General features: G+C 32.4%; 1 protein-coding gene across 1 annotated transcript; it reads right to left on the reverse strand.

The window, feature by feature from the left end:
* Positions 1–224: 224 nt before the first annotated feature.
* On the reverse strand, positions 225–37,804 carry LOC129216647 (RYamide receptor-like). Its single transcript, XM_054850863.1, has 2 exons — positions 36,992–37,804; positions 225–870 (listed from the first exon to the last, which is right to left on the reverse strand). The coding sequence occupies exons 1-2, from the start codon at positions 37,802–37,804 to the stop codon at positions 352–354; spliced, it is 1,332 nt and encodes a 443-aa protein (XP_054706838.1). The 3' UTR covers positions 225–351.
* Positions 37,805–72,089: the final 34,285 nt, after the last annotated feature.

Below are 72,089 nucleotides of genomic sequence, written 5' to 3' on the forward strand. Positions count from 1 at the left end.
GGGTATTGAAAGCTGTTGACTCGAATATTTTTAATGTATAAAACTGAAAAACCTTTTTTTGAGGTTTTAGAGTATCAACTTTTCTAAATGCCATGCTCATCTTTCAATGTCATAGAAATGCAGCCAAATAAAACCATTTAGGGGGCCCCCAAATGCCAAAAATTGTTTCAGTTAATGATTAAAGATTCAGGTTTTGACAGCTAGGAGGCTCAAAAAAAAAAAAAAAAAGGCGTTGGGCTACCTAATTTTTTAATCGGGTTCTGGTAGACTCGCAATTTTGTGGAAACCAAATTATAGCAGAGTTGATGTGACGACTTATGTATTTATACTTTAGAAAGCCGTTATCGAAGACTATACATTAGATTCAGCTTGTGTGGTCGAATGTCCATTGTATTTCGGCAATGACAGAGTGTCCATCTCAATATGAATGACGACAGTTCCACTTTCAGTCCTATTGTGACCCTGAGTTTTCTTCCCCTTCACCAAAGAGCCTGGTTGAGTGGAAGCATCAGAACCTTTCCTATTTACCGAAGATCGAATACTTGTGTAAATGGTGTTGTTGGTGGTGCACCTGTTGAGTCCGTTATGAGCAGCAGGTCCCTTGAAGTGACTCTTCTCGTTGGAAAGACAGAAAAACACTTGATGGAACACGTGCCGGAAACCGTCTCTGTATTTAGAGTTCATCCAGCAGTAGATGATAGGGTTGTAGGAGGCGTTGCTCATGGCCAGCCAGTGGCAGACGAACCACACGTAGTGAATGTGAGAAAACTGCCATATGATGTCGTGCTCATCGCCCACTACAATCAGAGCGTTCAGAGGAAGCCAGCAGAGGGTGAACACAGACACTACGGTTATCATCATTTTTATCATCTGGAAAAAAGAGATAAATGTCTTAGCAATTAGAAATTAAAAAACTTATACTTCTAACACATTTCACTAAAATTAGCTTTTTCTTTTGTCTCACGCCGTTATGTGAGAGCCTTTCGACATATTTTCAAGCATAGAGATAGTCGCAGTAAATATGGGTACTGTACTTGATGGATATTGTCAATGTAGTTCAGGAAGAAAATGCGACCCTGATCTTATTACCAAAAACGCATGACATTTCCCTCATCAGCGTTCGTTAACGTGATCTAATGGAGTTACAGAGCTGTACATTGTTCAAGCTGAACCAATAAGTTATGAGGATATTCTTAAGTCATATTTTAAATTATTCTTCATATCGTTAAATATAACAAATATTGAAATAAAAAATTTAAACTTATTGAAAGTTGATCAATGTACAGTACAATTTATTTGTCTGATGATCTCCCAAACATCGTGGATCTGGTGATCCAAAGAGATGGCTACTATTCCAATTTGGAGGACTTGTTATAGATCATGGCATTCGACGACATTCAAAATGTAAAGCAGGTGAATCAGAGAAAGGCATACGAGGCAAAAGAACAGGTAGACGAAAGAGTTGGATTAATAAGAGCAACTTTATAATTATGATCATATTGCCAAAACTGACCTTGGCTGAAAAACTCTGGAATTACCATGTGTATATTGAAAACTGATCTATACAAAACGACTGTTCTTCGCGCCAATTTTTTTTTTTTTTTTTTGGTACTTTCAGGATTTTGCTAAGTTTTGCGATTAAAAATAATATTTATTTTAAAAACATACTATTAAAGATTTCTGCATAATTCTTATTTATTTTATTATTTTTTTTATTTTGATCTTTACCTCTCTTAAAGTTTTGTCCCCACTAGTACACTAGTGGGGACAAAACTAGTAGGTGGCGCTACCATTGGTGGCTGAAAATGGGGTCTACAAAAGCAAAAAACCTTTCAGGGGCACCGCAATGGGTTTTTGAAGGTTTTAACATATTGTCAACTCTAGTATAATAGTTTACATCCATATATGAACTGTTACAACACCCACCAACAAGTCGGTAAATTATGGCTTTGCTTGTGCCTAACACGAAGTTGAACATCGTCCAAATCTTCTCAGAACGTTGAACAGTGCGCAAGTAGAAGTGTAATGACGTTGTTAAAAACCTTTTCATATATAAATCAATATATTTAAAAAAAAAAAGAATCATGCATAGATCAGAAACAGTTCTTTTTAATGACGTTTTTTAAAACTAGTTCTTTAAATAACTTTTTCAAAGGAAAATACGTCAAATGCAATATTAGCGATTCCTTTCACTTATAAGTTCAATTAGAACTCGCTATAATGTATCATATTCTGCCTAAAATGATTGATAAGCGAACAACAATTTATTCAGTAAGTTACCGCCCTATAGTTCACGAATTATAAATATGTTATAATCAAAAACAGGCAAATTGTTGAATGTAATCGCTTTCTCCATTGGTTTAAAATGAGAGAACTGTGCTTATTTCTTATTGGAAGAGACATTTGCAGCTTTCCATGGAGTTCGCAAAATCTCTTCTTTAATCCACCATCGGACTTTGGAGAAAGCTTATTGCTATTTAAGAAACATCATTGAATGCTGAAAATCTGCCCTCTATTCTATTTAAAGAGCCGCAGTCTGTTTATCAGGTCTTCACTACTTTTCTATATGTCTTGCTGTATGTGTGTCCCCATGTTTCGTATTAAACGTATTTGTTTATGTTCAGCGGTCTGAATCTCTGCTTTACACAACCTTTCAACAGCAGAGCGTGGTTAGTTCTAAGTTTCACCCAGCTACTAAATCACTGCAGTAGCGGAGTAACATGGGGGACGAGATAAAATATTATGTCGAGCCTTTTGACGGAAGGAATTTCTCTCTGTGGTGCAGGAGAATGGAAGCGGTTTTCGCAGCAAAGAATTTAGAGGTGTATTTGGAACGTGAAGCGGTTTCTTCGAAAGCTAATGAACTTTTAGCGAGTAAGAAGGCCTATGCCTTGATGTTATCATTTCTTAGTGATAAAGTTTTAGTTTCGCTTTCGGAAGAAAAGACTTGTGCTGAAGTAATTGCAAAATTGAAATCGATCTATGTTCGAGAAGGAGCGGTCAGTCAGATATTGGTTAGAAAGAGACTTTCAACTTTGAAAATGAAAAAGGACTCATCCATGCAGGAGCATATTGATGAAGTGAACAGGCTCGTTACCCATTTAAAATCGTGTGGCGTGAAAGTGAGTGACATGGACAGTATTGTCTATCTTTTGATGTCTCTTCCAGCAGAGTATGACGCATCGAAATCTGCAATAGAAAATCAGCCTTCGGAGGACCTGACTTTAGAGTTTGTTTGCGGTCGTCTTCTGGATGCTGAAGTGCTGATGAGAGATCGTCGAGTCTCGGAGCCCAAATCTTGGAAAACTGAGTGATCAAATGGTGCAGCCTTTTCTACAAATCATCGGGTAGTGTGTAACAAGTGTCGCAAAACAGGGCACATTGCGAAATTTTGTAGAAGTAACATAGTTTGCTACCAGTGCGGAAGAAAAGGACATTTTAAGAGGAATTGCACAGTCCAAACGAGAAAGAATACTTCATCAAAGGATGGAGCAGTTGCAGTGACTTTCGTTGTTGGCGAAGTAGAACATCGGTCATTTATAGTGGATAGCGGATCTACAGCTCATATGTGCGCACATCGGGAATGGTTTGAGGAGTTAAAACCATCCTCAGGAACTGTGTCATGCGTTGCAAAAGCCAGTAAACTGGAAGTAAAAGGAATAGGAACTATTCGCGGTGTATTAGATGACGATGTGCAAGAGGTCCTACTGAAAGATGTGTTATATGTTCCAGAACTAAATGGAAACCTCATTTCAGTGAAACAGATACAAAAAGCTGGATGCACTTTGAGCTTCAAAAATGACGAAGTAGTCATTGAAAAGGGAAGTACAAATTTCGTTTTGTGCAAGCTGAATTCAAATGGTCAATATGCAAGTGATTTTGTTCCCTTCATTTCAAACTCCTTTGTTGCAGAAAAAGATGGAGGTGAACTGTGGCATCGCAGGTTAGGACACTCCGGAAACCATGTTCTGAGAAAACTAGGATTACCAACAAGTGACAAATTTTGTGATAAATGTGTGTTAGCGAAGCAGTCCGCGAACCCTATAGGAATAGGAAACCGAAGAAGAGAAAAAGCTCCCATGATGACAATCCATTCTGACCTATGCGGTCCGGTCAACCCACCAACTCAAGCGGGTGAAAGGTATGTGTTAACATTAGTTGATGATTATTCTCGTTTTTGTGAAGTTCGTCATCTTAAAAAGAAAAGTGATGTTCCCGTGGAAATCAAAAAGTTTCTCAAATTGAATGAAAGCGTTCGAAAAATTCGTTGTGATAATGCCCAGGAATATGTTTCAGGTGAACTTAAAGCTATAGCAAATAAACTTGGAGTTACGATAGATCCCTGCCCCCCTTATACTCACGAATTGAACGGAATTTCAGAGCGGATGAACAGATCACTTTTTGATAAAGCCCGTGCACTTTTATATGATGCAAATTTACCTAAGAACTGTTGGGGGTATGCTATTCAAGTTGCAGCATATATTCATAACAGAATCCCTAGTTCAAGCATAAATGAAATGTCACCCTTTGAACTAAAATATTCCCAGAAACCGGATTTAAATCAAATAAAATTATTTGGTTGTGATGCTTATGCCAAAATTCCTGATACTCGCAGACAAAAATTAGATCCGAAATCTAAACGAATGATCTTCATTCGATATTCTAGCATGGGATATCGAGTCATGGATCCTGATACGCACAGAGTTATTGTGTTACGCAATGTTCGCTTCAATGAAAATAAAGTATATGTGCAAGATAGAAGTAATTCACCAGACAAGCGACCGAAAAGAGAAGAAAAAGACGAGGAAAAACACGACAGAAATGTGAATAAAGAGTTAGGAGAAAACGAAACCAAAACGCCCGCAGCTGCACCCCGACGATCAGAAAGAAAAAGTAAAAAACCAGAACGATATGAAGCAATGTACACGTCAGAAGAGACGTTGACCTTTTATGACATCTCAAAACTACAGGAAGAACAACAAGCCCAGTGGAAAGTCGCGATGGGGGAAGAATTGCGCTCCATCCAGATAAACAAAACTTGGGAACTGGTAGATCTCCCTGATAACGCGACCCCCATAAAGTGTAAGTGGGTGTTTAGAAAGAAAAGAGACGGAACTCTCAAAGCCGCAAGGGGAGACCAGCAGAAGGAACACGTAGAAACTTATTCGCCAGTCATTGGGATGCCTTGTTTACGATTAGTTCTTGTTTCGATTCTTCAAGAGGATTTAAAGGCTTATGTAATGGATGTGAAAACAGCTTTTCTGAATGGTGAGTTGGAAGAAATTGTTTTTATGGAACAACCGCAAGGATTCAAGGATTCATCTGGCAGAGTATGCAAATTAAATAAAAGTTTATACTTATTAAAACAAGCTCCTAGACAATGGTTCTTCAGATTTTCCCAATTTATGATAAAAATTAATTTTAAGCAGTTAAACTCAGAACCGTGTATTTTCATCAGAATTGTGAATGAAAGAAAAATAATAATTTGTTTATACGTTGATGATATTCTTATCGCTGGATCAGATGTTTCAGAAATAATGATTGTGATTAAACTTCTTCAAAATGAATTTCAGATGTCCAAACTCGAACCAGCTTCTGAGTTTTTAGGAATTCGTATGGAATTTACTTCTACTAAATTAGTGCAAGATCAAAAGGAGTATATTCTTAAACTATTGAAGAGATTTAACATGAGTGAGTGCAAGCCGAGTGCAACACCTTTAGAAGCAAAGTCAACTCCAGCTGACTTTGAGGAAGGAACTATCTTCAAGGGACCTTACCGTGAACTAGTTGGATCTTTATTGTATCTTGCGATGACAACACGACCCGATATACTGTTCGCTGTGAACTGTTTTAGCCAATTACAGGAGAATCCAACAGAATCGGCTTGGAATGGACTTAAAAGAATTTTACGCTATTTAAAAGGTACATCGGATTATAAAATTGTGTATAGTAAGTGTTGTGACTCTAATGTTGATTTATCTATGTATGTTGATTCAGATTGGGCATAAGATCCGCGTGATCGCAAATCAGTTTTAGGTTACGTTATTTTTTTTATAAAAAGTGTCCAATTTTATGGAGCGTGAAGAAACAAAGTTCAATAGCTGTTTCTTCTACTGAAGCTGAGGTACTTGCAGTTGGTAAGTCTTTATTAGATCTAGTGTATTATAAAAATATTGCATGTGAATTTCTTACTGTAAATAACATTGTCATATATGAAGATAATCAGTCTGCAATCAAATGTATAACTAATGAAAATAGTTCTGGTAGATTGAAACATATTGATGTTAAGTTAAAGTTTATTAGAAATATTTTAAATGTTGAAAATATATATATTGAATATGTTTCTACTGATAAACAAATTGCTGATATGTTTACTAAGGCTCTTCCTAAATTTAAATTGCATGAACTTATGTCATTGTGTTGTTTAGTAATAAGCGATTAAGGGCGGGTGTTGAATGTAATCGCTTTCTCCATTGGTTTAAAAGAGAGAACTGTGCTTATTTCTTATTGGAAGAGACATTTGCAGCTTTCCACGGAGTTCGCAAAATCTCTTCTTTAATCCACCATCGGACTTAGGAGAAAGCTTATTGCTATTTGAGAAACATCATTGGATACTGAAAATCTGCCCTCTATTCTATTTAAAGAGCCGCAGTCTGTTTATCAAGGCTTCACTACTTTTCTATATGTATTGCTGTATGTGTGTCCCCATGTTTCGTATTAAACGTATTTGTTTATGTTCAGCTGTCTGAATCTCTGCTTTACACAACCTTTCAACACAAATACAATTCAATACAGGTGAATCTCCTTAGCGTCATCGAAGTTCTTGTAACATCTACAATTTATTTTGTCAAGTTTCACAAGATTCCACTTCGTCATAAATGCAATTAAATATAGTTTGTTAATTATTTTCGGAATTTTTCAATTTTCACTTATAAATCATGATTTCTTGAACTTTGAAAGTATCAGACAAATGTCTTTTTTGTTATCTTGAGTAGCAAAGAAAATCATATTTTAAAAGAGTTTAAACTACTTTTCTGCAAAGTTATTTCAAACAATTTTTAAATTGCTTTATTTGAAGATGAACTTATCAGTTACATGTTTAATTGGAAGCTTAAAAGTAATTTCGAGGCGAGGATATTTTATTGAATACTTAATTAAAATATTTAATGGGAAGCCTAAATTTCAAATGTAAAACTTAACAGGTAAGAACAATTTGAACTACTTAATTAACACAATTTAAATAAATATAAATATGAAATAGAAATCTGTAAGTGTTTATCGAGAAAAATATTTCTGTAAGTTTAAATGATTAAAAAAAAACTTAACTAACGTTTGTGTAATTAAAATAAGAGATTAAGTTATATTTACAGAAGATAGATATTAGAAGAATTTAACAAGGTATTAAATATCGTTTACAATTCAAATCGGTAGGATTAACCATTTTCGATAGATAAAATTAAAAACAAAATAAGTTGGAAAGGTTACTTTGTGTTTTGCATGTATACACTAGTTTATAACTGGTGTTCAGTACAAAACATATTCTCTAAAAAAATCCTTTAAGCATTATTAGTGAGAAATAAAATCATTTATTCATCTAAGATAATAAAACGCGTTGTATCAGGAAAAATTATATGATTAACTTCTTTCTGAAAAAATATTAGAAATAGGAAAAGTTATTCTACTACTTTGCGTGCACACACGTGTACATACAACCTCTGACAATAAAATTCAGTGAATGAATTCCAATCGGTTGAAGTGGCAACACTGGTTAGACAAAATGCTGCACCTGCGCAGTGACAGGTATTGACCATCTCCCCCCTTCCCGTTGTTCAATTGAGCGTCGTTCGTGCTCCGTGTAAGACTTATTTTACAAAATGCTTTTTTCAGTGCGTTGGTTCTTAATTGAAAACAAATTTTTAAAAAATGAATGAACTAAAGATTAATTTGAAGGCTGTCTAATTGGTTTCTGGCAAACACATAGAGGTGGTACAGATTGAACATCCACCATACTCGTTGGATCTCAATCCTCCAGATTTCTTCCTATTGTCACGACTCAAACTCGCTTTGAAAGATTTGACAATATCTGACGACGAACGAAACGTGACGATGCTTTTGAACTCCATCTTAAAAGAAAACCTATTGCAAAGTTTCCAGGACATGTATAACAGATATCAGCCTTCATAGTTATGAGAAGTGACTATTTCGAAGGACAGTAAAGTAACTTTCGTTGATATTTTATCTACGATAATGTTACAGGACTATTTATCGAAATTTATTGTCAAAGGTTGTTTATTAAGATACATTAATTAATATTTGTGTTAGTGTATCTTTTTCGATTATGAAAAAAATCGTTTCCTCATTATGCTTAAATACTAGAATTCAGATACTGACGTATGCAACTTCAATACTTGATTCGTTAATCTTTCACAGAAAAAAAAGAGTTAGTACATGAAAACAATGCTTTTAGGAAAAACACCGAGCAAAATGTAACTAGTCTTGCATGCAAATCAAAGAAGAAAAATATCATGTCATGTAAACACCCTACTCAGTTTAGTATGTCCCCAAGCAGCTCTGTTCGCGAAGTTATTTTTCACATCAATCCTTGTGTTTGGTCTCTTCATGCTGATGGCAGTAGCGACGGACATGTTGATAGTAGATTGATCCGACATTCTGTTCCCGATAGAAGAGCTGATGCAAGGTAGCCACCGAAAAGCCATTTTGAATCCGTGTCGATACTTTTCATTCATCCAGCAATAGATGGCGGGGTTGTAGCAGGCGTGACTCATTGCCAACCAATGGCAAGCGAACCACAAATAAATGATATTGGGAAGATTGTAGAGTTCTGGGTACTGGTCACCAATGACCATCAGCGAATTGAAAGGAAGCCAGCACAGAGTAAAAACGAAAACACAAACAATCATCATTTTCACCATCTGTTGAGAAAAAGAAGGGCAAGGACAGAGAAGGCAAGCGTTAGAAAATTTAAGCATTATTAGATAGTATTTAGCAGACAAAAGACAATAGCAAATTAGTCAAAGTTAGAGCAAAGAGGCAATAGAAGAAAACAGTTTGATAAAAAAGCTCTATAATAAGGATAACTCCATCGATTGACATTTATTATTAGTAGTTTATAATTAATAGTAACAAGATAGCAATACATATTGTTTTGTTAGAAATTTTACTTCAGGTAACTGAAAAATTCTCGATTTATAAACCTTCAAATCGTATACTTTCTTATAAAACTATAAAAGAAGTATTTAAATTAAAGCATTAGGCGTTTTTATTTCAAATAAACAAGTTCAATACCGGTTTAGAGGAAAAAAACTTACATATTGAAATGGCAAAATTTTCATGCTAACCAATGTCAACTTGACGATATTCAGAGAGGACAGGCGTACATACGTATAAAGTTGAATAAATATATTTGAGCTTAAAAAGTAAAAAAAAAAAAAAAAGAAATAAAGTTAAATTGCACAAATTGCAGATTGTTACAGACATGTGTTTTGGGGCGACAAGGAACACCTTTTTCAAGGAAAAAATAAGGAGTTTTAACCCGAAACACGTGTACGCAGTAATCTACAACATGTGCAATTTAACGTTGTTATTTCTCATACATAATATAGTTAGACACGCTTATATTTTTTATGGAATAGATCCCTCCATAGCTCTTAATAAATTGATTAGAAATTATTGACACTAATCTTGATATAGAAGATATATTGAATCAAATCCATCCGAACATACTCAATGACAAAAATTCAGCAAAATTTTTTAGAGATAGCTCATAGTTTGGAATATTTTAGCCTTAGTGGTAGGTGTACGATTAAAATGAGAGACATATTGAATTCAAACTTAAAAAACATTTCAGCTTTCAACTAATGTATAACAAAGTGTTTTCTTTTTTAACCGACTTCAAAAAAGGAGGTTATGATTTCGTCTTGCGGCTTTTTATGTATGCTTTCGTATTGTTCCAAGAATGCTGGACCGATTTGAAAAATTCTTTTTTCGTTTGGAAGGGTATACTTTCCAGATGGTCCTATGTTAATTTTATCTGGATCTGATGAGGGGTCCCGGAGAAATCTTAGAAACTTTAAATTTAATACGTTGTGGCTACGACGACCAGCTTTCGTCAGCTGCGCGTTATATCACAAGTCACGTGGTTTTGTCGTGAACGGGGCATACTTTCGACGGAGGAATCTTGTCTTGAACAATATTTAATTCTCACGCATCGGGATGATTGATTTTCTCGGCGCCGCCTGTTGTTTTCAATGGCGATGTCCGTGCTGTGAATTTTAAGGAATTTTGTTGAGTAAAAAAAAGTCACGCCCCTCCCACCACCTATGTAAAAAATTCATTTTTCAAAAAAAACTTTTGAAGTCTCTTTGAAATTTAAAACTATTCGCAAAAACATTTTAAAAGATTTACAGATGCCTTAAGACTCAAAATAATCGTCCAACTGTATAGTTCATCGCTTAACGTGTCAATGTTCCACGGTACCATAAAATTACACTTTAGCGAATGAAGCGGTTTTTATGTGCAATCTGCAATGTTTCAACAAATAACCAAAAAAGACATCAAATAGTATCTTTCAAATGTAAAATAATTCTGCAACTCTATTGCTTGTCACCTAACTCGGCCAGCGACCACGCTACCGTAACCCAGCTCTTAGCGAGCGAAGCAAACTCCGATTGATTAGCCTTCTCATTTAACGAAAAAAGAAAAAAAAATCCCATGGGACATTCGAAAATCGTCGTCAGAAAAAGAAGAAAAAGTCGTGTTTCATTTGGTTAAAAACAAATCAAACGTTTCTTTGGAATTCAAAACAATTCACCATAACATTGAATTACATTTACAGTTAACAAATAAATACCTTTGTGCTGAAAATTAAAATAATTAGTTATCCATCGTTGTGCTTCATAACTTTGGTAACTAACTATTTTACATTTACAGTTGCTTTCAAACTTTAAATACTTTTCCAACTATCGTTATTGCCTAACTCGCCAAAGGACCGCGATACCGGAACCCAGCATTTTTGCGAGCGAAGCGGATATTTTTTTTTTTTGCAAATAAAAAAGTTTTGCCAAATAAAAGAAAAAGACGTCAAATTACGTTAACAGTAGCTTTCAAAAGTAAAAATTTCCCCAAATCTATTGTTTATCGCCTAACTCGCCAAGTGATCCCACTGCCGTAACCCAACCGATTAACGAGTGATGCAAACTCCGATCGATTAGCAACATGATTAAAGAAAAAAAGTTCCTTGATTAAAAAGAATTCCCCTTTCCCCCTGTGATGTAAAATAATCAATTTATTTTACTGAATTCCGTAAACAGCTTTTAAATAGCTGAAAACAATTATTTTTAATTTTAATATTTCGCCAAATAAACAATATATATATCAAAATTACATTAACAGTAGCTTTTAAATTGTAAAAAAAAATCCCGCAATTCTATTGCTTATTGCCAAACTCGCCAAGCGACCGCGCTACAGTAACCCACCCTATTAGCGAGCGAAGCGAACTCCGAACAATTAGCAATCCAATGTTTTTAACGAAAATGTTCAAACGAAAATTATCCATCCGAAAAACAACGGAAGAAAAAGCACAGTACATCTACTACGAAATGGAAATCTTGCATACCGTACCCCGTAAAATGTAAGAAAATTTGAAAAATATTCTTACATCATCGCCATGTCTTTTCCGTCTTTTCTAATTTCTATTTTAATGGAACGGTCGCATTTATTTATGACTCGATTTATTCATTTAGCAAATAATTTTACATGTTAATGGATCATATAAAGTCTATTTGGCGAATTAGTGGGGATTTTCATTTGGCACACATTTTACTTTAAATGGCTTGGTTTAATTATTTGGAAAATTACATTTCATTTTATTAGTTTTGTTTCAATTCTTGTTTTTTGTTCAAAAAAAAGCACAGTGATAAAATAATACATGGTTTCACCAAATAAAGTTTCTACGTAGATATAATTAAACATGGTAACAAAATAAGTTAAACAAAAACTATCGCCAAGATTAATAATATGCCGTAAAGTACCTATAACGAAAAAAAAAACGTGTCTCCGATATAATAAAAATAACAGTTTTCAAAGAGAGTCGACGGCTCTTTAAAATCATCGTCTGCAATAGTTTCGAAAAATATTCATCAGAATGTGTCTAAGAGCACAAAAAACACCTTTTAAATAAGAGAAATATTCCTCAGTATCACCATTAAAACAAAATGTATCATTCACCCTTAAAAATAACGTTAACAAAACTAGTAAGAGTCAGATTTTTTTTTAAAGACAACACATCCATTAAAATCGTACATGAAAACATCGACTTACGAAAACCTAATCAAGAGGGAATATATTTTAAATGCCCTGCTACAGACAAAGCCGCAATGCGTTAAAAACTAATTACAAGGAATTTTACTTCTTGATACTCAAGCAAGAAACGGCAACAAATAATATTGTTCAGCTTTTCTTCAAGCTAAAATTAATCTCGCGCAAAAAATGGAGAAAGAAATTTCTTTTTGAAATAAATGAATTTTTACTTCAAATGCTTATAACTTTTTTCGTATTCATTTGTCGATGTCCGTGGCTTTAGTCCAAGCGGATATTTTTGAAATGATTATTTTTTACGGGCTTTCCAACGGTACAAAAACCGAAAAAATCGGACCATTTTTGGCAAAGACGTATGTTCAAGTGGACATAAAATTGAGTTTTTAACTAATATCTCCGTTAATTAGCATCCTACGTAGGTGAGGTTGAAATATTCGTAAACCTTGTAAAATTTCGAATTTTTTAATATCTGGTTCGACCCTGAATTTGAGACCTTTCTTGAGAATATTGCAAATGAGTGCAGAACGTTTCCCATCCCGTTTTACCCCCTTAAAATTGAAATTTCCAAAAATCCTTTCTTAGCACGCGCTTACGTTATAAATTTAACCTATGTTCCAAATTTCAGCTTTCTAGCCTCAGCAGTTTTTGCTGTGCGTTGATTGTCAGTTAGGACAAGCTACTTTATATATACAGATGTAGCAATTCAGTAAATCAAATGTATTTTGCTTTGGAAATAGTTGAATAAATTAATTTAAGATAAAAAAAGTTTTAGCTACTAAGTAACTTAATTTAGTCATTCAAGGTTTTTTAAATTTTTTCTTTTAATATTTCAATTTTGAAATATATTTAGAGTTCAATTCAAGGGGAAATGAAGACAAAAATCCTTCCCCCCGCTGATTAAATCTATGTTTCTTAATAAATATATCGTAACTGGTGTTCGATTGCTGAAGTTTGACGAGTATTCTGGATTTAATATTTCATGAAACCGCTAGTTTGATTTACAGTTATGGCAATACTAATTAATAGACTTTGAATTTAATTGAACCGATTAGGGAAATTATTTTTCGGTTTGAAACGTTATACTTCTTCCGGTCGTCTAATGGTCTTCAGGTCCGGATATGAGGGATCCTGGAGAAATGGAGGAGAACTCTTCAAATTTCATGCTCGCGTTTTGTTGTTTGTAAATTCATAGCGTCTCACTTACTGAAACGATTTTTATGTGTTTTATTGTTTAATGGATAGGAGTGATCTAACTTAGGTTCCAAACCTTTACTTAAAAAGTTGTAGACAAAAAATAATAAACTTTATTTAATTTCAATATTAAACGATTAAGTATAAAATTCGTTGTTGAAGAAAGTGCCCATAAAACAAAGGTACTTTCTTTACTCAGTGTTAAAGACAGCACCATAAAACATTAATATTAATCAGGGGTGCCCCCTTAAGGACGGGGGGGGTTGAGGGGTATTTTTCCTTTTTAGGGGCTTTTGCTTTGGGGAAGTACCCCCCTTAAATATTTCCCCTGAATCAATCATTAGTAGTCATATCGCAAATTTTGAATAAAGACTCCTCTTAAGCAAACGGGAAATTAATTTAGTATCATTGCTTTAGTAGTATTTGGATCTCTCTTCATATATACAACATCACAGTTGATACTCTGTTTCTAGTGTGGTGTTGATCTATAACGGAGCCAAGTAAAGAGAAATGTGACTTTTTTCACGAGTTACGTGACACGTATTATTTTGAAATATGAAATAGTTAGGAAACACCGTTGACATTTAAATGGTTCTAACTGAATTAGCGTGCAAATAAATCCTGGAGAGGAACAAAATCAGTTTTTAGTGCCAAATGTATAAAATGTTATGCGTATTCAGATTTTTTCTTTTTTTAACCAACTTCAAAAAAGACTTTCTCAATTCGTCGGAATCTTTTTATGTATGTCCCCCGTAAACTCAAAGACGCATAGACCAATTGAAAAAAATTCTTTTTTTTTTTCGTTTGAAAATGTATATACTTCGCATGTGATCCCATGGTCTTTAAGTCAGTATCTGAAGATGGGATTCTTGAAAAATCAAGAAAACGCTTCAAATTCTATGGGTAAAGTTAAAGCTATTTCCGTTGTTTTTTAGTGACTCGTAATTTTTTTTCGGAAAGCATACTTTGATATTGTTAAACTGGTGATGAAGACAATTTTCTTTGTAAATAACTGCGCATTTGAAAAAGCCTACGAACAAAACGTATTCCATAAGAAAAAAAAAATCTGAGCTTTACTGTAGCAATAAAGTTCTTCTGAGCAACAGCAACAAAATAAAATAAATAGCATTATTCTATTTATTTTATTTCATATTTTGTTTCGACTACCTTTTTTATTTATAGTTTGCCAAATTTAGCTTTTGTTTAATCCTACTGTTATTTTCTTACAATGCATTGGGAAGAAAATAATATTCATCTTTTTGCTGTTGAAACACTGAATGAGGAAAATAAAGTATGTATTTAAAAGTTAAAAGTTAGTGTTATACTGAGAAAGAGCCGAAAACACAATTTTCCTTAAAAGTTTCATAGAAACAAAGTAAAAACTTATTACAGTGATTATCATACATTTTTAACAGTGTATTGAACAAAAACTAAATTACATCTTTTAAAATTCATGTTGAATCAAAACCGAGTAGTATTTAAAATCAAGTTTTGTACCATGTAATATCGAAACCGTGTTGTAGAAGTACCGTATTATACGAGAGACGCCTGTATTTTAGTTACATTTAAATAATTCTTATTCAAATGTAAGAAGTACCTTGGATGATAATATAAGTCAGACACATCTTAAACAAAAATTGCTGAATAAATGCTGGCAAGTAAATACAAATGCATGTTCCCCATGTTCATAATTTAGATGATTGTCTTTAGCCGATGATTTTTAAGTCTGAAAAATAATTGGAGTTCGTTAGAGGGTTTTTTTACTTGTTTATTTTTTTTTTCATTATTTTTTTTAAAATAAAGTTTGGAGTACTTTTCGATTAATTCAAGAAGTAAGAACAAATTGATGACGTAATAAATTCATTAAAATGTCCAAAGAATGACAATTACTCTAAAACATTTCGCAATATAAAGCAAAAGAAATTTTAAAAGCTAACACAATTTCTAGAGTACTTTGGATCGCATTTCACTAATGAACCATCATTTGGTTCTCAGTTACTTTATTTCTAATGTTATGATTATTTACAATAAATATAATTAAATAACACTCGGAGAATTGTTTCAAAAAATCAATTAAATAATTACTGATGGGAAAACTTCGTTGGGCGGACTTCGGTGTGACTGTTTTAAGATCGATCTTTAAGACAAATTGAGTGCTATCAATGAAAAATGAGTTGCGAAAATTGCGGTTGCTTGGATTTTCAACCAATTGAGTTAAGAAGATTGATGAATACTCCTAATTTGAAAGGTTCTTTTGAAATTGTCTTCCACTGAGTTCGATTGATGCAGTTCTAGAAAGCAGTCTTGACGTTTGTATACTGAAAATGCTAATGTGAAAATTGTTACCTTAATTAGTAACTTCGCAGTTTGAGTGTTCGATGTATATTTTACCAATCAATTGAAACTCTACTGGAAGCAGACAGAATGAAAATCCCGTGTTTCAAAAATTATTATTACACTAGGACTTCATTTATAGTTTGATTTACGCCTTAAAATAAGTATTGAAAGTTTTTTTCCTCAGAACACTGATATACGTAATAAAATTTCGAAATAAAAGTATAAACTACACATTATTTCAAGTGCATTTTCAACAACAGAAATCACTAGTTTCCCATCTTAACTAATGTACGTGTTCACTGAATTCAATAGCCTTTTATGCTGCTTTATACTTATTGGAAACATAATCATCCCGCTGTAGACCTATCCTATATGGTGGATAGAAATCTTATATGGAGGATGTAATTGACGAAGATGATTAATTTTCTACGTATGTTATCTCTTTTATTTCTCTTAGTTTAATTTTTATTTATAATCTATTTGCTTGCACTAGACTTGTTTATCTCATAAAAGTCGGAAGTAAAAAAGAAAATATAGTGGAAATATTTCTTGAGGTTGATTATATCTCTATACAGTCTCGGTTAAAAAAAACTGCATCACTTACGAGAAAATGGAATAGTGAGCAAATATTTTTTTCATGTGAATGTATTATGTAAAAATGATGTTATTTCAATACAGTTGAGTTGCAGGTTTCATATCACAATTTGATGGAATAAATATAGTGTTTACTCTTATTATTATTATTATTTTTTTTTTTTTTTTTGATGAAAAAAAGATGAAAACTACAATGTTTGAGAAAGCGCAGAACAAATCAACAGATACGCAAATAATTTCGTCTATTTGTATTCTACATAATAGCATTGATGTTGTATAACACTTTGAAGTGTATCCAATTGATGGGAACACTTCAGTAATTAGTAGAAAGTAGGTCTTTCACGAACTGCGAGAAGTATAAATGCAGCGGTATCCAAAATGTTGACTTCTAAATGTACTGCTGACGTGCTGACTAATTTCGTAGAACCAGAACCAGATTATACTTTCCTGTAGTTTTTTCTTAGTAACAAGCTTTTCAGAAGCAATTTTGTTCCAATTATATGCTAAACCATTTCAAATCAGGATTATTCCCAGCCTAACCAAAACTGTATTGCCAGATCTTTTCATGTCTGTTACGGGGAAATTACTTTTCTAACGTTCGTAATGTTTTGGCGATGAAAACTGTGAATTTGGCAACGAGATTTTTCATGCATAAGTTGGATTGTACATACCGATTTCTTTGTGTGACAGAGTGGAAATATCCTTGAGACCTATAGTTTGTTGCATTTTTCAAAATATTTCAGCACAGGAGTTTCACCCTTGAAAATTACAACTGAAAGAGTAAATGCACACGTTTATAGCAATATCTTTTGAAAATGTTTAAAGCTAATTAATCGGAACTGTTTGAAAGGTGTACGCCATTGAACGTTTTAGCAGAATGCCTGGTGGGTCATTGAACCTTCCTTGTCCTACTGTAAAATGGGAGCGTGCAACCGAAAATGTTAATGAATGACTTTGACGTCTAGTTTAAAAGTTTTTATCTCCACTAAACATACATCAAAAAAGTAAGTTTCCTACAATTTCTTCCGTTGATGAATAGTCCTATGTGCTTGAAAAAACAGGTATACTTTTTTTGGTTCGGAGTTGGATTACCCTTTTATAGAAAATTCTTGGCATATTATGTATTTATAATTGTTGCTAAGGAGCATGATACTAACGTAAAACTGCAGGAAAGCAATTTTTGGCTCTGGTTCCGTAAAATTAGTCAGAAGTATGTCCAGAAGTTGATAATTTGTAAGCGAGATTTCTGCCAGCTCTCCTTGCTACTCGGTGAAGGATCAAATAGTTATTGAAGTGTTCTTCATAGATGGATGCATTTATTGCTGAATTATTTCTTAACGGGCATTTTATGTAACTGCAATATGATTGCAGTCATGCAGAGCACACAATGACAAAAATATTCGCATTTATTGTTTTCGTCCACGCTTTAATCAATAACTCATTTTCACCCTCTTTTATCATTTTTCGAAAAATAAAAGTGTTAATAGTTAGTTAGTCTTAACAAAATATGACTGAAATTAACCCGACTAGTGTATTTTTTTGAAGCAATAGCATCATGGTATTAAACATTTACATGAAAACCCTTATTTGATCTTTTGTTGACTTTTTCGAAAGTTATGCCTTTTGTTTTCCTTTTGTCAGTTTGATAGCTTTAACTAAAATATTTTTATTATTCTCACCAAGTTTACTGTATAATTTTACTTTCATTTTTAATTATATCTAATCATTTTAATCAACTCTTGACAAAAAGGGTGAACGTTCCAAGTTCAAAGAAAAAAAAATAAAGTATTTAATTGTGCTAATAAAGCATGATTTAAAGTAAGATTTTGATTATACTTATGGCCCGAGTCTAGCACAAAAAATATTAGATGTATTTAAATCGTCGATTTTATGTGTGTGTGTGTGAGAGAGAGAAAGAGAGAGGGGGAAGGGAGGGAGGGATGAAGGGGGGAGGAATGGAGGGTTTGTTACGATTCGGCGTGGCTGTTTTGGAGCGGCCGATTCGGCGCTGACCGTTTCGGAGCTGGCCGTTTCGGTGCCAGATTTTTGCATTCTGAACTTTGTGATTTTTAGAAATTTTAGTTCACAGAAGAAAAAAGATTTTTGGAAGAAGTATGTGAATTTGGCGCTCTAGATGCTTGTTAAAATTTATTTTAAAAATTACAGTGGGGGGGGGGGGGAGAGGGGGCATATGGTGATAAACGTATGTTTTACTGTGACAACATAAAAAAATATCTTGAAAAATTAGCAAGTAATGCCAGTACCAGTCCTACCTTATTGTCTTTTTTTTTTTTTAATCAATGCTGAGCCGTTTTGTGTTTCTGTGGTGATTATTTCTCTGTTGTAGCAGCTATTGGAAATAATTTCATAAGTCTTCTTCACGTGAAAACACTTTTCAAACTAACCAAAAAGCTCCACTTAACTATGCAAACCCAGGGGCGGATCCAGAATTTTTTGTAAGGGGGGTCAAGTTTCAAAATTTTCAAATTTGCGACCTGAGTCATGGATCATTTTACCTGAAATTTTCTTCAAAATTCATATTTCTCAGGCAAACAGGTTGGTCACGTTACAGTTAGCTTTGAATATATGAGATTACGGCTATAAAGTAGTTGGAAAAAGCACACAACACCCCCACACACGACATATGGTTTGAGATAAAGTGCTCTTATTTTTAAAAGTTAGTTCTAAACACTAGTATTTTTCTGTAATCGATTTTAAATTTATTGCAAATTAATATTTTTTAAAGTTTCATTATTATTATTATTATTTATTATTGCTTTTTTTTTGTTACCAAATAGTTAGTCGACAGTTTAGTGTTACAGAACAGTTACAGGAACTAAAAAGACACAAACTATTTTATTTTAATTAAAAAAAAGTTTTAAATATTTTTTATTCATTATATTAGTTTTTATGAAACTTAAAAGTAATATATAATAATAATCTTTACATAATAAATATCATTTGTATCTTGTAGTCTTATAAGTTTTTTTTTCTTGTCTATCCTGTGTTCAAAGCACGCTACACAACTTAAAACTTTATAGAGAGTAGGGTTACGGGTGATTTCTCAACACGTTAACTTTTTCCAATAACAAATATAAAAAATTCATCTTATTATTTGTTGACAGTTTTTAATTTTTTACAGAAAATATATTGAAGCAAGTTCACAAATTAATGATCAGCAACGAAAAAAATTCAATTTAAATTTAATGAGTTTTAAATTTAAATTTCATAGAAAAATGTTAATGCTGTCTCCTAACTGATCTACTTCGAAAAATTATGAAGATGTTTTTAAACTTATATTTTATCAACTAATAATAAATAAGAAAACAAAATACATCATTAAAAATATTACTTCATAAAACTTTTTAACATAGCTTAAAAAACAAAAGATGTCTCGAATTTTGAAACAATGTTTGGTATATTTGTATGCAGACAATTTTGATTTTCGAACAGGTCGTATTGAAATCGATCGCGCCGAAACGGTCGTGCCAAAACGGCGGCGCCGAAATGGGTTTCGCGCCGAAATAGCCGCGCCAAAACGGCGGCGCCGAAACGGCCGCGCCGAATAGTCCCATTCCGAGGAATGGAAGCATTGGATGGAGCTTTTCACACATGTTAGAAGATAATCTTCCTTACTTCAATTTTTAAATGAAGTTTTCGTAAAAGTAAGAATGAAATTTTAGCTTTTTAATCTATTGTCAGAGAAATGTTATGCATCAATGAATTCAGCCCTTAATATTAGAAATTCCTTTAAACACAAAGCAGTGAGAAGTTAAAAGAAAGCTTCTAGAGAATAAGAGACTACAATAATACGTATCGTTCGTTTGGAAAAAGAGTGCCACAATACGAAATTCTTAATTTTCTTTTTTTTTCGCTTAAAGGACGTTATCTTCTTTAGAAAATAATGACAATTTTTTTGTTCTAATGTTAATCACTGGATAACACAGTAAATGTCTTTTTCTTATAGCAAATTTCCTGAAGGGTTCAACTGCAAATGGTTCTCCTGTAAAATTTCATTTCTTCGTATTGTAGCACTCTTCTTCCAAATGAGCGATACATATATGATTCTAGTGGGCTATCTCCCCCCCCCCCCCACCTGCTCGTTTAGATCGCCGGTTCCTCTTCGCCCACTATGGGGTCTCAATGGCGTCTGGGGTGGCTAATAATTGATGATTTTAATTCTGTTGCCCTTAAATGTCCTGAGGACATCCAGAGTTGTCAGTACATCCCTGGATCTCTTCAGGTCATTCTCAGGACTGTATGTCCAACTCCTTAAGATTTAGAGGGTGAGATGGGGCGAAATTACATCTCCGGGATGTATTGTACCCAATGGTACCAGTATTGACCTCGTAGACATTGCCAGTCTGGAGGAAATATGGTTACAGACACACAAACAGATACGTCACGTATAGCTTTTAATAGCATAAACTTAATATTTTAAAGGATTAAATATAAAAATTTGTATAACTTTCCACCAAATACAGTCAAGATTTTGGGGATATTTCTCTTTTCCTTATAATTTTGGCGACCATTGTATCAAATTCCCGTAGAGTGCCGTTTTTTTGCATGAAGAATGCATTTCTAAACCTGCAATACTGCATGATTTCAAATTATTTAAGAGTACTCAATCATCTCTTAAATGTTTGGGCAACGTTTTCAGATTGAACTTGTACTTTTTAACACCAAATAAAACATGTACAAGTGATTTAAACACCGTTCCTTTTCTAAAGCTGTTATCACTTTTCAAGTTTTTGCTTCTCTTTTTGCCGTTTGAAGCAAAAATTCAAATTTTATATTAATAGTAACAAATGCATGGAGTTGTTAAACCAGACAGTTCTTTTTGGCATGTTTTAAAATATTTGCATAAGAAGCCTTTAATTTTGCTCTTGTATAACTTTATTGACGTTGTATTATTAAGTTTGAACATTGCATTTTGAGTTTAACAGTAAGCAAGACCTCATCATGTTAATCTAAGTCATATTATTAAAGTCAATAAAGTTAGTAATAGTGTTCATAAATTATAATATAACATAATGTAAAAGTACTGAAAGCTTTGTTATGATGTTAAGTCTCCTACCGTAATTAAGATTGATTTATCTAATTTTCCTCGAACCATGCAGCAATAATTTACTTCGTTACAATAATATCGGCTAAATTAGGATGCTGGACTTCGTTTGATAATGTCAGAATTTCTACTTTGTTTTGATGATACACCCAGAAGGGAAGTTTGTTTGTTACTTCTATTTTTACGAATTTTAATCGCACTAGCCTTTTTTAATAAACCAGATCAAATATATGGCGACTCAAAATAGGCTGGGGACATTGCTTGTTAGCAAAAGGCATTTTTCATTAGAAAAGTAGCAATGTATTCTATACATTTGAAAACATACATGATGAATAAATGGGATACAAAACGATTAGCAAAAAAGTCCCTAGATTTTGAACGCATGAGCTCATTCGAAAATTTCCCCACCATATTTGCATGGTTTTTGAAAAGTTTCGCAATTTCATGTCAAATTTTCTTTTTAACCTAGTAGTAAGTGAATACAAAAAAAAAAGAAAAAATATTTTTTTCGATTTGGGTGTTTTAAGGGTAATTTTTGAGAAATTAAAAAATTTCAACTTTTCCTTATAGTAGTTCTTTTTTTATAATTCAAGAAGTCACAACAGTAAAAATTACTTTTCAGCACCAAAAGTTTGAAAAAAATGGGCAGATTTGGAATATATTCTTAAGTTTTGATTTCTAGAAATTAAAAAAAAAAAAATCATATATAGGAATCTAAATACTATTTCCCCTAGATTTAACATTGACAGAAGTAAGATATTGGTTGATTTAATCAAAATGAAATTAATTCAAAGCGCAAATGTTCACACTATGAAATAATTTGTTTTTATTTTCATTCTAAAGTTTGAATTTATTTTTGGCGACGGTAATTTTTAGGAAATTTAAAGAACCTCTTTTTTTTACCTGAAAAAAGAGTTGCAAACAATTCTATTTTTGATGAAATTTATGTATTTAGGAGGGATTTTATTTTATTCTTGTAAAGTTTTTTTTTTTTCAATTTTAGCAACGCGGAAAAAAAAAAAAAAAGGTTCCTAGGTGCTTTTTTTTCCAAAAAAGAGTAAAAAAAGCAAGCGATATTTTTTTTGCCTAAAAAATATTCACTTTAATGATTTGTTTCTTAAATTTATCTCGCTTTTTTTCTTTTTCGCTTTTTTTCAAAACACTAAATTATTTTCAACAGAACATTTGCTTTTTTGTTGTTTAAAATGGTACTGCTACTTTATTTGTTTCTTAGTTTACTTTTATCTATTCATATTCAAAACGGTGTGTTAAGAGAAATATTTTTTTGTTATGCAATTTTCCTCTCGTTAAAATGTGCGCTTAAATGATAGAAAAAAATTAAATGAAAGTAATTATCCTAACAGACAAATGATTTATAGTTGAAATTTAATGAAAAATAAAGCCTAACAGTTCGAGAAACTAAATTTTGTGTAATCCCATATGATTCAACCGCTTCTTTTTAAAAAGATACGCACATTTTGTTTTTAGAAATCAGTTAATTTGGTAGAAAGTAATACTGGTATGACTTGAAATCTTAGCTAATCGAGAGAGTTATTGATCTGGTGCTAGAAAATTGGCATTGTTCGTGTCATAGGCTCTTTTAGTACTTGACGGATTTCTTGACATTTACTTCTTTTTTTATTTAAGGTTATAGATATGATCTTTTTCTTTTGTTTGCGATAACGAAAGAAAAAAAAATGTGTTCCTGAAGCTGCTCAAAGTTACGTTTCTATGTGTACACGATTTAATGATAATTTGATGAATTTACTGATTTCTTTTTCTGATAACATGTTGAATTCGGAAGAAGGATGAAAAGTGCTGCATTCAAAATATGCTCCATGGTTTTTCTTACATTTCCATCATCTTTCGAGTAATTTGTAAATATCGCACTAGTAAAAACCTTTCCTTTTTGGCACGAACCATTCACCAGCCAATTTCCCTCATTTTCGTACGAACCAAAGAGTTGTTCAGGAAGTGCATTCATCGATGTAAACAAGCAGTAATCGGAAAGAGCAAAGTCTGGTGAGTAAGCCACGTGGGGTAGAACTGCAATGCTGAATGTGTCTTACTTGTCGCGAACCCGCTTTTCGTATGTGATGGTGTATTGAATTTGCAGAAAACTGAATCCGTTCAGCCAATTTCGGAATTCTGGCCTTTTTTCAACGAGTGAACAGTTTTGGTATTAACCATTTCTTCAGGTTTGACAGCTTATAACAGACCACGTTTCTCTGGTCCCACCAAACACTGAGTATCGTCTTTCAGCAAAATTTACCATCTTTGAGACACTAAAGTTATTCTTCACAAATATCTTGCGATGAAGGAAGTTCCTTATAAGCTTATCTAAGTATTCGGAAAAAGTTTTCTTCAAATGAATGTAGAGAGATTAATGTTGTTCACGAATGCTCTTTGTTCGGTAGAAACAGCAACATGTTGAACGCAGCAACACTACACTTTGCACATATTTTTCTAATTTATCACTCGTTCGCGTCAAACACTTGTCGATGAACCAACAAAATAGCGCAGTGTCGAATCTTTATAGCACAAACTGCATTGTTGCAGCATCAGTTACCTGAAAACCATATTTTATTACTTGTACGCCTGGTAATTAACCAGGTTACTAATTTGAACCAAATTAATAACTTATTTTCAATGGACTTAATCATCAGTATTTCTTAATTTTGAATACCTTTACTATACATAGGGGTTTTTCTTCCGTTTTAAATCATTAATTACAGATAACTGCTGAAATATGTGTCAGACTGTGGTAAAGTGTTGCTCAATATTACTCTAAAAATGGCTCTACTTGCTTTGACTACCCGAAAAAAACGAAATGCTTTAAGGAAAAGGTTCACTTAACGAGAAGCAATCCGCAGTTATATTTCTTTAAAACTACATAAAACAGATTCTTGCTATGCTTGAATTCTGACGAAAAATAATTGCTCATGTAATTCAAATTACGAAATTTTTTTTAAACCTAACATTTTTGCTAGGGTAAAATGTCTTAGATCAAGAACAATTTGCATGCCATGCATTGTCAAATTGATTGTTCGATGATCTTAATAAACTTATGCGGACTGTAATTTTATTCTAATAATTCGCTGAAGTAAGAGAAAACACATTTATTTCACAAGTCTAAAATCAAAATCCAACCGAATGAACGATCAATTTACTGAATTGCTACCAAATTTGTTAAAAATAATCAACAAAACAATTTTTATAACACTGAGGCACGCGTGCACCTCTTGCTCCAAATGTACTGCCAATGCGTCCCTTGATTTAATCTATGCATGTGTGCTAGGCTTTGCTAATGATAAGTAAACTTTTTATTTTACTTAATTTTTTTTAAAGAACATATTTTCAGGACTCAAAAAATATTTTAATTTTGCTTCTAAAGGGTGTCCCAAAATTAACGCAAGATTTGAATTTGCCACCATTTTTTCCAAAAATTGTTGGCAGCCATGAAAAAAGAACAATTTGACAGTTGAGAGTTAAGGGTTAGTAAAAATGGGGTGTTATTGTACCATACAGCTGGAGAGAGTGAAACATTTCAATTACTGCATAAGGCATTTCCTCGTCGCGTACTCTCTCATTTCGGTGATCAGAATTGGCACCCTAGATCGTGTGATTTAACATTTTTAAATTTCTTATGGGGTTATTTGAATTCAAAGGTCTATGTCAACAAGCCCACAACCACCCGTGCATTACCGTGCTGCGATACCGAGCGCCAATAACAGTAACTGCTTGACCAGCCTCAACTTTCATTATTTTTGAAACAATTGTTCAATAATGAAAGCGCGTTATTGTATCGTATAACGCTCTATTTTTGATTACCCTAAACTCTCAGCTGTCAAATTGTTCTTTTTTCAGGGTTGCCAACCATTTATTGCAAAAATGGCGGCAAATTCAAATCTTGCGTTAATTTTGGGACACCCTTTACAATAAGTAGATACTAAGTTACAGCCAATTAAGTACCGAAACTGATATCTTAAGAACCGGAAATTGAACTTAAAGACCCCTTACATTTCAAAAAACAGGAAAAAAGCAAAGCCGTTAAAAAGTAAACGTATAGACAAGTACAGCCAATGAATATATAAGCGACGAACATTGAGATTTTCAGCGTCAAAAGTTGTCTAAAACATTTATACTAAAATAATGGAAATCTTTTAACGCGCTTTTTTAACAAAAACTACGTTTTCGATATTTTCTTTTACAACAAATTTCATAACTTGAAAAGTTTTATGTCTATTAACCTGACTTTTTCAAATAATGTTTCTTACATAACTAGGAATGTTTTGAACTGTACTAAGCTCTCTGTCAGTATTTCAAAATTTTACGGGTATTTAACCGTGAAATATGGAGGGTTTTTCGAAAGAACATCTATGAACTAAAAAAAAAGCCATATTTTTCTTAATTTTGAGATTAGAATGAAGTTTTAGCTCTGAGGTAAGAATTGTAGTAACTTACATTAGAAAGGATTTTCAAACATATTGAGCTGAAATGAATATAGAGTGTTTGGCGTGAACTGCAAAATTAGCTTATTCTTTGCTCAACTTTCCCATTTTTTGTAACTTTTATGAGACAATAATTATTTTTTGGATTATTTTCCAACATTCAATCTTTTTTCAGTTAAAAAAAAATATGCAGTTAATCAGTTTTTGAACTTTTTGAAAAAAAAAAAAAAAAAAAACTACTCCGAACGTGGGCAGGACTCTTTAATAAATTAATTGAAAAAATGAAGAACAACCTTAGATATAAAAAATTTCATACTCTATAGCCTCCCAGCCAAAGGACACCGCTATTCTACATTATGTGTAGAATCATTTCGTGAAAGATAAATATTGTTTGAATTTTACTAGAGTCAGAAATAGGTAGCTGTTTGTACATGCATACAAGCCAATATTAACGATGCACTGTAGTGCACTTAAAGTCTTCCGGAAAACTGCAAAGCAGTGATAATCAAGCTATAGATATTTATTGAATCACTTTGAGGTCTCAAAGTCAGCAGTTAAGTTTTATGCGAATAACTTCATTTACGTAACTTTATGCATTAAAGACCACCAATAGATAGTGAATAGACCACCAATTTACCACAAACCTTTTTTACGACAACATTCAAACTATAAAAACAAATTGTATACAACTGCATGCATTTCAGAAAGCTAACTTTATAATACATTATTATAATTGTCAAGGAATACAGCATTATACTTCAGCAACAATTAAGTTTTATTTTAAAGCTTCAATTATTTTACGAACAAATTTTAAAGCAAGTGTACAAAAAATGCACTTGCAAACTATCTATTTTTTTTTGTTGAAATTAAGAAGCACTTTTTATGTAGGTATTGTGATTGGTCACGTGGGATTTTGTTTCGGCATGTGATACGTATTACGATATTTGTCTTTGATTATAATATTTTAAATTTATTTATATTATTATTTCAGCTGTTTTATTAATTAATTTATTTTTTCAAGATATGCTGCTAAATAAAATCCAGTTTAAACCTTAATTGGTCTAAATTTGTGGCCTATAAAAATTAGTTAGCGAATGACATGTTGGATAGGCGGAGGGTTTTGCAACAAACATCTAATTACATAATGTAAGAAAGCTCAATTTTACTAATTGCAAGTCAAGCAATTTAAAAAAAATCAGTACAACATTATTAATGGTTTTACCAGTGTAATTTATGACAAAAGTGTCTCTGATCGTGCCCGTTTCATTAAAGTTTTTTTTTTCCAATATATCTCACATAAAATAAAATGAGATGTTTGTTTGTAGCAATGCGCCGCGAGAGAACAATACGTTCTTAAAACAGTTGATATACAGGTATAGTGTTCACTAAGGTTGTGCACCTCATTTTCCGATTTTTTATAAATCATTTGGAAAGTTCTTGTGCAATGCCTTATGTGAGTTTTGGCACATTTTACCTAACAGACACCGAACTGATTATTATTTAGTATATGGTTGTGAATAAGGAAATAAAATAAAACGCTAAGAACCTGTAACAATGAAATTTGATTCAAGTATTCAGCTCATGTTAGCTCAAACTTGTATGTCTGGGATAAACTCAGAAACTCCCAGACTGATTTCGTCGAAAATTTCAATCTGTCTAGGTTTGAGCTGGGAAGTTTTACAGATTGTTTCGAAAGATATTCGATGAAAATTTCGCTTTTTCGAAATTTTAGTTTTGGACCCAAAAATGTCTCTTTCTACAACAAATATTCATCATATCTTCTCAATTTTGGTTTTATTCGAAAGAGGGAAAAACAAAATTTAGAACATTTTCTACGTCGCCTTTATTTAACAAGGAAAAGAGTTATAAGCATTTTTATAAGGGACAATCAAGTTTTAATCCGAAATTTGAATCGTTGCCATTTTTGCTAAAATGTGGAGACTTGATTTTAGAAAACCGTAACCCTAGGGTTGCTTTAAGCAAGCCTAGAGTTACTAAGCCTAGGGAACATTCAGAACTAAGCTCCAGGACAAAAATTAAAGATGAATGGAGTTTATTTTCACAACCGAAATTAACATTTTGTTTTGCTACCATAGTTACGCCTGTTAGTTCCTTTGTTTCGTTTTTTCTTTTTTCCTTAAAGTTTTTAAACAGTTAGCGTTCCAAGACCTTTTGTTTTATTAACACGAATGAAACTAAAGTATTTTAACTGTTAAATAAAAACTGTCAACTTTAACTTTCTCAGTTTTTACGGAATTATGTTCTGTAAAATATTAAACTATCGTATAATTAACACTTTTGCGGCGTTCTTTCTTAAACGTTGAATTTTGGGAAAAATGTATTATATTGCTTTTTTAGGAAAGAAATCCTCTTTTATAAACTTTGTGAGGCTTATGTTGGTTTTTATGAGCAACAAAAGTTTACTTTCTTTCTTTCGGCTTACTTTTATACTTTTGATTCATTATAGTTAAATTGAAACTCATATTGAAATTTCTATAAATGTGCAATATCGAACTATTACTACCGATTCTAATTTTGCAATACTAATATTTATTTTCAAAAAACAAAAACATTTTAGTTCGAACAAACTTCAGGAAGAAATATTTTTTTTTCCATTCGTTTAAGTTTATACAATTTGCGATTGCTTGATCCCTGATTTGTCATATATCGAGTTATCTGGGATCGCTTAGAACGGTAAGTTGGACTGCCTATGAATGTGATCAAATTAGTGGCGAGTTTACTCTAACTCTAGTACGAGATGAAACTGTTATGCTTCAATGCTCGCTTGCATCACCTTGTATATTCACGATACAGGTAACTGAAAACAGTGTGCTAAAACTTCCGTTCATTTGCAATTCTTCCTTCAGTAAATGATTACCTTAATTTCTTTTTGTAATCATTTTCACTTCCTTTCACAAAAAGGAAGTCTTGTATTCGCAAAAAAAAATTTCACTAAAAAATCGACCTTAATTTCCATTTTACTCACCCCCGAATGAACATTGCGTTTTTTTTCGACTCGATCTCACGTGGATAAGTGCCTAAGAACGTATAGACACGGGAAATATTCATTTTGACGATTCCCGAGTTAATTACAACAATTTTTCTCTTGGCGTCTGTATGTACGTATGTATGTATGTGCGGATATGCGTATGTATCTCACATAACTCAAGAACGGTATGTCCTAGAAAGTTGAAATTTGGTACGTAGACTCCTAGTGAGGTCTCGTTGTGCACTTCCCCTTTTGGTGGCATTCTGGTGTTTTTGTCCCTTTTTGGGGGGAATCACTGTTAATTTCGATGTCAACTCAAGTGGTGTTGTAATTTGGCGGACACTTGGCGATATATCGCCAGTCTTTTGGTCGGCAAGTTTTGTCGCCAACTTAGCGACATTTTGGCGCTTTTTTTTTAAATCTGATTTTACTTTGGCCACTGTTGGTGATATTTAGATAGTAAACTATTGAATCATATTAAAATTGCCAGTAATGGGGAAATGACATTAAATTGGAGTAAAAGGAAATCATGTGATGCACACATCAGCTTATTTTTTATACCCATGTTGTCCTTACGTATGTATAATTGCTTCATTTTGACAAGTTCTTTCAGGTATATCGATTTTTTTTTGTTATAGAGCGTATTTTACTGAATAGATTTCATCTTCGAGTGCATTAACGCAGATTGTAAACTGTTTCTTTGATAAGGGGCTATTTTAGCTAGCTTATCTCACAAAACTGATTAAGTGTAACATACTTTCGGCAGTATAAGATTTGAATCTAAGACAAGAAACCAGACATGATATTCACAGATGGTTGCTTCACACAAAGATATGCAAACATATTAAGTTCACGCTTTTTAAACCAGAGATGCTTTTTTATACATATATTTTTCAATTGATTTGAACTTATGCTGAAGTTTTTGATAAAGACTGCGAGCTATGCGTTTTACACCTTCACATATTATTTTTAATACAGATATTATAAACATATTAGGATATTTCATCTTATAGGATAGGTTATGCATAGTAGTTAAGTTTATGTTTAGGAAAGGTTTTAAACTCAAATTGCAGCCAGGGATAAGGAAGAAATTGAACAACCAGCACTTCGACAATACTAAATGCCGGAGAAGAAGTCGTCGTCTTACAACATTTTGACACAATTGTTTTCATTAGTTTAAAAAAAGAAAATGGGTTAGTAAAGAAAAAGAAAATGGAGCGAGGGATGAACAAAAAGAATCTAAGGAAAAGCATGATGAACATTAAGATTTGGTTTGAACTAAGTTTAATCAGACGAATGCAGCCGTACATAGAGAAAAGGATATGTTTATTTATTTAAAAATTTTAAGGTATTCTTTAAAAAATATCATAACTTGACTGTCTATGAACAATACTCAAACCTTTACTTAAAAATCATAAAGCTAAAAAATGTTTTAATAAAGTTCAAAAAAAGTTTAAAGCGATAAAGCATAATTGCAAAATATCACAATAAGTTCTTTGCCAACTCCTAGCAAAAAAAATTAAAAATGTTTTAAATCAAATCACAACCTTTGAAGAAACCTCGTAAAAGCGGAAAAAAAATAATAAATGATACTAAGATATTGAGACGAGTTATGTATGTTGTTTAGTCTGCCTAACTTTCTCAAATCTCTTCAGAAAGTTTTCGACATTGAAAAAAAAAAAAAAAAAAAAAAAAACTTATCATAACATTTTTTAAAAACACATTTTCCTTGTTATATCAACCTCAGGTTTAATTTCTTTTTGTACTTACTTAGATAAAAAACGCATTGCTTGCTGTGTATATACTCGTAATTATCGTCGCCTCCACACAGCAATAACATCGCTAAGTCTGAAAACAACAGTAAGATATTGATTTAACTGTGGTAGTATATATATATAGGGTGTTCCGTTTAAACCTGCAATACCTATATTTTTGCAACCGTTAGTACTAGCTGCATGCTTCCAATTGCAAAAATGTTCAAAATCAGATGCAGAGTTAAGATATTGAAAGTTAAAAGCTAAAATAAAAATGAGTGAACAAATATTAAATTTAACTTTTTATACGGGCTCTAAGTCTCCTAATTTATGTTTAGAGAAAAAATATCAATTAAAAAATAATTCCATTACAGAAAATTTGACATTAGTACCACCAATATTCAATGAGGTATGAAACGCAGCGTTTTGTGATCTATACCGTTTTACTTTCCGTCAACAACAACTTTTGGGGGAAATATAGCGATTAACAAGAGTTTAACATAATGTGTGCATAGAGTGTGTGCATAGCTCCGAGTTTTCGTAGAGTGTTTTTTCGTTTCATGACATCATATTTGCATTTCTTTTTGAATAGCAATGACAAATATAAATATTTCGGGATTTTATTTCGACAACGTGTCATTCTTCTGAATGGGCGATAAGTTCCAATCTCATCTTCAGTATGGTCCCTTAAACTTTGAGTTCAAGTATCTCCTTGAGTTTCGATCGCACAAATGTCCATTTGTTTGTGTTAGTATTTTTATTCATCGGAGATTATTCCCCTTAACATAAGTTAAGGGACCAAGGGCCCGTATAAAAAGTTAAAATTTTTATTTTTTGACTCATTTTTATTTTTGCTTCAAACTTTCAGTACTTTAACCGGCATCTGATTTTGAACATTTTTGCAAATGGAAGTATGCATCTAGGACTGACGGTTGCGAAAATAGAGGTTTTTGCAGGTTTAAACGGAACACCCTGTATATTTATCGTCACCCCAAAGCAGCACTAAGATATCTAAGTCTGAAAACATGAGTCAGACATACTGCTTTGCTCTTAAGCAACGATTTTTTACTGTGAAAGTCCGAAACTTGGAACGTATAACCATTCGCCAGTGAATCACCGGTTAAAATCGACATTCTCCAATTTCTGTCTTGAGCAGTAACTACGCTCACGTGTATTGTTCTAATGTAATATTTTCGAAAGAACGAAGTAAACATTAGTCGAGTTATTTGCAAACAAAACAAAGAAGGAGCTAAAAAAAAGTAACATTTTACTTTGATGGAAAGATTCTATTTTCTTAGGTTTTGTAGGAATGCAAGTACAGTAAATGATCCGCATATATAACGAAAATACTTGATTTGCTTGATAAAAGAGAGACATGATTTATGCATTAGAATCTATGTCTCTAGAATCTCTTGACGAGTGTAAATGCCATAAAGGAATATATTTAACCCAAAGAACTACTCAAAGACACTCCGTAAAGGATGCTTGCATTTTCATTCCATTCTTTTTCTACAGCTTTAAAAAATAATTGGTTCTGTGTGTTTTTCTGTCTTTATAAACGGGATTAGAAGAAATCTTTCTCTCTACACTTACTAATTGTGTATTTTTTTATAAAACATTACAAATGCTTGAAAGAATATTTTAATATGTTTGTGTTGGAGTCGAATCGACGCTGTAGTTTATAAATATAATTACAAAGGGATATGTTAGGTAAAGTAAAGTAGTAGAGTAAAATGAACTAGTACACTATTTTCAAAGTTTGCCGCACCATCTAACTATCAATATTTGTCCTCGGTTCTTAAACATCTAGTGGATTCCAGTTAAGAAATACATTGCTCTAAAAAGATCAAGGAAAATAATAATGCAAGCCTTTTTCAAGATTCGAAACGCATTTTGTAATAAAAATAAATAAATACCTTTGTGCAGAAAAGTAAATGGTAATCAACATCGTTTTGATGCACACAATTAGCAGATGACTGCATACAAGTGTTTCGAGGTTTCAGGGAACCTTCTTTTCAATGCGAATAGTGAGCTTTTGTATGAAAATAAGCTTTTACCGGATGTCTTTTCATCCAAAAGTTCAATACTTTTACAGCATTTAAAAATCACTGTTATAGCACTTAAGAAGAGGTCTCTGATACCTCAAAACACGAGTATGCAGTCATCTGCCAATTTTGTGCGTCAAAACGTTGTTGATTACTTATTACATATTGTAATACTTTGTGGTATATGAAATATAGTTTCGTTATTTCTATACACTAGAGCCAGATTGACGTGTTCAAAAATTGAGTTTTTCTGTTTATTAGTGCATTGTATGTGGAATCCTATTCCGCATCGAGCTATGTGAACGTATTTTTTTAAACAAAAAAAGTCCTTTGTAATTATATTTACCAACGTTAAAAAAACGTGCGTCTCATTTTTTGCCCATTCATCAGACAATTCCTTTTCCCCGTGCGATTGACTTACGTTGTTCTGACTCTTAGGTACAGATTTTAAAATGATAAAAGTTTTTGAAACTAACAATTTTATGTATTATTTTGCTGTTTTTGATTTGGCTGCTCTGAGTCACTGAGTCACATATTACATGTACATAAAGGTGCCGATAAAACCATTTTCCCTATGGTTCTGGCAGTAATCTGTTGGTTAATCAGAGGCATCCCGTTCTACCTTAACAGTATATCTCTCTCTCTCTCTTTCTATATATATATATATATATATATATATATATATATATATATATATATATATATATATATATATAATATATATATATATATATATATATATATATATATATATATTGGGATGGTTATAAAATAACATAAGGTGTTCAGAACTCTCTAGCAAGTGAAGTATTGGACGACGCATTGCCAAATTTCATGGGCGTACACAGTATAGACCATGGGATTTTAATTTCTGAAATAAGAAAGCATAGTGCAAAAAATCGTCACCAGGGAAAATTTAGGCGTTGAAAAGGTGTATCATTGTGAATATTGAAGGCTTAAATGCTAACTGACGAAATGTGCATCAATTTTATTCCCAAAATATGATTTTTACCAACAAAGGAGGTTCAATATGATAAACATCGAGGTACTTTACATGTACTGCATACAATGCACAATATTTTCCACACATCCGGGGGAGGGGGGAATCGATTTTTCCCTACCTGCAATGTTATTCGAGTTTTCAAAGTTGAGACATCGGGAACATGTCGTAGAAACACAACACCATTGAGAAATCCCCATGGCGAAACATCACAAGATCAAAGATAGGGCGACCACGGTGCCCATACCGTAGGAAATGCACGACTAATAAAACTCCTATCAGAGAAATGTTGTCGCCATACACTCAGTACCTAAAGCTTAATGTGTGGTGGTGTACCATCTTGTATGAAACTTTTTCAAGAAGAAATCCTTGCTTCCGCGCCAAAATTTCTTCGAGACGACTTTTGGTTTTATTTTTCTCTTATTACGAATTGAAATTTGTTGTTGCTTTTGTTGAACCTTATTTGAAAGCAGCATATATTTGTAGCAAAAAACTTGACGTGTGCTGATTTTTTTAGCATTTATTCTTCAGTATTCACAAGTAATACACTTTTTCAGTTCCAAAATTCCCCCTGGTGCTGACTTGGTACTATTTTTTTTATTGCAGAAATCGAAATCTCATGGCCTGTTTTGCACGCCCATGAAATTTGACTATGTTTCGTTCAATATTTCACTTGCTAGAGGGCTTGTAACGCCTCACGTTATTTTATAACCACCCTGTATATATATTAAAGATTTTTGTAGTGCTGTAAAACTGTTTAGTGAAATAGCTTTTGTGGATTACTTCTCATTAAAGCTGTGTGACGTCGACCGGTGAGTGACTTTGTATATAATTACTTTCTTTGCAATGACTGAGTTGAATGATAGTTTAAGGTTGCAATCTTTCAAAATAACTGCGATAGTTCTAAAATCAAACTTATGACGAGCACATAATGACTCTTTGACTAATAATGCAGAGTATTTGTGTTGTCTTAAATATTCTATGAACTTTAATGACACAGAAAATTCAATCGCAAAGTTATGGAGAATACTACAGATTCGATAAAAAGTGGATTTCAGAATTTGAAGATATTTGAAATTTATTTGAGATTAGTGATTTGCATAATTTAATATTTTACAAAAGATTGTTAAGCGGGAAAGCTAAGCTATTTTTGCAAAGCCAATTAAGTGTTCGTTTTTGGAAATAATTGAAAGAAATCTTTTTTTAAGGAACTTGTGATCAGTGTTTTAATTCCGCAAGACTTTTCGTTTTTTTTTTTTTTTTTTTTTTTTTTTAGCGAGGCTTCGCCAAAGACGAAATAAGTCCGTTAAAGAATATTTTTCTTTATAAAACAAGTTTTGTGTACTAGTTTTGTTGAAGATAGCGCTTTAATGCATCATGTTATCAATGGCATAAATGACAGTCCGTAAAATAAATCTATTCTTTGTGGTTGCCATAATATTGTTGAATTTCGCGATTAGCTAAAAATATACTCAAGAATTACAGAGGATTCTATTGCATTTGAACCTAAAGAATCTTTTCCAAAACCAAGAAATAACCCAAAATTTTAATGGAAATTGTTTTAATTGGGTTGAAAGAAATCATTCGTCCAAGTGTTTCCCCGCAAAAGAAAATGGTTTTAAGTGTTTCAAATGTGACCTTTACGGTCAATGGTCGTTTCAGTGTAGTGAAAATGAAACGAAAACAAAGATGGCTAAAGCACCATCTATAACATTCTTCTAAATTCTAAAAGAGACATAAGTAATTTAGTATATCGAAATAGCCTCAAGATCTCAAAGAATTGAATTTGAAGGTCAAACTCTTTTCACAAAAAGACATACATTAATGATTCATTGTCCTGAAAATTTTCTTTCATACTCGACAGGAAATTAAAGTTCTAACAAAAACAGAGTCTGTAATGTAGTCAACAGTCAACGGCAGTTAAAGGGATCAAGTCTACTTCAATGGGACTGCAAAAATGTGTGGGAGCATTAAAAGATTGAATTAGACAATAAAAGGAGTGTTTGCGGCCAGTGTAAACGGATGATCTAATTGAGAATATCTCAAGGCTGGATTTTTTGAATGTTTAAAAAATGAGAAAAATTGCTACTAGTTCGCGGTTGCACTTTCAAAGGAATATATTTTTCTGTAATCTAACGATTAAGAAAAGAAAATATGGTATTCATTTTGGGTTCCGTTTTAAATACGTATTGCATATATTTTTGTAACAACATAACGCAGTGTACGACGGCACGGAAAAGACTAACTAAAATTTGGCAAAATCGTACTAACTATTGACTTAATACCCAAATTATATGCTCCTTTTTACCACAAAATTCCCACAAAGATAACTAACATAACTTGTTCATAGTAGCGTAAAAACGATATAATCAACAACGATACATCATTAAAATTTCATAATTTAGAAGAAAATTTTTGGGGTTCCCCTTGTTTTGCCGACAGAAATCCCCCCCCCCCCTGTTTTTCAGTTTCAATCATATCTTTTGATACATTTAACGGGGAAAGAAACGATAAATGTCGGCGAAACTTGGGGTAAACTAAATTTTTCGAACTTTAAGTTTGTATTATTTATTAAGAATACAAAAAAAAAAAAAAAAAAAAAAAAACACTTCAACATGACATTATAGTTTTTTCGTGCGTATTGCAATATTTGAGATTAAATTGCTTAAAACTACTATTGTGGAAATCCTTGATATTTTTTCAAAGCTGTTTTTTGCGTTGTGTCACTTTTCTTCCCAGGTTACGATAAAATGAATTCAATCTTGCTTTTGCTGAAAGGAAAAAACTTTTTGTTTTCAACTTAACAACTTTATTTGTAAAAAGAACAAGATTTCAATCAAAAATAATAGCAATTGTTTAGTGCACAACCCCTGCAAGTTTCACTCATACTATGTATCTGTCAACACATAGTAATTGAATCAAATATTTTAAGAGTGTAAAAAAGCTTTGTAATACCTAAAACAGATTTTTTTTTGAACTTTTAATAAAGTAGTTGCTGTTTTTCCAAGAAACAAAAGAAACAAAGGAAAAAAAAATAAGAAAAAGTAAAAAGTGTTTCAAAATCAGCATTTAACCCTAACGTTTTAAACTTTTAAAGATATGGTATAAATTTTGTTATGTTTCTGGTTTTTAGAGATCTTAGTAGCTATGTCAATGCTATACACACTGCCCATTTACGTTAAATATGAATAAAAATATGAAAAAAATTGCATATTTTAAAAACACTTACTTTTCTTTTAGATGCAGCAATTTTTTCATCTCTCGCATGTTGAGCTTCACCTGGTGTCCGCTTTCCCCAAACCACAATAGCAATCCTAGTATACGTATATATCAGAACAGCCAACGGAAAGAAGTATTGCAGTACCATTAAAGCCATGCTGTAGTGGTACCGCTGCGAACTGGACTCCCATGCTTCCATGCAAGTGTACCTGTCTGTCAAATTGAGTTCAATCCAGTCCTGAGGTTGTTCAAGTTTGGACATGATGGCTGTGGGTAGCGGGGTCAACAAAGCCACAACCCACACTAAAATGATGATGAGTTTAGCTTGCAGTTTCGTCATTCTGGGACGCAGAGGGTACAAAATGGCGATGTAACGATCAAAACTGATGGCGACTAGTGTATAAGCGCTAATGAAAACAGACACAGCCTGTGCATAGCTGACTACGACGCACATAACAGCACCGAATGGCCAATACTGTAAGAGTAAGTTCGACACAAATCCAAATGGTATGCACAGACTAGCCATCAAGATGTCCCCGACGGCTAAGTTTACGATGAAAAAGTTTGTGACGGAATGCATTCTCTGGTAGGCAAAGACGATGTAACACACTATGACATTGCCGCCGATTGCTGCAACGGATATTATAATGTACATGATGTACATTAGGGCTTCGACAGCTTTTGGCACCGGTTCTACACTTATCCAGGAACTGTTTGTGCTAAAAACTTGGAATTCTCCTTGATCTGTCGCATTCGTAAAATTGTCGGAAATAGAATACATGGTATAATCCTCCAGATTTCCTATGGTTAAGTTATCAGCCATTTTCATTACGAGCTATGCCATGAATTTGGTTAAATTAAAAATGCCATTGCTCTTCCAAAAAAAAGTAATGTTAGATATGCTTTGCCTTTTCATTATAAAAATAGTTTATAGGAAATATTTCAAAAACGATGCGAAAAATTCTTCAAGATGAAACATTTCTTTCATCTATTGGATTTTCAGAAAAATTAGCCATTACTTGTCATTTTTCATACAGCACAAATAAAAGGTCTGAGTGTCAAAACTGCACAGAACCTTTACACATAAAATTTATTTCGCTTGCAAAGTATAAAGATCTCTGCAAATATGAAAACATGAGTAAAAATTAAGAAATCAAAACGAAGCAGTTCAGGCATGCTGTTGGCTTTTCAGAAATAGTTTTGAGCTTAGAAAAATAAAACTTGTAGTCACATTTATTCGCCATTTTTCATTCAAAACAAATTTTTGCTTTCCTGTTTAGATTCCAAGAGCATAGAATAAAAAACTTTACATACACGAACAAAGGAGTTTCTCTGGTAAAATGCAAACCTTTCTGCAAACATGAACTATGAATAAAAATCAAATTTAAAAAATACTGAAGAAACGCAGAGGCGATTATTCTTTTAAAAACATATTTTTCTTAGGATATTTTTACAGGATGTTTCCACGAATTGAATGAACCTGCTAACTTAGCTGCAGAGTTCAGAGTGGAGATAATGGAAACACTTTATCTTTCAGTAGTCGTCAACATATTCCGGAGACGAGTGTAAGTTTTCTCACTCATTTAATCTTTCCCCGCAGGTCCTAGCTGTGAGTGAGATAAAGGAAGGGCACAGAAGTTTCTACTTTCTTTTCTTGCCCCGCAGATGCAAAATGGTGCAATCCATGTCGAACTGGTGCTGTAATTAAGAGTGCAATTTTTCCAGGGAAATGCGTTGAGAGGATCTTTAGGTTAAACTGCTCAATTTCTGTTGCACTGAAAAAAAATAATAATCACGTTAGATTTTCGCTTTTAATTTCGTAACATTTAGTAAATAAAAGTAAAAGGTTAGGAAATTGAATTTGCATTTTAGTTACGTTACGGTTAGAAATAATAATTTGTATTTAAAAAAAATTAATTTTAAAATTATCGGTTAAACCCTTTAAAGTCTTTTTGATCTCTAGTAGAAAATGGAGATTTTTGCGGAAAAAATATTAAAGGGGAAAGAAAATAATATGGATGTATGGATGTCACATTTTGTTTAAATGCATTCAGTAGAACTTGCAGAAATGGCTAGACTGGTAAATATGTGTCTATACAAAGTTTCATAAGGTATACAAAACAACACTTTTTCTTTTCAGAATTTGGTAAATTTATTTTTCAACTTAGAAATACTCGAATAACTAGTGATATTACCAACTGGCCTTGAATAAAAGTAGCATAATAACATGAATGAAAATGTATTTCATTTTTAAATTAAAAATGAACAGTATATAGTTTTCAGTTAATAATTTAATCAATTTTCTAACATTAAAATTGTGATCCCAAAATAATGTGGATAAAATATGTATTCGAAATTCTAAAAGTGAATTTTTAATCCAAGAAAGACATATTCTCACCTCCCAGCTCTTAAGGCCAACTACATATGATTTAATTAGAAGCAAAGGGATGCAAGTTGCAAAATTAAAATATTTGGAGATAACCAGTACAAAGGGTAGGTGAAACCCTCATCTAGTAAGAGGAGGTAGGTAACAGAAGGTATTAGTAGCCCCTGGTAGGTGCTGCTGTACAGCATGATTTATAAAATATATCAATGAAAGTCTACCTAGGGCGTAATCTTTATATGCGTTTTACTGAAAACTTTAAAATGTCCACTTACATCCCTTTGCTTCTCACTGCCTTATATGATTCAACTAGGTTGAATCAAATATCGAACTAGCTGATATCAGGAAGTACGACCTGGTAGAAAAGGGAAGGAATCAATCAAATATAATCAGGCACGCTCGACACATGTGTCGCTACCATTCTCATCCTGATGACTTGACTCAACTTTCTAGTTGTTTCAGCTTAATTGTAAAGCGTTTGCTCTACACGCGAGTATACTAGTGGAATCAACTGAGTTCAGTTTTAACAGCGTTGTGGAGTGGCTGCTCAAATAAATTTGGCTTATTAGAAGAAAGGTTGACTCAACCAAGCTGTCTCGTGTGAACACACGAAGAGGGCGACTCTATTACTTAACAGGCAGTTTTTTCGAAAAGTTGATTCAACTTACCCCCGCGTGCGAAGGGTGCTTTAAGGGTTAAAAGATTATTCATCTATGAAGCATTGTAATGTTAAGTTAATGAGAAACAATTGTTGAAAATGTTACACAATAGTTTTGTTATTTTTTTTACCAGCGGTACCTGCACGGCTTTGCCCATAGTAGAAAATTAAAGGTCATTTGGTTCGCCTGTATATTTACAAATAATGGATGATGAATTTCTCGCCAATTTGCTATGTCCATTTGCTCGCCCTTCGTTACGGTTCCACGTTATGATAATTTGGCAATTTAACTGTCCACGTTAGGATAATTTTCTCGATGAAATGATCTTAAAATTGGAATAGAAAAAGAACAGAATTGAATTTTCGAAAAATCGCTTCGAGGTGCACATTCACATGCTACAAACTAACTTTGTGCCAAATTTCGTGAAAATCGGCCGAACAGTCTAGCCGCTATGCGCGTCACAGAGATCCAAACAGAGAGACTTTCAGCTTTATTATTAGTAGAGAAGAGAAGATAATATAGGTACCATACATATTTTACATATGATAATAAATTTAGTATTGCATATGAGGATACATTCCTTTACCAAGGTAAGTCGATCCAAGTTGATCGCGTAATGAAATGATTATTAAAAGTACATCCAAAAATCCTTGAGTTCTGTGTTATCGATATTCGATGGCTTATTTTGGGAACATTCCTGTTGATTTGGAAATGAATTAAATTAAATCGGTTCAGAAGACCCAATGAGCCTTCAATAGATATTCTTAACGAATAATTGTAACGTATAGACATAATACCTCACTGAAATTTAACTAATTTACATTATTACTGCAGAATAAATATGGCTGACTGACCCGTGCGAAGCATTTGCGCTCAAATTTTACAGCCCTGCTGTAAAAATATCATCCCCTCTCCAATGCAAAATCGTTATTTATAAAAATTAACATATTCTCTAAGAGAATATGTTAATTTTTCCCATTTCTCCCATTGCATCAATTTTAACGCCTTAGTTGTTACATGCAAAGCTGTTGCATTAAAAACGGAATTAAGGCGTACTGCCAGACCAAGAGAACTTTATCTCTGGACTGTTCAGTTGAAAATCTGCCGCTCTACAGACTGAGCTATCCGGTTCCCCTTTAAACGGTGGAAGCGGAAGTTTGCATTTTAACTAAACTTATCCATCCGATTTCTAAACTCAGATTTTTACTTTCAAAATAGGAAAAATATGAACTGATAGGTTATTTTTCATCAAAGAAGGGAGTGGGGATCTTTAAAACGATACCATACTTGTGATGTTTGATGACGTATTAAAGAAATTATGATGTTTCCACAGAGAAAAAAACCTGTAAAAAAGTATATAAATGAGAGTAAAATATGAAAAAATCTTTGTTTATATTTTAGGAGACTCAAAAGACCTTCTGAAAATTAAGCATATGAATAGAAAAAGGGCAGTTTTTATACTGCTACTCTTTATTTAGGTGGTAAGACTTGAACAATTCTGAGCATTTCGAGAAATAAATTAGGTCATCGACTTTGATTATTTTCCTGCTTGATGTAAATGCTATTCTGTAATTGAAAACAGGTTAAACAATATCTAATGTTGACATGTGGGTAATTTTATACATTTTACAGTTTTGTTTCATGAATGAGGGTTGGGCTTATCAGTTTTGCTCGTGAGTACCTAGATCTGGAGATGGTTTTGCTTCCCTCATTACTGGTTATGCACAGCTATTCCATGGGATAGTTACTATTTATTTTGCCGCTATTGGAGCCAATAGTCATCTCTTTTCCATATCTGATTTCAGTACTAATTCCCCATTAATAAATTCTTTGCTTAAGAACATTGAGGAAATAACACCATCATCTGTTATTAAGGACAAGGTTACCATAAATAAACTCAATAGCTCATCCATTAATACATTTTTACTTAGGAACGGGCTTTTCTCGAAAACGTTTTCTGTTCACAGCGAGTTTATTGCTTGCCATTGAAAAATTTACATTTTTTTTTCTGGTTGTAATGTCTGTGCCTCAGAGAGCCAGAAAGACGCAAGTCACTTTGTGAAAATTTTACAGCAGAGAGGACAAACATTTCTCTGTGCATCCAAAGGATGGGGCACGCGCTCTTTTAACCCTGGTAGAAAATTGAAAAGGACTTTTTAAAAATAAAGTAGAGTCTCGAAAATCCGAGGTAATTGGGGCTCGCCCCACCTCAAATTACTGAAAACTCGGATTTTCCGAAAAATTTTTTGGACTACATAAGGATATTAGCTGTTTACTTCATTACGCTATGAAAAGAAAATATTGTCTCCTCTAAAATTTATCATGAAAATATCAACATAAATTTATGTTTTAATTATCCCTAAACGAGTTTTGATTAGATTTTTTTTCTTGTTGTCAGCACGTAATATTGCGTGTAAACTTGCAGGCAACTAAACACTGCCTTTTGATCGTCCTCGAATAAGTTTTGATGAGTTTTGTCGTGACATTTGTTGCTGTGTAAGAGCGTACATATGTAGCCCACGAAACACAAAAACGTTAGACATAGCAGGGTAAAATTTCATATATACGCTTCGTACAGCGTCAAGTTTTGCACTTCCCTTTTAAATTGCAATAGGGTATTCCGAAAGAGCTGTTCGTTCGTCCTTTGAGGCTATAAAAAAATGAATCAATTTCAAGTTTTTTTTTTGTATCAACATATTTCCTACTTTCTCCAAGGCATTTCTTAATGAATCTTTAACAGTCAAAGAATATTCCATGTCACTTGGCAAGTGTTAGTGACATAAACCTTTCCATTTCATTTTATTACCTGATTGTACATTGCTAGGGAAGTTGTACATAGCAAAATATTCAAATTTCCACATAAAAACATTTTTTGTCAAAAAATGTAAACCTTAAAAATATCAACAAAGCACCTCGGATTAAGCAGAACCTCGGGACTTTTGAGACTCAGATTTTCGAGACTCTTAATTACGTTCACGTGGTTCGATGTGGAATAGGCTTCTTCATAAAATGCGCTAATAAACGGATAATCGCAATTTTCAGACTTACGTTAGTCTGGCTCCAAGCTACAGATATTATGTTCACTTTTAAGAAAACTTCAGCATCATCTATAATTAATAACAAGGTTACGATAGGTAAATTCAATAGTTGTAACCTAAGGACAAAAATTGATTTAATAAAGATTATACGTACATAATACTTTTATGGTGAACAATTCTTTACAGTGATGAAGTTTTAGTGAAATTTACGAAATGTAAAATTAATATAGTAGAGTAAAAGTTTATTTTAAAAATAAGTCAGTTTAAATGTAGAAATGCTCTTACTAGAGCGAAAAAATATGCAAATTGAATTCCATAGTTAAGTGAGATTTTAATATGATAATAAGCAGAATTAATGATCGCAGAAAGTAAATACAAATGACGAGAATCGACAATCCCTCTTAGCAGAGAATCGTGTAATGTAATCGCTGTAAGTCTTTCATACATGATATAAAATCGTAAAATATATGACTTGCTGCTCAAAGGGAATGCGAAAAATGGGCTGCAGTAAAGAATTTTATTATCCATCTTAAAGACCAAGTTCATGTGCTTATGTGTGACTCTGATCCTTTGAATCAGATGAATCATTATGTATGCTTTATTATTTGAAAGCTGGAATTAATTCTTGAAATGAGGAATTACTGTCATTGGTTAGAACGCGTTTATTCAAGCTCTTTCTGATACTTACACAATTGAATAAACTTCGAGTAAATTTTTGGAAAATTTATGAAGTTTGAAGATCGGAACTTAAAATGACTTATTTTAATTTAAGAGAAAATGTTTTTAAAAAGCAGATGTAGAAATACAACGCAATAATTTCTTTCCTGTAATTGGAGAAAATTATAAATTACGAAGTAAAATGCATATGCATTCGCAAGTTTAAAAGGGGAAAAAAAAACAATATTAAGGATTAACGTATAGAGTAAATGGTTGCATTAATTTGTTTTTATAGTTTTGATAAGTTGTTTAAAAACAATTAAGTTTTGAAAGTGTTTTTCGTATTTACGATTTTAAGGAATAAATCAAATTAATGAAAATTATAAGAGCAATTGTTTCCAAAGGTTTTGTTTCTGAGTTTCGAAGTGAAACTGCTCTCTTATAGCAAATGGGATACATAGTCTAGTATTGAGATTCCCTCGTACCTCTTAATAGCTTCAAGAAAATATTGAGAATTTTAAGATTTGAAATTGGACAAGTTTCCCTATATTTCTTTTAGTATTAATGTGTTTAATAAGAGATGAGCCATCATTTTATATTTAATTAATGTTTTGCAAGAAATGATTGCTCAATTTCTTGATTGATGTTTCAAAGTCGCAATGAACATATATGTGTGTGTAGGCGTGTGTGTTTAGGCACGTGTTTAGGCGCGTATGTATGTGCGTGTAGGCGTGTATGTATGTGAGTGTAGGCGTGTGTGTATGTGCGTGTAGGCGTGTGTGTATGTGCGTGTAGGCGTGTGTGTATGTGCGTGTAGGCGTGTGTGTATGTGCGTGTAGGCGTGTGTGTATGTGCGTGTAGGCGTGTGTGTATGTGCGTGTAGGCGTGTTTGTAGGCGTGTGTGTATGTGCGTGTGTGCGTGCAGGCACGTGTGTGTATGTGCGTGTAGGCGAAGGTGTGCGTGTTTGTGTAGGCGTGTGTGTGTGTTTAAATTGGAACTTTACTGAATCATAAAAATAAATAGGTTTTGGACACAAACCCACTTCTTTGTACTCCTATTTTATAATTGATGCGTTTTATTGACATAGGGTTGGTTGGGGTAAGTGGGACCCCTTTTGAGAATAGTTCGTTTTTGAAACCTTATACAAAAGTTTTGAAACAAAAAAATTTAAACTTATTGTCTTATGTTGGACATTATTAATAAACAAAAGTTCATCATTATTTTCTAATATAATGCTTTAAATATTCTTAACGATTATATTTTTTAAAAAATCGGATGCGTGTTCCACTTACCCTATATTAAGGGGTAAGAAGGTCACCCCCTTTTTTTTAATTTAAATGAATCATATCTAAAAAAAAGGGGTAAGGGGGATCTTACATGATAAAGTCTGTAAATTGTTAGTGCGATTTTTTTTTTGTAAATATAACTATTTGTGAGATACTAACAAAACTACCCGACGTTGCCTGGGCCAGTAATGAATGTAAGAAACAATCGCTACTTTCATTCGTTTTCGGTTTTGACTGAAAGAACTCAAAACACCCCGCTTTGGTGTGATTGACCCATAAAAGTAAAATAGCAGTAAGTATAAAGACCGAAATAGTATTCAGTTAAAAACGAAAGCACGACATTTATGCAAAAAAAAAAAAAAAAAAAATTCCAAAACATAAAATTGTACTTGTTTATTACGATTTATCATTTATTATTATTATTATTATAGTTTTTGAACATAGTCTAAAGCTTTTTCTATATGGCTTTTGACACGCAAACTGTTTTAAAAAATATAGCCGCCCGTAATCCCACTATACTTGCTTTAGTTGTTTTTGGGAATTTCAATTATTGTGGGTTCTTGGTGCGATAATGTAACCAAATTTGCGTTTTGGAATACCTTAGATAATGCTCCCCCTCCCTACTTTGTAAAACTGTCTGTTACTCATTTTCGTCAAAGAGATATTGTCGCCAAATACTGGACTTAAAATGATGCTAAATATTTTCTTCCGAAATAAGTAGCAAAACTTGGCCAATGTTTGAATGTGTGAACAAAGACAAACTAATGGAAATTTTTGTGCTGTTTACAGATTTGCCTAATTTAGTTAGCGGATTATTTTACATTTTAACAAACGTTTTAAAGATTATTTTAATTGCGATACTTTGGTTACATGGTAAAATGAAAGCCGAGAAATAGTATTACGTAATTTTTGGCTGAAAAAACAGCGCCAGTTGAAAAGATTGATTTCCATTATAATTGAATCGTCATGATTAATTATTACTATGCTCTTATTTGTATGAATTTAATATATATTTGGTAATTGATTTCCAATTGTATGTTTGATGCATAAACTCGTTTGTAAGTGTAAGTAATAAACTTACACATATTTTGAAAAGACTTTCTCTCGAAATAGGAAAAAATAGATTTTTCTGCTATATGTTAAAGCCCAAATGGCGAAAATATCTTTATGATTGGTAAAAATGGATGTCATACTTGAAATCAGCGCATCCAGTAGAATAAAAGTCACTCAATACCGTACAATCACTTTTTCATGACCCGATTTTTGCAGGCCTGTGTAAGTTTTGACAATAAACACTTTCTATTTTCCAACTGTTGCCAAAATCAAAAGTCTTTTTACTTCGTTCCGTTACCGATTATTGGCATAGATGAGGGTAAAAATCCTAAGAATGCAATAACTTTCATACTTGCTCCAGAGAAACCTTGATTCAAAATTTTTATTATGATAACTGTTAATATTGCTGTTGTAAGGCAACGAATTTTTGTAACAATGGGTTTTATGTTTATTCATTTAATGGGGAAATTACATGAAATTAACTCTTTTAAATCATATATATTTATTCATTTAATGGCAGAATTACAGGAAATTTCCTGTTTTCCATCATAACTTTTTAAACTGAGTTTTTTCAAACTTAATTATAGCCTATGTTGCTTCCTAATAATGTAGCTATCTATGGGGAAAAAATTGTGAATATCGGTTCAGTAGTTTTGAAGCTTACCCATGACATACATACAGAAGTAGCCATTTATGTATAACTAGTGGTACCCGCACGGCTTTGCCCGTAATAGAAAAATTAAAAGGTCTTTTGGTTCGCCTGTATATTTACAAATAATGCATGGTGAATTTTCTCGCCAATTGGCTTGTACCCATGTTACGGTTCCACGTTATGATAATTTCGTAATTTACTCGTCCGTCTTATGATAGTTTTGTTCTTAAAATTGAAATAGAAAAAGAACCACATCGAATTTTCAAAAAATCGCTTCGAGGTGCACACCCCCATGCTACACACGAACTTTGTTCCAAATTTCATGAAAATCGGCCGAACGGTCTAGGCGTTATGCGCGTCACAGAGATTCAGACATCCAGACATCCTCCGGACAGACAGAGAGACTTTCAGCTTTATTATTAGTAAAGAAGATGAAGAAAAGAAAAGAAGAAAGATAAAGAAGTAAAGAAAAGAAAGATAATTTTCAGAACAAATTCTTTCCCATTTTATTAAATTTCTGTGAAAAATGGGCTTAAAATTGGAATAGAAAAAGAACAAAATCGAATTTTCGAAAAATCGCTTCGAGGTGCACACCTCCATGCTACAAACTAACTTTGTGCGAAATTTCATGAAAATCGGCCGAACGGTTTAGGCGCTATGCGCGTCACAGACATCCAGACATCCTCCGGACAGAGAGACTTTCAGCTTTATTATTAGTAACTAGTGGAACCCGCACGGCTTTGCCTGTAATAGAAAAATTAAAAGGTCTTTTGGTTCGCCTGTATATTTACAAATAATGTATGGTGAATTTTCTCGCCAATTGTCTTGTACCCACGTTACAGTTCCACGTTATGATAATTTCGTATTTTATCATAGTTTTTTTCTTAAAATTGGAATAGAAAAAGAACCACATCGAATTTTCGAAAAATCGCTTCGAAGTGCACACTCCCATGCTACAAACTAACTTTGTGCCAAATTTCATGAAAATCGGCCCAACGGTCTAGGCGCTATGCGCGTCACAGACATTCTCCAGACATCCTACAGACATCCTCCGGACAGAGAGACTTTCAGCTTTATTATTAGTAAAGAAGATGAGGATACAATTCCTAAGAAAGCAATAAATTTCACGCTTGCTCCAGAAAAGCCTTAATATTGCTGTTGAAAGGCAACGCATTTTTGTAACAATGGGTTATATATTTATTCATTTAATGGCAGAATTACAGGAAATTTCCTGTTTTCCATCATAACTTTTTTAAACTGAGTTTTTTAGAAATAAATTATAGCCTATGTTGCTTCCTAATAATGTAGCTATCGATGGTGAAAAAATCGTTGATATCGGGCCAGTAGTTTTGATGTTTACCTCAGACATACATACAGAAGTAGCCATTTATGTATAAAGATTTACTGTCTTTTAAATATCTATCACGGAACATTATGAAACGAAAAACAAAACAACTTCATGTGTGAAATGTATTGCAAGTCTATAGAGATATATTTTATTTTTACATATAAAAGTGTGTAATGAACGTAATACAGCTGATTAAGACCAATTTGAATAAATTTGCCAAAGCTATAAGTTGAAAAAAGGAACGAAAAACACTCAATGACTGCGTCTATGTAAAGTTGACTGCCAAAAAATAAAAAAATAAAAACATTATTACTTTATCCTCAGAAATTATTCCAACAGCATCTGCACTATGCCAATAAAAAATGGCACTATTTCTATTCGTTCTTGCAAATTCAACAGTATTTTTTAATTTGTATCCTCAACTTCCAACATTAGACCTACTTAAATTTTAATGATTTCCTTTCATGTATATTCCCAAATACATAATCACCTGCTTTAGCAGCTTTTTTAACTGAACTATCAATTCCTACTAAGTCATCATATTTGCCTTGTATTTCACTAATAGAAATATTTAATCAGTGTTGCTTTTGATTTTGAAATCCTCATTATTATAGGGGGATCCACTTACCCCATAGTGAAGTGACCCACTTACCCTGTACAGCAAAAATGTACGGGGTAAATGAGACCCCTCCTCTTAAACACTTAACTCAAAAGAATGCTCGAGTGTAATCATCTATGCTTGGCAGGAGTAATGTTTATAAATGAATATTTTCAGACAAACCTACATTTATAAAAATATGTAATGTATAGAAAATAATATGTGAAACAAAAGTATGTTTTTAAAGTCTTAGATTTGAACTTTTTACAACCAAACTAAATGGAACATGTAAGAGAAACAGAAATACAATGCAATAGTGTTTTAGAATGACCACAAAAATATTTTAAATGCGTAACCCGTACCTTATTGTGAACCAATGATAAAACGGCTGTTTCACAGAGATTCATAGGAAGAATATTAATAACTTTAACTATTGTTCCTCCGAAATCTCTATTAATTTTCCCAGTATCATCAAATTGACACCAGATTTGGCATCTCAATACTATCACTAAATATCTCTCCAACTCGGCGATATGCCACAATTAGCAACAAAAAAGTTGTCGATGTTTGACAAGTTGCTGGCAATTTAGGACGATACTTTAGTCTATACTATACCGTAATTAGTATCAGCAGCATAACTAGAACCGATACCAACTATACATGCAAAGTGTCAATATTCTGTAGCATACCAATTTTGAATAAATGGAAATATTTCAACATCTTTTGACATTTCCATTAAAAGGTGTTAAGAAAAAAATACTTTTATTATTATTATTTGCTTTCAAATTTTGTGTTGGTGACATCATCATAGAAAATTAAGTTCATTCGGCTATTAAAGACATTGAAATTTTGTTTTAATTCATGTCCTTCAATTTGGAGAGTATGTATTTGCAGAGATTAACAACTAAACATCAATATCAATAACATACACACACACACACACACACACATATATATATATATATATATATATATATATATATATATATATATATATATATATATATATATATATATATATATATATATATATATATATATATATATATATATATATATATATATATATATATATATATTCAATATTTGCTAAGATAAAAATGTTAAATCCTGTTTTTTTTAATTTGATTTATGAAACTTCTTCATCGAAGGAGCATCTGATATAGAGTAATTGCAAAAGTTTGAACGCAACTGCCACCAACAGATAAAGCAAGAAAATCAAGTGAAGTAAATTACTTTTTGGAATACGAACACAACATGAATATAAAACAGTTCTTTTCAACAAGAAAACAAATGTTCCTTTAAATATAAAGCAGCATGAAGACAATCTACTTCAGTATAACATCGGAATTCAACTAGCACATAAAATGCTAGTCTGAGTAAGAAATTGTATCTTTATCTCTAAGGAGCAGGAATCGAATTTCTGGTTATTTAAAAAATCAAAAGGCGAATTAGATTTCAATAAAAAAAGAAAAGAAAGTTGTTGAAAAACAGTAGTAGCTTAAAATGTAAAACATCTTATTGGAGGAAAAAAATGCTGAAAAAAACTTACATTCAAACAACAATTTTGTAAGAATTGTTTTATAGGAATGTAAATACGTATGCATATTGAAATTGGTAAGAAATAATAGTTACGCATTAAAAACTATACTTTATTGTCATTCAAAATTTATAGTATTACTAGCAAAAATACCCGGCGTTGCCTGGGTTAGCAATATTTATGAGAAACAATCGTTACTTGCATTTGTTTTCTGTTTTAAGTGAAAGAACTTAACGCACCTTTTTGACGTGATTTAAAATTTAGCTTCTTCCTTATCATAAAACTAAAGTAGCAGTAAGTAAAAAGAGCAAAATAATATTCATTTAGAAACGAAAACACGAAATTTAAGCGTATACAAATTTGAAGAAATTCCGAAATATGAAATTAAACTTCACATGTTTAAAAGGATTTATCAATCAATGCTTTTTTTTTTTGCATGGAGTTTTACCTTCTATGTATGTCTATTGAAGAACGAACTATTTAAAAAAATGTAGCCGCGCGCCCGTGATCCCCTTAAACTTCCTTTAGTTATTTTGAAAAGTTTAAATTATTGTGAGTTCTTGGTGCAATTTAAAATTTTATCGAATTTGCGGGAATCGTTTTGGGATACCTTGGATAATGCTTCTCCTCCTTACTTTGTAAAACGGTATGTTACTAATTTTTGTTAAAGAGATATTGTCGCCATATGCTAAGATACTTTTGGTCACCATAAAATGGCGCTAAACAATTTCATCCGAAATGTTTCCATAATGAGTAGTAAAGTTTGGCGATGGTTTGAATTTGTGCACAAAGTCACATTAATGGAAGTTTTTGTGCTGTTTATGGATTTGCTAATTTAGTTGCTGGATTTTTTTACAGTAAAAAAAGTTTTTAAAGATTCTTTGATTGACGATATTTTGTTTACATGGTGAAAGCTGACATACGTAGTCTTTGACTTCAAAAACCGCGGTAGTTGAAAAAACTGCCAAATGCATCCTCTATTGAAATCTTTCTGCATAAACTTTGGCGAGGTTTCTGCTGTTAGATTGGATAATGAATAAAAATCCAATCAGCACAAATAATAAAAAAAACCCATTAATTACACTAAAGTTCCGTTTAAAGGAAAATAATCAACCAAATCTAGTTTTTATTAGCCAATCTTGGGGAAAAAACGTTACTTTAAGATTTGACTTGAGAAAAGCCTCGAACAGTCAGACGAAACTCAAAAACATTCAACAATTCTAACTATGAACTGGGAGTTGAGATGATACACTAAATACTGAATTGGGTTGAGGAAAGCCTTCGAACGTGGAACAAAAAAAAGCTCATAGCTCGTTTTTCATACAACTTAGAACTTTCTAACAGATGCCATCTTCAGCAGAAAAATAAGCGCTTTCCATGGACACATAGTTTTAATATGTGCACGTATTTTTTCACCGTCATATTGGGGCATTTATGCGAAAATTTGGACAAATTAGAATAAAAAAGGAACTATCAATCGGATTTTTTTCGAACTGGTCTACAAACCTCTCCAGTACCAAAAAGAACAAACGCTGAAAGTTTCAGTCAAATCTGCCGGGTAGTTTCTGAGATCTTAGGGAACAAATTTACCAAACTTCATTTTTATATATATAGATTTATTTCTGGTTAGTAACGGGAAACAATCCAGCCAGTTTGCTCGAGAGGAAAAAGCTGCAAACGATTTTATTAATTATTTAAAAAATACATATTTGTGTGCATATTTTTAAAACTATAGTATTCTCCTTATTATTATTTATTTATTTATTTATTTATTTATTTTGCAACTAATAAAATTATTTTTTGCCCCTTCCACTTTTTTTTTTTTTGCAACGAATAAACATTTTTTTCTCAAAAAATCAGAGCAAAATATCTCTAGTTTTGCATTATATAGATTTTTTTTTTTTTTGCTTTATTTATTTATTTATTTATTTTTACCGATTCTACTTGGAATTTGCATTTTAAAAATAGAGTTTGAAATTAATTCCTGTAATTTGCTTCTTCTAGGGTTGTATACTAAAATTTTATGTTGTTTTAAAAATAAATTGCTGCCACTGTCACCATTTGGAACAATTTTCATTTTGACTGTGAGCGCAAAAACTCTTAGCAATACAAAACTTGTCAATGAAAAGCTATGATTTTTTAATATAAATTTTGTGAAATGTTTTGCGGGAAAATGCTATAAAACATTTACCGATTCAAATAATAGTTTTAAAGCTGTTTAATTTGAAAGTGAACAACTTATTACTCAACGTATTTGCGCCACCCTGAGTTCAATTTTTTAAAAAAGTCAAACGATTTTATAAGTACCAATAACTCCTGTATATTTAATCAGAAAGAAACTTTTTTTTCGAGTGTGTGAAATTTTGCATGTCTTTTGGACATACGTTTGAAAATACTTATTCCGTTAGTAAAATTGTTGCAAATTCCTTGGTTAGAAACTCGCCATAAAGAACCTTTTAAGAGAGGTAAGCCATATACGACATTATTCTGCTAGTACTGTAAAATGATCTTGTTTAATAGATCACAAGAGTTGTTTACGCAGTAACTTAATGTAGTTAACATGCATGTTAAAAAGAAATCTTTGAGTAAAGGGCACAGCCCGTGGTGGAAGAAAATATTGATAAAATTAATAACTTCATGTGAAAAGGATTTACTAAAACATAAAGTCTAACAGTTTGAGAAACGAAATTAATATCAATTTTATAGTTTTCCAAAAAGTGTTGTTTTGGCATACATACGACAATATTTCGTTTTAAAAACTGATTTCACATTTCGAAACCGTTATCATTTAAACGACTTTCCTACCAACCCAACTGAAATCTCGAAAAAAATATCAGTATATAGTTAAGTAGGCCTCTGATAGTTTCAGACGGAAGCTTCTTGTTGAATTTTTCACCAGTTATGTGTGTAAAACCTGACGAGAGGTTTCAACACTTTTTCAGGAACAATTCCGTTTTTTCGTAACTTCATGAGAAGTTTTTAATTACATAGCAATTGATACTTAGATGCTACATGCTTCTAAACTATCTATGTACTCAAGTTGGGTTTATACATTTTGAAAAATGGAACAAAAGAGATGGACGGAGGAGGCGGAGTGCTACATACACCACTCTGTTATGAAATAGCGAGTTTGAGTTCGTTGCATAAGTAAAAGTTATATCATTTTCCAAATATATCCAAACAAATCACATAACAGACGCGTATTTTGGAATTTTTTAAGAGTTTCGAAACTTGTTTTTTTAATCAGAAAGTACTGTGCAGCATGCTTCAAACCTCACACTGCTAAAAATTCAGAAAGCTTTTGCGGTAAATATTACTGTAAAATGTAGGGTTTACAGTACAGAAAGAAATTACAGTAAATTTTACGGGAAAAAATTTAACGACGACAGTTGATACACCACGTGACTTATAGTGCAAAGCAGATAACACCTCATTTCCCCTCCTTCAATGCGTCCCAACTGGTATGGTGGTCAGTAAAGCCGCCTGGCGCAATACGAAGGTCCCGAGATCAAACCTGCTGCTCGAATGTTGCATTTTTAAAACGTTTATTCTACCGTAAAATTTTACAGTAATAGTATTTTACGGTAAACGTTAACGGCGACATGGATGCCAGTAACTTTTGCTATAAAATTTCAGGATTTTTTTAAACAGTGCAGTACTAAACTATACACAATGCGTCAAGCAAGTTTTAAGGCTATGGCTACAAAAAGAGCAACAAAATTTTTATTCAAAATCCTTTTTGCATAACAAACTTTGAACGTCTTTGTGCTATACGGATGAGTTTCTATTAGAAGTTCTCTAGGTACGTGGTGGACGTTGTTGTGTCTATTCTCTTCGCCAAAAATAAATCTAAACTAAAAACAATAGGCTGTGAGAAAACTTGCCACTGTTGAACCCTTTTTGGAAATTTTCTCAGGAAGAGCAATAAGTAAACCAATACTACGCATTCTCTGTCCTCCTGACCCCAATTTTTTTTGCCCAAGTGAAACACGTGATTCACGTTACCAAGTGGCACATTTCTTTGTTTACACCTAGTCTATCTGTTACCGTCTCGTAACACATTCTTAACTTTGTGAGCTAAATTCTCTACGCAGTAATATAAAAGTTCATGGCATTCTTCAAAGAAAAAGCTTGAATTCAAAAACACATTTATTTTAGACTATTTAAAATATATACATCTATCTTACTCAACTTCTACTAATAAAAAAACTGCCGAATTCTTATCATATAACCTTCATCTTAATAAACAAAATCTTATTCTAGTTTCACGCTGTCGCCACAAGTAAAAAGTAAATTCTTTGTTGCCTCGAGGCAGAAAGGATGATCATTACTTGGTTTCAAGGCTTATCGCCATCACCATATTTCCCGAAAACGCTGTAAAGTTTCCAATGTTTCATGAAACTTTCATTAGTTGTACTTACTTTATAACCATTGTCTTAAAACTATGCGCTTTTATATATTTATTTAACGCATTGTATAATGTGTATTACAGGTTCCATCTTACATGTAGGTTTTACAACCGAGATACTTTGTTACTGGATTTAAAAATCTGGCACTTCTTCTGCTGATTTGATAAAATAAATAAATAACAAAATCTCGTCAATAAAGCTAGAGTCCCTTAAAAATTCTATAATTCGAATACTACTTCGAACTTATTGTGTAAAACTACTAGGCAATTAAGAAACCAAAAACGATTAAATTAAATAACTGCAAAACTGTGTTAAAAATATGGAAAAAAGAGGTTACTTTCAATCTATTAACTAATTTTCTTTTCAGTTCCATGCATTTCTAAAATTCAAAAAATGTATAAAATTTCATTTTTTTTCCCATCGGTAAAAACGTATCAATTGTTGTTTCTACAATGAATGTAAAGATGAATAAAAAAGTAAATGCGTCAGAGTTGGCAATTAAATTCTTTACTTTTTTATTAAAAGTATTTCTGCGATGTGAAATCTCAGGCAATTAAAAATGCGGCATTAAAGAAATATAATCTTATTCTTCAAATTTTCTACGCTAGACAACATTATATTTTTATAAATCCAGTGAAATTTGTGATAACCTTTTTACATCGAAGGTGATTTAAAAGAAAAGAAAGAAAAATAGCTCACAGTAATTATAGCAATAAAAACTAATTGAGTTTCGCTGAAATATTAGGTTCCTTATTTTTTTCGTAAACAACTTTTTCAACACAACAATTCATGCATTAAAAACCTACACGAAGGTTTGAAATTTAAGAAAAGGTTTATAAAGGAATTCTAATTAAAAAAACACTAAAACGATATTCCTTACGTTTAACGCTTATATGATTTTCATCATAAGAAGCAGATTAAGAAATGTTTTAAGTTTTCATTTCAAATTTTAATGCCTTTCCAATATCGTCTATTCTTTATTGAGGAAGAAACACAATATTTTACAAATTGTTTTTGATTACAAAAAAAAAATGCTGCTTTTCCTTCTTATCTTTCCTTTTTTGTTGAAAATTGAAACTGACTGCCACTGCGTTTAAAAAAAATTGCAGCTAAAATAAACTTCCTTTTTCCCTTTCAAACCTCTTGCAGTTTAAAAAAATCTATGTTTTAATATCCAAGTAAAAATTATCTAAATCAACTCATATTAAAAATAGTGTCAATATACAAATTTAATCTACAATACTTTTAGAATCGTACAAAATAGGTCATATGACCTTTAAAAAACATCTTAAAAGATTATGCATACTTAATTAGAATTTACAAAAAAACAGAAAATATCAGAGAGTGGACTTAACATATTTGGCTACTGAGCTGCTAAAATATCCGTATTAAATAGAGCTTGTGTAATCAATATTTGTGCAGACTATCCCATATTGTTTCTTCTGCATGTTTTGAGTTGAATGATTTCCGGGATGGTTGAAAAAATTCCAGTGAAAAATAAAATGCTTTCGCCTACTGCTCTTTGTGGTTGGTTTTGTATTACATTTAGGAATTGTAAAAAACTGTGTTAAAATCATTTAAAACCTTACACTGATGATTTTTTAAATCTATATTATTTGATATGTTATACCTCGGATCAATAACTTTGTTACTAACATTTATAATGGTAAATATAAAAAATCAACCAGATGATGGACACTAGCAAGAATACATTTTGGATACTTTAACCCTTTAAATAATAATAAAAGTAATGTATTTCAGAGTACATAAAATTCAATATGTTAAGAAATCATTATTCGAAAACATAGCCGGAACACAGGATTGGTTTTTTTGATATAACCATACACTTTCAGGAAATTTAGAGAAAAAATACTTTATGAAAAAAAAATCAATACGATCCAGGACCTCTCGGTATTATTTGTTAGTGTTTATAGTTTTGTTAACTACGAATAAATATAAATGCGTCATATTTACCCCCCTCAGCTTTGATTTGCTAGAAAATCGCTGATAAGATTGATTGTTTCATTAAGTAAATTAATATTTATCTCCTATTTGTACTCATCCAGGCAAATTTGAGAGATTTAATAATACTGGCTTAATGAAGCGATTAATGAATCATTTATTTGGCGATTTAACACTAAATGCTTAAACTACGGATGCAATTGCATCTATGATTCTACAATAAAGTCCTTACTAAATGTGTGAATTTAATCGATGCTGTATTCTCGGTAAAAAATGAATCAAAACACAAGGAAATGAGGCGGAATGATGCATAACACTTCTTCGCTTTGAATTAAAGAGTTTGAATTCGTCTAATATATACGTTAAAATTCTATCACTTCTTAAAAAGATACAAACAAATCACATAACAGACGCGCATTTTTAAACTTTTCAAGAGCTTCTAAAAATATTTTTTAATTACAAGTTATTGCGCAGCATGCTTCATATCTCATTTATAAACTGTACACAATGCGTCAAGCAAGTTCTAAGGCAATGACTACAAAAAGTGCAAAAACATTGAACACTTTCGAAACAAAACTTTCGTTCAAAACCCTTGTTACAGAAAGTGCTTCGAACAACTTGGTGTTTCTGGAGTTAATTCTATTAGAAGAAGAGGAATGTGCGTCAAAGTGAAATAGTTAAGATGACTTTGCTTTTTTTTTTAAATGAACAAACCAGAAATTTGTTTTGAAAATTGCAGTACATAAATAAAGAAAAATGTATTTTATAACAAATATTGCATTATAACATTTTTTCTTATTTTTAGGGGGAAGCTCTTCATTCTTAATTTTAAAAAATAATATGATTTTTAGCTTTGAAATACCAAGTGTTGATTCAATGAAAACTTGTGCGTTTCATTCCACTATTCTATTTCAAAATTACGTATTTTGATGATCTTAGGGGCATATCTCGTACATATTTAGGGTCTGAAATCAAATACACCCAGTTACTTCAAACAATGGACTCTGGTACAAAGCAGGATGGACTGTGACACTTAAGGAGCACACCTGTTATAACGCATACCTTAATTTAGTGTGGTGAATTTTTCCATTGCAGTTGAAGATTTCCATTGCATGCTTGCATTTCATAGTAACAAAATATATCGTCAGGTGTTTGATAAACTTTCATATCAGGTGAACATTATCATTCATATCCTATTGGTCCCGTCATTATTATTATTATATTTGTACCGATAGAACAGATGTATTTTTAGAGCTGTTATGACGTATAAAACCAGTTATGATTTCAGATTACTTTCTATCCGCCATTCTGACATGCCTTCTAAAGAGTTATAGCCTCACTTTTAATATGAAAGAACGTTTAGAGTTTCATTTGGTAATGGTGGATATAAAATACACTTACTTTGAAGTAAGAAATAATAACGTTAAAAAGCACAAATTGATTGACGTTGTTATTTTTTACTTTACTTTTCAGCACAAAGGTTTTTTTTTTAACACTTAATTTATTGATGCATAATTTGCAATACCTCTCAAATTATGAACGAAATATCATGCCAAGCGGAGGGGAAAATGACTTTCGCATGACTTAATTGAGCTTTTTTTTTCTTTTTTAATGTTGCTTCTGTTAGTTCTAATTTTAATGTCTAAGTATGCTATGATATAATATTTACGCGAAGAATAAAAAAATCCAACTAATTTTGGGCTACTTCAGTCTTTTGTGCCACCAAATTTAATACAACAAGCTAGGTAATTAAATAACTAAAATATCTAGTTGTATAATTAAAATAGTCTAGTACAAATAACGTTAGAGGTCAAATAAATTGAAACAGAAATGATTCTTGTGGGAAAGGGTAGGTAACATACTCCTAATGAACGTACTAAAAATATACATCCGTACTGTTGGGATAAATATATTTTTTCGCCAACATTTTGAAAAAACATGAAAAATAAAAAAATAAATAAATAAATAAAAATAGCATTTGTGGGACCGAATGATAGAAAACTTCCAGCTGAAAAGGAACAAAATATGAGATATAAAAACAGAAGTAAACATACTAAAAATATTCACCCGTAGCGAAAATGGCGTCTTTAGCCACCATCTTAAAAAGTACAGTAAAACCTGTGTAAGTTGACCACTTGCGGTGCAGTACTTTGGGGGTCAACTTAGACAGGTGGTCAACTTATAAAGGGGGTAATGATTTTTTTTTTTTTTTTTTTTGTAATTCTTGCACCATGAAACCTTTTGTAATTCTTGCAATTGACACCTACTCTTTCTGTTTAACTCACTTTCATTGTTTAGCATTACTTTGAAACAATAATTTAAGATGTTATTCAAATATTTTTAGAGATTATTTTCCCAGAGTGACGTATAATGTGTCGTGCAAATGTAAAATTTCAGTAAATTGATCGAAAAAAAAAATCTTATTGTTTACGGAAAGTTACTCATTTTATATTAATAGTTCCTAAAAATTTATAGCTAATCAAAAATTACAAATGTTTCGCTTAACAACAGAAGAAAAACAAGTTTGGAGAATAAAAGGGTTCTTAGTAGTTTTCCCATCTGATTAAACTCAAAAGGAGATTTAGTTATGCTGTTGTTTCATTTAGTTGGTAAAATGCTGGTCTGACATCAGAAATATTCTTGGAAAGCTTTAAAAAAAATAATAAAAAAATAATTTGCTAAAAAAAATGTAAAAAATAAACCAAGTGGTCAATTTACAAAGGGTTTTTTACAATACTCCAATCCAAGCTTGGTGTTCATTAGTGGTCAAGATAGAGAGGTGGTCAAGATAGCTAGGTGGTCAAGTTACAGAGGTTTTCCTTCATTATATAAGATAGGACTAATTCCGTTCCTGACAAAAGCGGTCAACATAGACAGGTGGTCAACTTACGAAGGTAGTCAACTTTACAGGTTTTACTGTAATGAAAAATTAAATTAAAAAAAATCATGTGTGGTATCAAATGAAAATAAATTTCAAGCTGAAAAGGAATTTTGATGAGATATTTCAAAGGATACGAACATAGTAAAAATATACACCCGTGATACCGCAAAAAGTGGGGGTTTTTTTTTTGGGGGGGGGGGGCACCATCTTGAAAAATCATTAAACATTTCCAAAATTAAAAAAAATAAGAAAAATCATGGTTGGTGTCAAATAAAAGTAAATTTAACACTGAAAAGGGATATTAATCAGATTTTTGAAGCGAAGTGTTTTTTTAAGAGGAGATAGGTAGAAAATGGTAAAACACTTTTGCTTACATGAACTTGTGTAAGTACCTCAAGTGCTAATGCAATTCTTCAGAGGTCATAATCCATTTGCTATTCTTTCATGTGGTTTCTGGAACATTTTTAACGGAATGATATATAGCACAAACAAAGTTACTGCAGAAAATGCTGATGTCATTGGAAGAAATATCCAAGATAAACTTACCGGCAAGGGCTTTAACGAAAACTCTTTACTGAAATTAGACCAAACAGTAACGATGAGTGAACTGAAAAGTGTGTAATGAAAAAAGGAATTATCGTTGCTGGTGAGACTCACTACATAAATTCCTGTCTTTTTACACAGAGGATGTTTGCATGTATCTCCTTAGACAATAACGCTGAAGATGCTAGTGATTTTTTAAATTTCGAGTTATCTACTCTGCCATTAGCACTATTTGAACATAGTACTCAGCAAATGAGAAAAACAGATAAATCTTCATTGGCAAAATTATTAGATACCTTGAATGTTAATACAATATAACTGCATCTGAGTACATCCTACTTTCTTGATGGTGGCGCATTGGTTCATCAGTTACCATAACCCACGGTAACACATTTGGAGATACGTAAGTCAACACGAAGCACATAAAAGCAAAAGATGTGGAAAAGAGAATATAATATTCAATGGGTATAATAAACCAAATATAAAAGACACGGAGCACATGTTGCGCATAAAGCAGTCATCAGTTTAAGTAGTATTTGCTGAAAATTCACCTATAATGATTCCGAAAAACAATTTTATTTCCAATTCTGTAAACAAGCAAGGTTTAGTCGATATACTGGCGAGTTGGTTTCAAAGGAGAGGTGATTAATTCTGTGTTAAGCGGAGGATGGCGCAGACACGGTGATAGTGAAAGGAGCTGTAAACATTGCCCAGGAAAAACACGTGACGGTAGTTGCGGATGATGAATACATTTTAATCCTTTTACTACATCGTTCTTCTAAGAATATTTTAATGCATCACCCTCGAAGGTCCCCTGTTCTTGTTACTGTAGGGACTTACCAGATGAATATTTTAATAAAACTTGCCATACAATCTGATAAAGTTCGTGACATTCAAGTCACTTAGAAATTAATTGGTGGGAAAGCCTTGTTATGTTTTCTTAAAATGCCATAAGGGACATACAGAAATAATGTTTTAACTATTATATTTATTAAAACTGAATCCAACATCGCTATCCATATTAACCAAATAATAATACAACTGAATAATATCTATTATTACGAGCACCTTTTGTTTTTACGATCTGACTCTTAAGACTTGAGCATGCCATTTTGGATCTTCGAAAGATGTTACTTAGGAATATTTGGTTGAAATCGGTTGTAAGATCATTGTGTCACTATATGAAGGTAACATCGACACAGGCCACTTAAACGCGCTTCGCTATAAGCAATACCTTAGGAAAATAGCTTTACATAAAAAGAATTTGACATCGCTCGTTTGCCCGCAACGCAAAATGCATCGAAATATCATCTATATCGAGTACATTTGCAGGGTTTTATTTGGAAAAACCTTGAATTATAAATTGATCCTACACTTTTGGTATGGCAGTATGTAGATGGAGAAATTTAGGCCAATATCCACTCTTGAGACCAGCACTAGATCGACTTTGAAATACAGTTAAATGTACTTCCCAAACAATGCTAGAAGAACCATATAACACTACAAAATATAGATGTCGTCGATATGGACGTTCATACTCGGTAATTTGTAAAAACTCTGTGGAAATAACTGCTCAAACACAGGAAACATTTTGAATTTGGATGATAACATGAGACTTCATTTTAATGATGTAAATATTCTATTTTATAAAACTCCTTTAAATTCATGATTTTGTTTTTTCTTCGTACTTAATTAAAAAAAAATGCATTATTCAACTCTTTTGAAAAATATACTCGGACGCAAAGTTATCCACTGTTCTTAAACCACTTAGATTAATAATTGTTTTTAACACAACAAGAGACTTCAGTGTTTCGTCTCCTATTTCATTATATCCTTTCATCAGTCTAAATCAAAAAATTATTTTCTCTTTTAGCATGAAATTTTCTTTCATTTGATACCACACATAATGTTTTTTAAATGTTCTATGATTTTTTAAGATGGAGACCAAAAAAAAAAAAAAAAAACGCATTTCTCGCTTCAGTACGGATGTAAACTCTGCCCACTTGCTTCAAATATCCCATTTTATATTCTTTTTCGGCATGAAATTTACTCTCATTTGATACCACACACGATACAAAAAAAAAAAAAAAAATCATGGTTTTTCAAGATGGCGGCCAAAAAAGAAAAAAAAAAAAGCATTCTTTACTACAATATAGATGTCTGTTTTTAGCATCTTTACTTCACTTAAAGTATCCCATACTACATTCCTCCTCAGCTTGAAATTTCCTTTCATTTGATACCATACATGACTTTTTTTTTTAATTTTTTTCATGAATTTTCAGGATGGCAGTCAAAAAACACATTTGTCCCAACAGTACGGATGTAGTACTGTACGGATACGGATTTTTAGTATGTTCATTAGTAGTGTATTACCTACAATTTACCTCAAGAATAATTTCTATTGCAATTTGTTTGACCCCAAGATGTTTCTTTGCTAATTTCTACTGCACTAAAACACCTTAAACCAAACTAACAGTACTAAACTGAACACCTAACTAAATAAAATAATAACATTTTGACTCCATTAAATACCGTATTGTAAAAATTACTTTTAATACCACTAAAAACTTTATTAACCCAAGAAAAAAAATCGATCTTAGCTTTATGATTGATATCAACAACAGTAAAATGCATTGAAAGCAAATGAAAACCATTGCTGCATTATTTAAGTTATTAGAGGTAAGTTTAATAAAATTTCATTTTGTCGTAAACCTCAAATCTTTTCTGAAAATAGCTGGAAAGTTACCCTTCATAACAGACACGGAATTACAAGAATTTCCAGCCTTGTCACCTGTCAGAAAGTGTCTCCTTCGGAGATTTTAGTAATTACTATTTACGTTGACTACACTTTCAGAATGTGTTTGTTACAAAATTTAGACAATGGCGAGGTATGTATTAATGTCGAGAAAAATAAATGGCACAGTGATTCTAAAAACAAACTCATCTTTAGACAAATTAATGTTATTATTACGTAAAACTCCAATTCCGAATAAATCTTTGCCGTTAGTGTATCATGTAACGCATTTATTGAAAAAAAAAAGAATGTAGGTTTTAAAACTGCTCATCGCGTTATTATCTTTAAAATACTTTAGTTTTACAATAATAAAAAAGAACTTTAAAATAGTACCCAAAACACCATTGTAAAATAAGCAGCGATACCTTTTGTATTATTTTTAAAATATATAGTTTAATAATTACCAATACACAAAAGTATATGTACTGTATACAAGTACTGATTAAGTGTAGGATATCTGAATAAAACTCTTTAAGTACTTTAAATTACTATGAAAAAGAATGAAATGACGTTTGTGAACTCGATGTATTAGTTTGCAGTACCTCTCAGATTGTGAAAGAAATCACATGCCAAGCTGGGGGAAAATCCAGTTTTGCTTATATGTATTAAGTATGAGAAATAATACTTCAGTGTGATATTTTTAAAATGTTGCAGTTTTTTGTTGTGAATTTGGATTTAATTCTTCTATTTTTAATATCTAGTTAATAAAGATTAAATATCCAATTGATAAAAAAAAGTATACATAAATTATTATTTGGGGTAATGGTGCAGTGATTTGTAAGAATAAATGTGTCTTTAAGTAAGCTTTCTGAATCCCAGCAGAACTTCTGCTCTGTATTAAGACTGCGCTCTACTGTGTACTATTAAGGCTGCGGCTATAGTACACAACTTCCAGCTCCCTGCATAACCGCCACATTTGCAAATAGTATTTGTAAAGCGATTCTAGTCTTCTTATTATAGCTCGATTGTTCTAGCAGGCGATGATTATAATAATACCCGTAGAACCACCCAAGTTTGTATTGCTCATTTTTTAAGAGCATGTGTGTTACTTATTATTTTAATTTTCAAATTGAAATTCTCTGCTAAACAAGTAAATAAGTTTTATATTACAAAATAGGTAAAAAACGATACTAGGGCAACGGCACTAGTAACAGACATGCTCTGAGCCTTTTAATGTATTTATTCATTTTAAACTTTTTTTTTCTCTCATGCAACTACATCTCATCAAACATTAGGCTGCTTCTGGATCATCTGACTTAGTTAATTCTATTTTTATTTGCTTAGTTTCGAAAAAAAGATCCGACCCCCAGTAACAGACACCGAAAAATCTGATGATATTCAGTAACAGATAGGATGAGAAAAGGATGAGTAATGGACAAAAATCCCTTTTTCCTTCAAAATGTGCAAAAGTTCTTTATTTGTAGAACTAAAGCCTTATTAAATTCAAATGAACATGAAACACCAGCTGACCTAGTGGTGGCTCTTCAGAACCGTCCGCCACTGCCTTGTAAATACTGCCTGTAACTGGGGCATAAAACTTACTCTGATAACACTAGATGGTTACACCTCATTCGTAGGCGACAGCAACATCAGTTTTACCCGCCTAAATTTCCTTTTATTTGAACCCAAAATTAGGACTGTCTGTTACTGGTGCCGTTACCCTAATGATTGCAATAGATTTAAAGAATCAATTGCACTTTGTTACGTTTAAACTATATCTAAAAAAGGAAAACAGACAGAATACGTGTAAAAACTAAACAAAGATTGTTCATTATTGCAACCGGATAACAAACATATGCCAGCAAATCCTGAAAATATATCAAGTTTGGTTACACCAAAAATGGTAGAGGGTTTGTTCGAACACAACAAAGTTAATCATTCGTTTTGTAAGTAAGTTGTAAAAATCAGTAAGTAGTGTTGAAACTAAACTGGGTACATTTATCTGGACTATGTTAATAATGACGATTTTTTGTTTTTCTTTGAAAGTTTGAAATACCACGCATAATCGAGTTTTCTGCAGATAGTTAGATTACCTGACATATATGTATCTCACTTGTCCTGGTGACTTTACCTTCTACCTTGGCGAAAAATATAAATGAACTGTACATGATCACCGTCTTAGCTCCTCTTTACCATTTTTGCATTTTAATTGAACTTTTAATGTTTATTGGTGACTCAATGCTTTTATTTGGCCGTTTATTTCATATGTTATTGGAGAATTTAAAATTTATTTTAGTTAATTAGTTTAACAAGATTTGATAAAAATGTTTGCTCTCGTAGCTGTTAATGCTAAAATTTTTTGAGCTGTACAAAAACCTATAAACGAATTTTAAAAAGACTCTTATATACTTTTCCTTCATCAAGAGCTTATTTCAACAAAATTCGTTTGAAGGAAGTGTGTCTTTTAAGTTCGGGATCTATATTTGCCTGAAATATCCCAATTAAGGCTAATTTTAAGTTTTTTGAGCTGATCAAAACTGAACAAAATATTGTTTTCAAGAACCTCTTTAGCCTTTAAATTTCTTTTTTTTTTTGCATGATTGTATTGATGCTTAGACGGACTATTCATGCAAGTGTTTCATTTATTGAAAATATTTATTCACATGTTTTAAAGATTTGAACGCTTACCATTCTAAAACGAACTGAATTTCTCGAACTTCAGTAATGTTTTCATTTGAATTTTAATATCTTAGCAAAATGTACAAAAATACTCCTAAAAACTTTTAAAGTAGTATTCTAAAAAGAAAGACATCCTTCTTTTCTGATGCTTCTTGAAATGATAAAAATATTTTGGATGTCTGGCGCCAGTGGTTACTTAAAAGCTAGCAAGCACTCCCCTTTTAAGAAACTTTTCAACATTGCTTAGATGAAATGTAAATGGTAACTGTCCATTGGACTTCATGGTGGTGAAATACAGTAAGAAAAAAGTCTCAATGAAAATTTATTTAAATAAAAGGAAATACGATATGTGGCACATGTAGATAGTTGCCATTTGTATATTCTATAGGGAAACAGTTGAATGTAGGTTAATTGTTATTTCAGGGAATGTGAAGGAGTGATATACTGAAATTAAAACCCGAGCAAAGGTGGATGCAACAGCTAGTAAAAACATTAGCATGATGAAAGAAGTAGCTCAAGATTTTGTTTTGAACAATTATTTTTGAATTTTGCTGTGTGATTTAAATGAAAACAATTACGTAAAAGCGTCAAGTTTTACAATAGTAGAGGAGATAGTTTATCTAAAAAAAACTACCTTTATAAAAGTTTCTTTTTTAGAAAAAAAACATTAATTAAAACAAAGGTAGTTCTTTCTGTTTTTTTTTTAATATTAAATATTATTAATGAAATCATGCTTCATATGTGTCATCAAAATAAAGAAGAGCTAAAAAAATAGATTTTGTGGAATTATTTCTCCTGATAAAACATTGCAGGAAAATTCAGTACAACTGTAATGATGAGAGTCGCCTTTGTTTGGATTTAAAAAAAAAAAAAAAAAAAAAAAACTTAAAAATAAATAAAATAAGGGGAATAAGGCTTTACCCATTAATACTTGATAGTTTGGGTAACCCAAAAGCATCTAATACTTATCACTGAAATGAATTTCTTCACTTTATTATCAAAACTTGTGTTAGTATGTAAGGCATACAATTTGAGATTTATCATTTAACTCGGTAAAACTTTTGGGGGTTACAATTTTTTCTGATATTTTTTGATTAAAAATATTTTACTCGTATCCCAAAATATAAATTTGTTAATTACCTGGTATTCGGTATGTAACGCTAAGCTAATGATCTCGTATTACATATACAAAACTGTGAGCGTTTGGTGTGACACCCATTTGGAGAAGTACACATTAATCATGTTACAGTTCATTTTGAAGCAGGTTTTGTATCAGTTTTTCAATGTTCTTAAAAAATCGAATAAAAACTAGTTTATGCTCATAAATATTCGATGCACTTAAAACTTCTATTACGGAGAATTTTATTTTAAAAAGAAAGCTGAACCTCTTTCCTTTGAATACGACTACATTATTCACCAAGCAAATTAAAAATACAGTAGACCCTCGTTTTACGCGGGGGTTTCGTTCCACGAAAATGCCGCGTAATCGAAACCGCGTAAATTGAGACTTATACTAGTGTTAAAATAGGGGTTTGGTTTCGTAGATAACAAAATACTTCATTCTAGTAATGACTATTTGTATAATAAGTTAAATGTGTACTTATATCGACTTTTGTGCACAACATGCATCAAGAAAACAGAAATTAATTTCGCGTTCTGTTTATAAAAAGCTGACTATGATAGTCTTTTAGCATCATTAAGAATTTTTCTCTGTAATTCTTTGCAGAGCATTAAGGCATCCATGATCACTTGCGTCATTTCCATCATAGAATCTTCCTTCACTAACAAATCAGAAAAATAATTTCTATTGTCTAGGAATGGCTCAAAACTTTCACTGTGAACGTTTTCGATTGTGTGTCACCGATGTCGGTATCCTCGTCGGTTTTGGCCGCCTTTGTCATTCTTAAAAGCCCTTTTTTCAGTGAGTTTTGAACTGTGTGATTTTAATAACATTACTTCTGGAAATAGTTTTGGACCAATTACATAAAATGTCTCCGGTGGTCTAAGCTCGATTATTATCACTTCAAAATGCAGTTTATTACGTGTAATTTGAAATCTTCAAGAGTTTGGATTTTGAAATAGGGGAAAATTTTATCTGTTTGCATTGCCGCATCCGCGTGAAAGCGAAACTCATCCGCGTAAAATAAAATAAAAGCGTCAAATCTTAAACCGCGTATAATCGAAACCGCGTAAAATAAACCCGCGTAAAACGAGGGTTTACTGTATCGTCATATAGATGTTTAAACTATGCATATACTATCTAAAATTTACACTTAATTATGCCTCAAATGACTATACTTTGAGAATTAATAATAAGTCGTAAAACTATTTAACTACCAACTGGAGCGTTAATCGCTTACGCAGTGTAGCATAAAAGTGATAATCTGAACACAATGTTTAAAACTGTTTGCCTTCCAGATCACAAAGTGTCTTAATCATTATGACTTTAACAACTGCAAAGTTTACTGGGAAAAGCTCCTCGTAATGGGTAATGGTAGTTGGTATTCGCCTATAAGACAACTGCTTACTATCGATTCAACTTGAATTCCAATTATATATGTTTACGTAATAATATCGCAAAATTTTAAAGCTTGGTTAAAAAATGCGTTTCTCATTAGGTGGTGATGGTAAAGAAAATTTGCAGCAATTACTTAAGCCGTTATTTTTGTTTGTATCTTAACAGTAAATGAGTCAGTTGATCAGCCGAAGAAATTATCAACATTTAAAAAAAAAAAAAAAAAAAAAAAACTAAATTCAGTATGGGTGTTGGAAATCTATAGAGTAAAATGAATCTTTTTTTAACGCATCAAAAACCAAACATCTTTTTTACGAACAGCATTAAAAAATACAAAAAAACCCCTAATGTTGCACAAAAGTGTTTTTAATCTCTTCCTTGTTACTAATAACAATAATAATAAAGAATCTCTGTTGTTTTAAGATGAGTAAAAAATAATGTTTTAAGTTTTAAACTAATTAAAAAAAAAAAGTTGGAAACTTTTTTAGTAACGAGTTAAACATTGAAATTAATCAAGTACTTATAATGTAAGTTAACCGTATAATTCTGAATGAATATCATAAAAATTATAAAGAGTTAATGATTCAAAACTTTCAATGATAAACTTATTCTGCAACTAATCATTTCATCATCGTTCAAAACGTTTCGATTTGTTTATTCCAATATACTCCAATATATATTGAAATTGTTGCTCCAACCATGAAACCGTTACGGATGAATTGCTCTATTTCACAAAACACGTCAACTGTAAGTGATACTTTTAATTGTTTATTCTAATCACTTTTACTTGAGCACTTGAAGGTATTATTCAAATTGAGAATTTAAATTTAATAATTTCATTATCCATAATAAACTTATGAATATGGATATCAAATCATGATAAACTTCAGAGAACAAAATAATGGCTTGTGTTTCAAAGAATAAATGAAGCTTACAATTATTGAAAGCGTTTATAAGAGAAATGAATATTATAACTGATAACGGGTGTTGAAATTTCAGAATTTGGAGTTAGTACTTTACAACAAACCAGGTATTTCACACTTTTTGGTATTAATGTAAGTTGCGGGAAATGTGATTATCAAATGTAACAGGCAAGGTATTCTTTAAAATTGTGCTACCAAAGTTTCTGTAAGCCATTGAAAGTACAGTTGGGACATCGGTGAAACACATTAACGATTTAAAATATCGATATGAACTTTTTAAACATCGATATCAAATATTTAAACATCGAAGGTATCGACACATCGGCGCAGGCATTGTTTGCGTCATGGGATCGCACATATCAAGATGACAGTACCAACATTCACAGAAGTAAAACTGTTTGGTCATGGTTTAGGGAACATGAAAACGCAGATGCATACCTTCCATGGCCCGCCTAATTTTCAGACAACTATCAAAAGCCCCAGTGGTCTGATCTGGGAAACTGAATGAGATACCGTAATCCTCCTCCTGCGTCTCTTTAGGAGTTACAGTGGTTTCTGCATGAGGAATAGTGCAACATTCCACTTATCATCATCATTCAGAGGTGGCCAAAGCAAAACGCCCAAACACAGTACTCGTATTTCCCAACATGATCTACAACGTGTACAGATGCTTCCGTAGCCACTGCACTCTCCTGATCTGGTATAATAAAACACGTGTAGGATGCGATTGGATGCTGTTTGCAAAATCTGTCTTTGCCTCTGCAAATGGTTGACAGGAAATGGAGAGCTATCCCTCAGGGACAACATCCGTACTCTTACTGACTCTGTACCTGGACGTGTTCTTTCGCGCATCGCCGTTCGCAATGGTCCTACATCCCACACAGACGACCGTCGTTGTCGTTATGTAATCAGAATATCGGTTCGAAATAACGATTACTTATTGTTCCTTGCTGTCTCTGTCTTCTTTTTGCCCAATTTCATTCCTTCTGAACCACTCCTTCTTGGTGATGCATTTTCAATATCAAGCAGTTATATATATATATACAATTATTAGAACTTGAAGTAAAATATTCTACATTTAGAAGCGCAAATGCAGCTCAAGTATTAAATGCATGTTACATATATTATTTAACGTCTCACTCATAGGTAGCACAATGGCAAGTGTACTAAACAACAACAAGAAACACAAAAGAATATTAACAATGTAAATTGAAAACCATGTACATATGAAATGTTGAACAACATGAACAATGGAATGGGCAGTAACTGCGACATTATCAAAGAGCTGGAGCAGTTGGCATTATATATTAAATTGCAGGTTTATATAGATGTCGGTAACGTACAAGTCAGCGAATGTTTGCATTTTTATCAAATTAGCAAGAATTTACTTGCTTATTTAAACAGCGTTGGTTGACATCAAACGAGTATTATAAAAGGTGACAGGTTTTTTGAAAATGCTGACATGTAATGGGTACTAGTTACTTTACTTTGACTATGAGACTTTAAATAATCTCTCTCTCTCTCTCTCTATATATATATATATATATATATATATATATATATATATATATATATATATATATATATATATATATATATATATATATATATATATATATATACAGGGTGATTATAATTAAAGTTCCATTTTCAAAACGCTGTAAAAATAAAACAACTGGTCAGAATGACGTCAGATTTCAACAGCATATTATCGAGGAGGGGGGAAAACGTATGGCAAATGAAAATTAAATAGTTGAAATTTTTAGCAATAGATGGCGCTGTAAGCATCATAATTCATTAGCGGTCGTTATTTCTTTCATCAAATAGGTCTTTCACTCGTGAGACTGGCAGAAAAGATGTTCCATATGCTGTCCCCCCGTTTTCTGAAACAAGTTGAAATCGAGAAACAGCATGTTCGACAACTGATCGAAGTGTTTCCGGGCTAACGTTTTAAATGTGTTGCGCAATGCGTGCCTTCAGCTCATCTAAGTTTGCAATCGGAGCACTGAACCAACAGCTTTCAGATAACCCCATAGCCAGAAGTCACATGGGTTAAGATCAGGTGATCTGGATGGCCAGGCTGTATGGAAATGGCGGACGATAATTCTAGCATTTCCGAAATGGCTCTTCAGCAGCTGCTTCACTGGATTCGCGGTGTGCGGAGGTGCGCCATCTTGCATAAAAATGACTTCATCCACGCATCCTTGCTGCTGTAGAGCTGGAATAACGTGGTTGCGCAAAAGGCATTCATAGCGCTTACCAGTTACGGTACAAGTAACAGGACCGGAAGCACCAGTCTCTTCGAAAAAATATGGCCCTATAATAAATGATGCCGTAAACCCGCACCACACTGTGACCTTTGCAGAATGAAGCGGGTACTGGATTATTTGCGTGTGGATTTTCTGTTGCCCTATATTTGACAATTCTGGGTATTCACATATCCTGTCTGGTGGAAGTGAGCTTCGTCAGTCCACAAAAGCTTCCACGGTCATTCATTGTCAACTTCCATGCGAGCAAGAAATTCTAAAGCAAAAGTCTCTCTTGCTGGAAGGTCAACAGGAAGCAACTCGTGCAGTTGGGTAATTTAGAATGGATAGCAAAGAAGGATGTTACGTAAAATTTTGAGTACCTTGCTCACAGGTCTGTCCAATGTTCGGGCAATTCTCCGTGCATTAGACGTTTGTGCACCACCATTCGACTCCTCCTGCATTACTGTGGCTACTTCTTCCACTGTCGTCGAATCAATTCGTTTATTCCCTCTATCAGGTTGCACAGCAAAAGAACCCGTCTTTTCGAATTTTAGTATCATTTTCTCCAGACCTTTGGCAATCATCGGACCAACGCATTTTTTGAAATCCTTCAGTGATCGAAACCTCTGCAGAGCTAAATTTGCACAATCATCATTCTTGTAGTAGATCTTCACCAGCAAAGCAAGATCTTTCAATGAGACAGTAATGGTGAACTTCTCAGATGCGAAATGACCCAGCGTTTTTATAGCAACGTCAATGAGTCGTGCGCATGACAGCTGTCTTGTTTTACATTTTCTTGATTTACATGTCATCCCCCGGGTGATTATACTAATTAAAATTCCACTTTTCAAAACGCTGTAAAACTAAAACCACTGGTCAGAATGACGTCAAATTTGAATGGAATATGATGGAAGAAGGGGTAAGCGTATGACAGAAGAAAAATAAATACCAGTTCATATTTTTAGAATAGATGCCGCTGCAAGTGTCAGAATATGTAA

Source organism: Uloborus diversus, chromosome 2, assembly GCF_026930045.1.
Source record: "Uloborus diversus isolate 005 chromosome 2, Udiv.v.3.1, whole genome shotgun sequence".
Classification (NCBI taxonomy): domain Eukaryota; kingdom Metazoa; phylum Arthropoda; class Arachnida; order Araneae; family Uloboridae; genus Uloborus; species Uloborus diversus.

Bases quoted from the DNA above. Each gene is read 5' to 3' on its own strand.
- LOC129216647 (XM_054850863.1), bottom strand. From the start codon at position 37,804: ATGGCTGATAACTTAACCATAGGAAATCTGGAGGATTATACCATGTAT. The intron at 871-36,991 runs GTAAGTGTTTTT...TCTTTTTTCCAG, and splicing joins TTGCTGCATCTAAAAGAAAA to ATGATAAAAATGATGATAAC.